At 43.9% G+C, this 63,154-nt stretch overlaps 3 protein-coding genes across 5 annotated transcripts in view; 1 reads left to right on the top strand and 2 right to left on the bottom strand.

The window, feature by feature from the left end:
• The window catches only part of PIWIL2 (piwi-like RNA-mediated gene silencing 2), a 78,670-nt gene extending 66,531 nt beyond the window's left edge, over positions 1–12,139 (bottom strand). The window contains exons 1-9 of the mRNA XM_010845469.1: positions 11,948–12,139; positions 10,123–10,210; positions 9,839–9,977; positions 9,159–9,359; positions 8,429–8,539; positions 6,249–6,366; positions 5,670–5,794; positions 4,765–4,845; positions 4,375–4,488 (exon numbers count right to left, since the gene is read on the bottom strand). Of these exons, the coding sequence (XP_010843771.1) occupies positions 4,375–4,488; positions 4,765–4,845; positions 5,670–5,794; positions 6,249–6,366; positions 8,429–8,539; positions 9,159–9,359; positions 9,839–9,977; positions 10,123–10,210; positions 11,948–12,139 (1,169 nt within the window). The remainder of the gene's footprint in view (positions 1–4,374; positions 4,489–4,764; positions 4,846–5,669; positions 5,795–6,248; positions 6,367–8,428; positions 8,540–9,158; positions 9,360–9,838; positions 9,978–10,122; positions 10,211–11,947) is intronic.
• A 26,983-nt stretch (positions 12,140–39,122) lies between these two features.
• Positions 39,123–45,453, bottom strand: POLR3D (polymerase (RNA) III (DNA directed) polypeptide D, 44kDa). Of its 3 annotated transcripts, none has more exons than XM_010845467.1 (9): positions 45,321–45,453; positions 44,921–45,090; positions 43,929–43,972; positions 42,575–42,726; positions 42,286–42,410; positions 41,707–41,875; positions 40,885–41,150; positions 40,044–40,196; positions 39,123–39,886 (listed from the first exon to the last, which is right to left on the bottom strand). In XM_010845467.1, exons 2-9 carry the CDS (start codon positions 45,083–45,085, stop codon positions 39,764–39,766), a joined length of 1,197 nt encoding a protein of 398 aa, XP_010843769.1. In that variant the 5' UTR covers positions 45,086–45,090; positions 45,321–45,453; the 3' UTR covers positions 39,123–39,763. The 3 variants fall into 3 exon arrangements, with proteins under 3 accessions (XP_010843769.1, XP_010843767.1, XP_010843768.1); XM_010845465.1 differs by having other exon boundaries at positions 45,331–45,451; XM_010845466.1 differs by having other exon boundaries at positions 45,279–45,445.
• Positions 45,454–59,901: 14,448 nt separating this feature from the next.
• PHYHIP (phytanoyl-CoA 2-hydroxylase interacting protein) overlaps positions 59,902–63,154 on the top strand; it is a 12,294-nt gene continuing 9,041 nt past the window's right edge. The window contains exon 1 of the mRNA XM_010845464.1: positions 59,902–60,151. The gene's annotated coding sequence lies outside the window, so the exon portion shown is untranslated. The remainder of the gene's footprint in view (positions 60,152–63,154) is intronic.

Here is a 63,154-nt window from a genome sequence, read left to right as displayed (position 1 = left end):
AAGTCACTTCAATCGTGTCCGACTCTGTGCAACCCCATAGACGGCAGCCCACCAGGCTCCCCCATCCCTGGGATTCTCCAGGCAAGAACACTGGAGCGGGTTGCCATTTCCTTCTCCAATGCATGAAAGTGAAAAGTGAAAGTGAAGTTCACTCAGTCGTGTCCGACTCTTAGCGACCCCATGGATTGCAGCCTAATAGGCTCCTCCGTCCATGGGATTTTCCAGGCAAGAGTACTGGAGTGGGGTGCCATTGTTGGTCACCATAAGTTTGTTTTTTCTGTCTATGAATCTATTTCCAGTTTGTAAGTAAGTTCATTTGTAAGTTTTTTTTAATATTTCACATACAAGTCATACCATATATTTGTCTTCCTCTAACTTACTTCATTTACTATGATAATCTCAAGGTCCATCTATGTCATTGCAAGGGGCATTATTTCATTCTTTTTTATGGGTGAGTAATAGTCCATTGTATACATATATATACTGTATCATCTTTATCCATTTATCTGTCAATGGATATCTAAGTTGTTTCCATGGGTTGTCTATTGTAAACAGTGCTGCTATGAACATTGGAGTAGATGTGTCATTTCAAATTAAAGAGTTTTCTCTTGATGTATGCCCAGGAATGGAATTGCTGGATCATATGATAGCTCTATATTTAGTTTTTTAGGGAACCTCCATACTCTCCATTGTGTCTACACCAATTTACATTCCCACCAACAATGTAGAGGAGGGTGCCTTTTGCTCCATACCATGTCCAGCATTTATTATTTGTAGAATTCTTGATGATGATCACTCTGACCAGAGTGAGGTGATATCTCATTGTAGTTCTGATTGCATTTCTCTAATGATTAGTGATTCTGAGCATCTTTTCTTGTATCTGTTGGCCATCTGTATGCCTTCTTTGGAGAAGTGTCTATTTAGGTCTTCTGCCCATTTTTTTGATTGGGTTGTTTGTTGCCACTTTTCATTCATTAGAAATAAGTCAGGGACTTCCCTGGTGGTCCAGTGGTAGAGAATCCACTTTTCAATGCAGGGGACACAAGCTCGATCCCTGGTCAGGGAACTGAGATCCCACATGTCGAGAAGCAACTAAGTCTCCAGGCCACAAGAAGAGAAGCCCACATGCTACAACAAATAGCCCCTGCGCTGCAACCAGAGACACTCCTGCACATCACAACTGGAGAAAGCCCATGCAATGCAATGAAGAGCTCACACACCACAACCAAGATCCAGCATAGCAAAAAAAAAAGGAAGTCAATAAATCCAGCCCACACTCGAGGTGAGGGCTAAGCACTAGAAATACTGGGAAACCACATTTAGACACATTACAGGTATTCCTTGGAGACACTGCGATTAAGTTCAAGATGGCTACAATAAAGCAAGTCACACAAAATTTTTGGCTGCCTAGTGCATATAAGGTTTCCCTGGTGGCTCAGGTGGTAAAGAAGCCGCTTGCAATGTGGGAGACCTGGGTTCGATCCCTGGGTTGGGAAGATTCCCTGGAGGAGGAAATGGCAACCCACTCCAGAATTCTTGCCTGGAGAATCCCCATGGACAAAGGAGCCTGGAGGCTGTAGTCCATTGGGTTGCAAAGAGTCAGACATGAATGAGCAACTAAGCACAGCACAGCACAATGCATATAAAGGGCTTCCCAGGTGGCTCTGTGGTAAAGAACCCGCCTGCCAATGCAGGATATGAAGGCTCAATCCCTGGTAGGGAAGGTCCCCTGGAGAAGGGAATGGCAACCCATTCCAGTATTCTTGCCTGAGAAATCCCATGGACAGAGGAGCCTGGCAGGCTCCAGTCAAGGGGTAGCAGCGAGTCAGACATGACTGAATGAGCAGAGCACAGTGCATAATAAAGTTGAGTTTATACTACAGTGTAGTCCATTAAGTATGCAACAGCATTATGACTAAAAATGTGACACATCTTAATTAAAAAAGACTTTATTGCTAAAAAATGCTAACCATCATCTGAGCCTTCAGCAAGTTGTACTCTTTCTGTAACAGTAACACCAAAGATCATAACAAATATAATCATGGTGCCCATACTTTTTTGATGCAGGACTGCCACAAAACTTTCATTTTGTAGAACACTATAATGCACTGCACAATAAAATGAGGTATACCTCCATAGTGAAACTGCTGAAAACTAAAGATAAAAAAAAAAAAGAATACCTTAAAAAAAAGTAACACTGATAGTTGATTCATCAATAAAAATACTTAAAATACAAAATGTTTTCAGTGTATCGTGTAACAGTACCAAAACAATTGTGATAATCCTAACATCATACCAAGATAAGTTCCAGAAGGTTTAAAACACTGGAAATAAAAATAAAGCAAGTAGTAGACCTGGGTTCCATCCCTGGGTCAGGAAGATCCCCTGGAGAAGGGAATGGCAATCCACTCCAGTATTCTTGCCTGGAGAATTCCATGGACACAAGAGCCTGGTGGGCTACAGCCTAGGCGGTTACAAAGAGTCAGACATGACTTAGCAACTAACACTTTCATTCTTTCAGATCTTTCTAAGCAGAGAAACAAAGACAGAAACCATAAAGAAAAAGAGTGAATTCAAAGACATCTATTTTTATTTAACAAACATTCCTGAACACTTACTATAGGCTAGGAATAAACTCACTCTGGGTGTACCATGTGAGAAAAAGAAACATGGTCCCCACCATGAAGACAGAGTCGAGACAGAATAAACCATTACAAATTCATTCAAGAAAACCTAAGTCCTCGTCTCCCTCGCTCTCACAGCCCACATCCTGCTGGGAAATGGACTGGGCGCCGCTTTCAGGTCCTATCCAGGGGCCGGCCGCTGCTTGCTGCCACCACGCTGCCACGCCCGCCTCCCCACTGATTAGGACAGGAGCGTTCTGGCTAGTTCCCCACTTTGACCCCATCCCACCAAGCCTATTCGCCAAACAGTAAGGAGAGGGATCCTTCCACAACTCAAGTCACACCATGCCACTCCTGCCTATATGCCCTATGTTTCGCCCACAGTAAAAGTGAAAATCTTCACAACAGACTTACCAAGCTCTACATCCTCAGTCCCTCCATCTACTCCATCTTCCCACTGCTCTCACCTCACTTGCCCTGTTCTAGCCAACCTGGTTTCTCTGTTGCTTCTTGAAGAGCCACGCATACTTCTAACTTAGGTCTGTACCTCAGTTGTCCCTCTAACAAGAATGCCCTTAGCCTGTACCTTCACCTGGTTAACTCCCTCACCTGTTCCAAGTGTTGGTTCAACTGAGCTTGACATGCCACTTAAATGCCAGCTCTCCATCCCAACGCACCTCATTCCATGGACTCCTGATCTCTCCTACCCTGTGTTCTACCTATTTTTTCTTCCACAGCTCGCATCATTTCTAGTACACTACACTTATGTACTTGTTGTACCCCTTGCAATTTACTTATCATGTTTTTTATTTACTATTTATCTCACCTGACTACAATGCAAACTCCATAAGAAGAGGGATCTTTGTTTTGTTAACTGCAAAGTCCCAAAACTCTGGCACAAACTGGAGTTCTATGAATCCATGTTGATGGAATGAATGAATTTATCCAATAAGCAAAGACTGATGAGCCTGATAAACCTAGCAGTTATACACAGCTGGTGAGAAAATAATGTAAGTTTTCTAGAGGCTAATCAATCAATATGTATTTAAATATATTATAGTAAATAGTTCAAGTCTAAAGTGTTTGGCCTTTCCATTAAGTAATTCCACTTCTAGGTACCCAAATAAAAAAAAAATTATAGATGCACAGATTTATGTATAAGGTAGGATTTCATATAGCCATTATAAATTGTACACATCCGTATTTACTACAGTAAATATTTACTACAGTAATATTTTGTTTTGTTTTGTTTTTTGTTTTTGAACAAGTGTTTTATTTATTTTTTACTTTATAATATTGTATTGGTTTTGCCATACATCAACATGAATCCGCCACAAGTGTACACGTGTTCCCCATCCTGAACCCCCCTCCCACCTCCCTCCCCATACCATCCCTCTGGGTCATCCCAGTGCACCAGCCCCAAGCTTCCTGTATCCTGCATCGAACTTGGACTGGCGATTCGTAATACTTTTAAACAAAAACTCAGGGTGTGTGTATATTACACCAAGTCTTCTCAACCAGAGACTTAGATACATTCCTCCTCAGTCTAAGCACAGCAGGTCTCTATTCAGATGTCTATCTTGGTAGGACTCAAGGAAAGAGCACATCCATTCAGTATCTTTAATCTGTTCTACAATTTAAAACCCCAAAAGAACAATGGGCTAAATGTGTATTTATTAGCAGCTACTACTGAACTTCTCAGAAAACTGTTAACCTGTTAAAGGCAGATTCCCCCCATCCATCCACTCACATGATGTCCAGCACAGAATCATTCCGAATGACCTTATGGGAGACATCCGCTAGCAGGAAAAGACCTCCGTCTGTCCTCCGGATGCTAGCTGCATAGCCCGGCCAGATCTGCAATCTGAAGACACAGATGGCCTTTACCCTGGGATGCTAAAAGAACCACAGATATTTCCATGCCCCCATTTGAGGCAATACTTTGGGCAGATACTGCCCCTCCCCAATAACAATGAGAAAGCAACAGGAAACAAATGAAGTCAGCATCACTATGAACTTAATAAAACACTTAATTAACTCACAAATTGTACCTGCTATCATAAAAAACTGATACAGTGATTGCAATGAAAATTTTCTCTGTAGAACGTTCAAAACTGAGGAAGAAGAAATCACCACCAACCTGTGTTGCTGCAGCACCATAGCACTTGTAGGGTCGTAGAAGTTTCTTCCCACAAGCTTCATATCTAAAAGTTTCATTACCCTGAAATAAAGAGCAAAGAATGAGTTTTCTAGTAGAAGATTTAAAAATAAATAAGTTCAAGTGCTCTTAGCTACATTTTCCTTTGGAAGCCTAAAAGGGCAGAAAGGCTGATGTTCTTTGCACAATATAGTGTTTATGTACAGAACACTCTTACCAAAAGGAAAATAAAAATTACCAAAGCATTTATCTCGCCGTATATGCAAATGATGGCAGCTTTTTCTCCTAACTAGGTAACCAAAAATCAAGTTGACTTCCCAAGCTCAATTTACATTACTTTACCCTATTAACTAAAAATAGCACAAGAGAGTCCATTTCTAAATTTGTGAGTATCAGTCTGGCACAGGAAGTTATGTTTGTTCCTAGCAGTTCAGCTTGCTAAGTAGAAATCAGGTTTTGTGTTTTGTAAAAGAAGTGGTTTGGGAATAACAGTTTCATGAAAATTTGAGTTTTCAGAAGAGTAAAAATAAAACATTATGAGCTGTCTATATCCAAACCTTCAAACGACCGAGAGATATTCTAGCAAAAATTTTTACACACTACCTCTTCATGTAGACCCATCACGGTGTTTAATGTAACATCATTAAATATTCCTGAATGAATCAAAGGAACCCATTTCCTCTAGCCAACCACCTCAGATCTACTTTCATATACCCAAATCTGTCCAATCACCCAAGATAAGTTAGCCTTTAATGTCATGCATTTACTTATTAAATATTTCCAAACTCTCTATATACACACTGCAGTTTTAATACCATCCAAGGCTCCTGAAGAGCTCTGTTACAAAGACTGAGGTTAAAGAAAATAAGACTTCAGCCATCTCTCACCGACGGAACACAACATTGTAGAAGGGAATGCACAAGTCAGAACAGGGCTCCAGGATCTTTGTCAACTGAATCTTAATGGTGATCTCAGCACTGTCAGTTTTCCTTTGACTCTTTAACTCAAGAACCTAACAAATAAACATATGTGTGTAAAAAGAAATGCCATTACCAAACCCTAATCTAATCCAACTTGTGTTCTAGAACACTAACATATCTTAATCATGTTTTTTTTTTTTCTGTTACTTTGCTGTCCACACTAGACAAATCACAGCAGGACAAGCAGGGTTTACAAGAGGATTTGGTAAGAGACACCCAATGGAGAACTAGCAATAGAGCCTCATGATTTTGAAATCTTATAGTATTCTTTGTCACTGAGGTCAAAGGCTCCCAACCACTCCTCTTAAAGAAAGAAGGAACTAGAAAGAACTCATATATAAAAAGTTTCTCAGTTTGCAATTTCTTGATTGTAGAGAAGTCCACCCTCCCTCTCACAATAGGTAAGTACAAATCAAATGTTCAGGGACACTATGATTTCCCACCACTCTGGCTTCGTCCCAAAATGCATTTCCTATTTGGTCTCACTTGCTGAAGCCTAACAGGTAGATAGAGAATGGATCCATCAAAAGCAGTGACATTTCCGGTGACAGCTTGATGGTCCTTCAACATGCCAAACCTCATGCTTTTGCACTCCACGTTGGGGCTAGAAAATAATAAAGAGGATTTTACTTCAGTATGACTTTACAGTAGGGCAGTAGGTTTGTTGGAGAAACAGTCACTTGTGACTACTGCTCCATCTAGTGGTCATACTAAACAATTCAAATATATCTATCTGATTAAAAGGATGGGAACACATGCACACTCGTGGTGGATTCAAGTCAATGTATGGCAAAACCAATACAATATTGTAAAGTAAAATAAATAATTAATTTTAAAAATAAATAAATAAAAATTCCCACCAAAAAAAAAAAAGAACTCTGACCCAAGGCTCACTTAAAATAAAAACAATCCTCACTCAAACATAACTGCCTTAGCATGTCGGGGTACATTCTTTGAGAGTTTAGACCAGAGGGCCAAACAACTTCTACAGAAAGGTTTTACAAGCCATATGGTCTCTGCTGTAACTACTCATCTCTGCTAACATAGCACAAAAGCCTTATAGACCATAGGTAAACCAATAAGCAAGGCTACATTCTAGCAACACTTTATTATAGAAATAGGCAGTGGGTCAGATTTGCCTGGCAGGGCTGCCATAGTCTGCTAATCCCTGATCCAACATCTGTAGAAATATACACTTTTTAAAAAATATATTTTTAAAAGACAGTATTTTAGTATAACCATTTTTCGCTCAACAATTTCAACTTTTTATCAATTCATTGGCACAAATCTTAGTTTTGAAAAATTCCAATAGCTATTTCGTATGATAATTTTCCCATTAGATTACAATAATGCACAACCTTATCCTACAACTTCGAAGTTTAAACAAACCCAAGGCTAAAAAGGGTCAAGCGTGTTCAAGTATGTGAAGAAAGATAAAAACTACAAAAAGTTCAGGTGGTAATCCAGTACAGTCATTGCCAAAACTAAGCACTCACATGCTAACATCACATTTCAAAATGTTTCTTCAAAAACAATCATATATTAATATACACAAGGCGTTATGCCCCAGACAACTTTTGAGTTAGTCTTTTTAGAGCCCTATCATGTCAAGGAATCCACAGGATGACCAGTCACTGTAGTGCATCCTCTCGGTATTCTCTCAAGGGCCTGGCATTCTCATCACATTGTAGCTACAATCTCAAAATGTACAGAATCCATGTTGTCTCCACAGCCTGGTCAACGCACAGATACACGAGGAGTCACACACCAGTTCTGTTTCAGGAACAGTCGTCAGTCCACTTTCCTCGCATTAACACCCATCTCTGTTCCTTACGTTCCAGAACAGGCCCATTCTCTACCTTCTCCTCCTGTGAGTTCAATTTAACCCAGTTTCTTGGCTCCTTCTCTTGTCATACATGCTCAGCTCTGGTTTCTTACCTCACAGAAACATTTAAAGCAATCTGGCTACCCTCTCTAATTAGCATTTCATTTCTCAATCATCTTACAAACGTTTAAAATAAGTGGCTAGTTCCCTGGCTATTTCTCATGGCCCATGCTCCCCTTTGTTCTTTTAATCTATTTTTTTCCCTCATAACATTAAAGAAAAGGAATACAAATACAAGGTAAGTTAAAAGGTTATGAAGGGGTCTATGCAAGTAAAGGGGCTTCCCAGGTAGTGCCTCTGGTAAAGAATATGCCTGCCAATGCAGGAGACCTGAGAGACAGAGGTTCGATCGTTGGATTGGGAAGATCCCCTGGAGGAGAGAGTGGCAACCATACCAGTATTCTTGCCTGGTAAATCCCATGGACAGAGAAGCCTGGTGGGCTACAGTCCATGGGGTCACAAAGAGTCCAATACGACTGAGTACCATGCAAGTAAAAGGCCCTGAACCTAAGTTTCATTAACTTCAAAGAAAATCCACTTCTAACCTCATGCATAAAATTGTACCTATTAAGTTAAAATCTGGATTGGTAATACAGCTAAACAGACAACACAGAAAAGTTAATTTCAAACTTATTGCAAAGATTTGAGTATTTGAAGTCTGTAGGGGGAGGTAAATGCATCAGGAATTATACAGAAAAACAATTCAGTTATTCCTATTGAACTATTTCTTTACTGCTCTCTAAGAAGTAAACAATACGAGGTGGGGGGAAGCTTTGAATACCTGAAAGTCACATGATATTGATAAACTGCTTCATTATGACACTGTATTTTGATAAGGTTCAATCCCAAAGATTGAGGTGTTCCTTTTGATCCTTGCTTCACAAAAAGCTCTCTAGAAAATAAAAATAAAAAAATAAAAGCACCCACAGATACCAAAAACAAATAGCCCATGCCACAAAAATACAAAGAAAGCAAAGAAAGAAGGAAAGATAGATTGGGGGAAGTAGTATTTTATAGGTACACAGGCCCTCAAGACATACAAAAGCAGCTTTGAAAGAAAGAAGGTAAATTCTTGCAATTTCTAATTAGAGCAGCAAGGTCACCCTATTTGTCCTAGTAATATCACTGGAATAACTAGGTCAGCTAAGAACATAAGAGTTAGTTCTGTAGAGAAAAATGAACAGCTGCAATGTATTTCCCAGATAATTTTCTTATCTACAACATGACAAGGAATTATCTATGTCTGAATTGGGAAGGAAATGAAAAGTCATGAGCTGATTGATACATATTATCAGCACTAACCCCATTTCACCTCATCAGGAATTGTCCACCTCTTCTGTCATTCTCCCCACTGGCAAAAAACAAAACAACCCTGTGGTGCCTACCACAAGGGAGGACTTTAGACACAACAAAAGAGGGTGTGCAATCCTATGAGAGAACAGAGTGTGCAATCCTATAAGAAGGCCTCCGCTACATCATCCCCAAGCAGGAAGGCAGCACTCCCGACTTACTTCTTGCGCTCTGCAGTCCCAAGTGGAGGGGTATCAAGAGAGTATAGTGGGGCCTGGGGCAGAGTGGGCAGAGGTGAGAGCTGGGCAGGATCCTGATAAGGCGGGCTGAGAGCACCAGGAGCCTTGTATATTCCTCTGCCTAAACCAGCTGCTCTTCCCACTGGTAACAAAGATGCGTCCAAAGTTCCTCTTCTGAGCATCCTGAATCGTTGAAAAGAGACAAATCAGGACTTTCTCAATCATGCTCAATCATCCTCAAATCTCATTCTTTCCCTGGAGGAGTCAGCAAATGGGACCCAAACATTGGGATTCTCTCTGAATCCAATATGCCAACAAGACTCACTCCTCAATTACTATTAATATGGACTCTGAGGGCCAACTTCCATAGCAGAAATTGAGGTGGAAGTCTGACCCACCTGGGATAAAGAATCAGCACCATCAGTATGACTTCTTAAGAGGGCAAACGAGGTGGTGAACTGTGCTGTGGAAAACTGCTTTTACCTTGTCCAAATACTGACTGGGTCAGTAGGTACTGACTACTTTTGGAAAATGCCCATTCTCACCACGAAACCATGCACTGTTTCCTTGTGAGGCAATATAACCCACTTTAGAGTTTCTCTTTGGACTTGGAGATATTTCATCCAAATTTGATAGCTACCCAAGGAGGCAACTTTACCCACCTATTCCAACCAACGGAGGCCTCTGCCATCTTGCTATCCCCAGCTGCCAACGACGAAGGATCCAGAAAAGTGGGATGGGGTTCTTCTTTGTCCTTGCATGCCATACTGGAAGATAAGCCTAGACCTAAAATGCCTCTACCTAAAGGAAAGGTCAGATCCCAGCTGTAACTGTGAGCTGAACATTTTGTAAAATACAGTAATTTTTTTGAAGATAAACTGTGTTAATTTAAGAACAAAGCAATGATACACAACATCACATTTTCTCAAGTTAGTTTTCCACATACCTAAAGGAGGCACCTCCCGTTTCAGAGCGGTCTGGGATGCTGTTTCAAGCCCCAGTCCTCGGAACATTGAGACTAAACCCACAGACTCCTACAGAAAGTCAAAGAATAATGTTATTCTAAGATACAGTTTAAAAGGCCAGAAATATTGTTGATTTTCTTCAAACCTTGGTAAATAATAAAAATTATACACTTCAAATTCTATAAATATCAAGAATAAAGGATAAAAATACCTCATAAAATTGTTTAAATCCTTACGGTTTTCTTTAAGAACACTTATAACTATGTTATATTAGGCTTTTAAACATATAGTTCATGATTTTATAAATATAGTTCATATTAGGTTTTTAAGCATAAATATAGTTCATACTCAGAGAAGGCAATGGCAACCCACTCCAGTACTCTTGCCTGGAAAATCCCAAGGGCGGAGGAGCCTGGTAGGCTGCAGTCCATGGGGTCACTAAGAGTCAGATACGACTGAGCAACTTCACTTTTACTCTTCACTTTCATGCACTGGAGAAGGAAATGGCAACCCACTCCAGCGTTCTTGCCTAGAGAATCCCAGGGACGGGGGAGCCTGCCGTCTATGGAGTCACACAGAGTCGGACATGACTGAAGCAACTTAGCAGCAGCAGCAGCAGTATAGCTCATACTTTGGCCACCCGATGAGAAGAACTGACTCATTAGAAAAGACCCTGACACTGAGAAAGACTGAAGCCAGGAGGAGAAGGGGATGACAGAGGATGAGATGGTTGGATGGCATCACCGACTCGATGGATAGAGTTTGAGAAAGCTCCAGCAGTTGGTGATGGACAGGGAAGCCTGGCGTGCTGCAGTCCACAGGGTCACAAAGAGCTGGACAGGACTGAGCGACCGAACTGAACTGATAGTTCATGATTTAATATAAGTATTCCAAATGCAACAGAACTACTTTTCTAGCTCATTTCCTGTACACCTAATATAAGTGGGCACAAGCATACCAGCTAATAAATTTTCCCAAAAAACATGTCATTTAAGGGTATCAGAAGTCTTGGGGTTTTTGTTTTTGTTTTTTAAACAATCCTCAACAGAACTTGTTACTGTTTTCCTGTGGCAGTCTTGGAAGTTTACTACTGTTACACCAATCAGAGTTGCCACATATGGACTCAAGCAATCCCATCTGAGTGAAAACACAGGATTACTGTCATCAGTGTCTCTTTTTATAAAACGTTACATCTAACACGGTCAACACTACTTCACATGGTCACAACTGCATTATTAGGTTCTTCCTATATCTAACTCTCTATTCGTTGAAATTTGTTAATTACAGACAAAAACCATTTTAACAATTACTATATAATCAGGAGATTAAGAATGCACATCCATGTAAGTATATATACAGCAGTAACAATAGCCAAAGATCCTTTTTTTCTTTAAGATTTGGGCAAAGAGCCTTCTGAAAGGAACTATTCTTAACAATTATGACCTTAGAGGCAACAGTGGCTGCTAATACCACAGAGTCCAACCCAGAGTGAAAACCTAAACACTAAAGGCTGTATCTCTAAACCTGTCATGTATGTATGTATGTACATATTTATACTTTTAGAAGTCAGGAAACTAAGCCATTTACCCAAGTCCATCTAACATTCATTATGAGGCACTTTTTCTAGACCTGCAATTCAAGAATTTCAAATATATTCCTAGAAGATCAAACTACTTGTTAAAGGGGGAAATAAAAACAATGCCTGCTTTCATATAGGGCTTCCCAGTTTCCTAAATACCTTGAAATCCATTATTTGCTCTAAAGATAAGCTGCATGCTGCTACTGTGTATACAGACATGGTCTTACCTTTTGCACTGGCCCACTCTGTGGACTCGGCTCCTTTTGCTTTCCAAACACATGGCCCCTGCCTGCAGGTCCTGCCCTGCTCAGAGCTGGGTCCAAAGGTTTTGGAGCTTGTGGCCAAGAGCCTGGCATCCGCACAGACTCAGATGGGTGCACGGGAGACAGGCCCCTGAAGCGTGGTCGGACAGGATCCATTGTAAGGCTGCAGAGGACATGAGTGTCAATCTGTCCTTGTTTATTACCTGCCATCATTTTATAGTTTAAATGATTCCCAAAGAATTTCCTTTTCCTCCACAACAGACACACAAAGCATTCAAAGAAAAAAAAGCTACTTTGGATCATACCAATGATACTCCTATATGATATTCACAATATATTATATTCAAAAGTTTCTATTTAGCCCAGAATTTTCTAAATACTCTCAATCAACAATCTCTTAAAGGCCAAACCCTCCTTAATTTTACTCATATTTTCTACCCAAAGAGCTTCTTTGAGAACTCAGTCCTGCAAGTTAACTACCAGATGGGGAAGGATGTATTTTCTATGTATGGGCATGATTTTGCTTTATAAGTAAGTACATAGTTAACATATCACAAAAATTTTGTGTCAATAAATATTTATGTTTTGCTTTATTTGGGGCCTCTCTACCAGGGACCTAATCTTTTTCCCAGTCTATTTTCATAGTAAACTATTCCATCTCCTCCTTGATTCCTTAGTGTGCTTCTCTGAATCTTTATCCAATTTCTTTCAACAGAGCTCTTTTCTCACTCTATCAGAACTGAGGTCTTCAGCATACAGACCCTTCCTCATTTGAGCCTATGATTCCTGCTTAGTCTCACAGGTGACATTTAATACTTGCCCCTGCCCTCAAGGTAACCAGGGATGATGCTCTTCTTGGCCCTCAAGTCTCAGACTCACTAAGCCTCTTCAAAATCACTTTATATAATCTATAGACTTCAAGACTTCTCTTTTTTTAAAAGGCCATGCTAGGCTTTCCTGGTAGCTCAGCTAGTAAGGAATCCGCCCGCAAGGTGGGAGACCTGGGTTCAATCCCTGGGTTGGGAAGATCCCCTGGAGAAGGGAACTGCTACCCACTCCAGTATTCTGGCCTGGAGAATTTCATGGACTGTATAGCCCATGGGGTCGCAAAGAATCCAACATGACTAAGCAACTTTCACTTTTAGGGGCATATAGGATCTTAGTTCCCCAGCTAGGAATCGAACCTATGCCCCCTGAAGTGGAAGCATAGAGACTTAACCAACTAGACCCCTAGCAAAGACCCAGGACTCCTTCTTTCAGGGCCTCCTTTTCACTGTCCTGACTCACCCCAATTCCCAAAGAAGCTTCTGTAATTAACAAGTAAGCCTCTTCTTAATTTTTACAAACCTGTCTTAACTATAAATTACTGAGAAATCAGGTCATGCACATAAAGAAAAGGCTGACATACAATTTCTAAGTCAAGTCTACAGATGAAAGCGGTTCAGGATTTGGCAAAACTTTATACAATTATTTTTTACACTAAAACGGAAAGGCATGCCTCCTCCTCAAAGGCTACTAGAGTTCTCCCCTATAATTGTTCAAACTCCTTTTCAGTTAGCTTGACCTCTTGGCTCACACCTTCCCACCACCACTGGAAGAAACCAGAGCAATTAGTAGTCTAACTGGTACACACTGAGAGGCACCGTGATACCTACCAATTACAGGATTTCTGGAATCCTCTTCTTTCTTCACCCCTCTCTTACCTCCAACATCACTTCTACAGATTCAAGCACCTCCTCCAGAAAGCCCTCCCTTACTGTGGATTTTCTCCTTTGATTAGTTAACAAATAGCTGACTGAGTCTAAGGCCCAACCCGGAAGAATGCCAGGACAGACAGATCCCAGGACAGGCGAGGCCTACGTTCGGTACTCCTCCAGGTGCGACCTCCAGACTGGGGTCTATGACTGGGATGTAACCAGAAGGGAAGGGCCCCTACACTCCTTCAACCTGGAGAAAGCATCATTCCCCAAACCAAGACTTCACCAGCGGTCTGGCCCACTGTTCCCGCCCAAGAAACACTCAACGCATTCAACCACCTCCCTGCCAATAGCCTCCTCCCTCCTCTGTTCCACCTTTTCAAGGGCCTGCCTTCCGCCTACACCCTCAACCTCAAATAACGACTTCCTGCCCCCGCCCCAGGCCCAGCCTCCACCCAGGGGCCCACAGACTCCGCACTTTTCCAAGGGGAGAGGGGGAGAGGGCCACAAGGACCCCAGCTTACCACCAAGAACTTGAGTGCGAGCGCACCTGGCCTGTAGCAGAGCGACCTCTGCCTCCCTGGTCTTCCACACCTGCGTCCCGTCCTCTCACAGGTGCTGGACTCCACCGAGCATCTTGGCTGCGCCTCAGGAGAAGCCAGCGCTCAACGATCCTACCACGCCAAAAGCCCACATGCTCCAGACCTCGAGTTCCCGTCCTCTCGCGAGGCCTAAGCGACTGAACCCATTGGCCAAATGACGTGCCAATCACAAGAACCAGCCATCTCATTGGCTCTTCTGCAAAGAGCCTTCCTCTCCCATTCCAGCCGTCTCACGCCGTGGTGGCGAGGTTCACCCGGAAAGGGTGCTCAAAGTGGCGGGGAAAGTGGCGGGGGGTGGTGTCCAAAAGTTAGGAGTGAAATTAAGTGTTGAAGTGTGTTTCGCTTTCAACATCCCGACTCTCTTACTGAGAGCAACTCATGTAAACAGAGTTAGCTTACATGCTCATGTAGAAATTGACTTGCCTCAACCTTCCCATTGGGGCTTCCTTCGTGGTTCAGCTGGTAAAGAATCCGCCTGCAATGCAGGAGACCTGGGCTGGACCCCTGGGTTGGGAAGATCTGGAGAAGGGAACGGATACCCACTCCAGTATTCTGGCCAGGAGAATTCCAAGTCAATGGGGTCACAAAGAATCGGACACGACTGAGCGACTTCCACTTTCGCTTTCAGCCTTCCCATTGGGGCTTCCCTGATGGCTCAAGCTGTAGAGAATCACCCTGGCAATCACCCAGGCGACACAGGACACGCAGGTTCGATCCCTGGGTCAGGAAGATCCCCTGAAGGAGGAAATGGCAACCCACTCCAATATTCTTGCCTGGAGAATCCCATGGACAGAGGAGCTTGGCTGGCTACAGTCCGTGGGAGCTCAAAGAGTCTGACATGACTGAGCATGCACAGGCATAGCTTTCCCCTTTAAAAGATATTGAGGATGGTGGTGCATAGAAATGAGCTTGAGTTACAGTCAAACAATTATGCGATCTCTGTGCCCCACTGTTTTTATATATAAAACTGGAATGTCCACAGACATCAGAATTCACTGCTTAATTGTTATTTATTTATTTATTTAAGCAGAGGACAGAGGCTTAAGACCAACGGCACACCAAAATAAAACCCTTCCTTGGAATCCTGTGTCTGACAAGTGTATATAAATATAAAGTAGAAATTTTGGTTAGAAGAACTATAAAAAAAATAAAAATAAAAAAAATAAAACTGGAAAAAAAAAAAAACCTGGAATAAAATCATCCATTCATAGGGTTGTATGGAAATTACATGTGTATGCTCAGTAGTGTCCAACTCTTTGTGACCCCATGGACTGTAGCTTGTCAGACTCCTCTGTCCGTGGAATTTTCGAGGCAAGAATACTGGAAGAGGTTGCCATTTCCTACTCCAGGGGCTTTTTCCCACCCAGAGATTGAACCAGAATCTCTTGCATCTCCTGCGTTGGCACGTGGATTCTTTACTACTGAGCCACCTAGGAAATGTAGATGCATGTGTGTAAAATACTTTGCACCAGGACAAGATTGCCTTCCATAAATGTTGTCTATCATTATTATTTATAGATACCTGAAACTGTGAGCCAAGAAGAGCTATCTTCAAATTATGTAAAAGCATTGGTGGTTAATTCTGCAGCTACAGTACATTTTCCAAAGACATAAAAATGTCTCTCCCTCCTCAATTATTTTAGCAAATAACTGCACCCCTCTCCAACCCCCAGTTTTCTGAGGTGGTTGGGGTCAAGCTTCCAGAAACCTTGACTGATGCTGTAGAGACATGCAACTACTGTATATGGAATATGGCTAGGGCTAGAGAAGGCTTTCCAAGCCTCAGATATCTCATACCTTGCTTTAATCCCTACATTTGAGGACTCTCCTCTCCTTCCCAAATCAGAATAGAGTTTGAAAATTATTGGAGCAGGAGATTTTCCAAAGCAGAAGTCTAATTGGTAGGATACCCCTTCCTTCTTTGTAGATGTAATTTGTTTAACGTTATATATAAGTTCTACCTCACAACCTTCCTACTTTACAACATTACAGTGTTATAATAACATGTATACTGAATTCTGTTGCCCATGCAAACATTTAGTAACAACTCAAAAATAGTTCCATATCTAGGAAACAATATTTTAGGGGCAGGACTCAGCAGCTTTTGGCAACAGCAATTCTCAATTTTCTGAAGCTGTCAGTTTTGAAAGAGCATCATTACAAAGGATATACACATTGGATTCTCTAGATTTCTACATCGTATCATGCAAAAGTAGACAAGATATTGTTGGTGGCGGTGGTGGTGTTCCGTCGCCCCTTTCTCCTCCTGCTTTCAGTCTTTCCCGGCATCAGGGTCTTTTCTGGTGAGTTGGCTGTTCACATCAAGTGGCCAAAGTATTGGAGCTTCAGCTTCAGCAGGGTATAGAAATATCCTATACAACATTTCTAGCCAATCCATGCATAACGAGTACTAGTTATTTCACCAAAGGAAAATCTACAGTCTCAGTGTTGACTGGAAATAAAGATGGTTGAAGCTCTAAAGTGTGGACATCTGCTTGGAAGCTTTCAAAATATAAACTTCTCCTGGAGGTTATATTCCACCACAGGCACTTCAGTTGTTAATTAACAATCCCTTGGTATTGATTTAAAATACTACACACATATTGTACTGTTTAAAGTATTTAAAATTAAATTACAGATGATATAAGGTGATATTTTCATAGCACCAAGTTCCATCCACTTGGCCTTGCCAGGCTCTAAAATTCAGGATGAGGACAGTCCTGTCACTATATACAATCTGGATTTTTCCAGGCAGTCGTGACGTCAAAGACTCTGGCCCATTGTCCCCAATAAGTATTTCCATTCTGACCACAAATACTGGTTTGTTGTTGAGAAAATAAAGTCACACAGAGCTACAGCAAGATTAATGGCAGAAAATGACATTACCTCTTTGGCCTAGAAACTACATGGAGGACTTAACTGAAATTGGATCTACATCTGTAGTATCTTTGAATTCCAGGCAGACATAAATACAGATCCTCCCAGGAGAAATACACACTCACCCTGGCCCTTAAAGTTCCCACACAGGAACTCATAAGAAAAAGATAAATTACAAACCACATGAGGGTCAATAAAATGGGTGAGTTTTGCTTGTTTGTTGGAATTTTTTTTTAAATTAAATTTTAAATACACAGACTAGGCTCAATAAGAACACAAACAATCCAGTTTTTTTAAATGGGCAACAGATATGAATTGATCTTTCACCAAAGATATACAAATGGGTAAAAAGCACATGAAAATATGCTCAATACCACTAATCATTACAGGAATGCAAACTGAAAACATATACACAGTATTTCACATCCACTAGAATGGCTATAATAAATAGCACAGATAATAACTGTGATAGCTACTTTTTAATCTTTTTTTTTTTTTTTTTGACCAAGGATCAAACCCTGGTCCACTAGGAAATTCCCTGTGACGGTTACTTTTGCATATCAATTTGACTTGGCCACAGGTACCCAGATACTTTGTCCAACATTATTCTGAGTGTTTCAGGGAGGGCGGTATGCATAAAATTAACATTTGAATGGGAGACTGGGTAAAACAGATTGCCCTCTCTACCACGGATGGTCTCATCCAAATAGTTGAGAGCCTCACTAGGACAAGAAGGCTTGGAATAAAAGATTTTTTCTCACCTGATTTCAGTTGAGCTGAAATCATCCTTTTCCTGCCTTTGTGTGTGCTTAGTCGCTCAGTTGTGTCCGACTCTTGGCAACCCCATGGACTGTAGCCCTCAGGCTCCTCTGTCCATGGGGATTCTCCAGGCTAGAATATGGGACTGGGTAGCCATTTCCTTCTCCAGGGGATTTTCTTGACCTCAGGATCGAATCCATATCTCCTGCATTGCAGGCAGATTCTTTACAGTCGGAGCCATTTCCTGCCTTTTGACTCAAACTAAAACAGTGGCTCTTCCTGGGTCTTGAGCCTGCCAGCTTTCAGACTGGAGCACCACCATCAGCTCTCCTGCAGTTCCACTGAAGATTTCAGGATTTGTCAACTTCCATAATCACATGTTATAATTGCTTATTATTATTGTTGTTGTTTGGCCATTAAGTAGTGTCTGACTCTTTGCAACCCCATGAACTGTAGCCCGCCAGGCTCCTCCGTCTATGGGATTTTCCAGGCAAGAATGCTGAAGTGGGTTGCCATTTCCTTCTCCAGGGGATCTCCCTGGACTAGGAATCAAAGCCACGTCTTCATCGGCAGGCAGATTCTTTAACCCTGAACCATCTGGGAAGCCCATGCTTAGTATAAAGCCATGTATATATGACTTCATATACATATCTATGTATCCTAATACTTCTGTTTCACTAGAGAATGCTAACTAAATGCAGAGTGCTGACATAACAAATACATAAAAATGTGAAAGTAGTTTTGGAACTGGGTGATGGATATAACTGGAAGACTTATGAGAAACAGGCTAGAAAAACCCTAGATTTCCTTGTAGAAACTGTTGGTACAAGTATGGGTATTAAAGGTGTTTCTGGTAAGGTCTCAGACTGAAATGAGGAATATGTTATTCCTCATCCAGGAAACTGGACAAAAGGTGATCCTTGTTATAAAGTGGCAAAGAACTGGCTGAGTTGTAAGCTTGTGCTTTGTGGAAGGTGGAACTCACAAGCGACAAACTTGGGTGTCTAGATAAGGAGTGCGTGCATGCTAAGTCATTTCAGTTGTGCCCGATTCTTTGCAACCCTATGGACTGTAGCCTGCCAGGCTCCTCTGTCCATAGGATTCTCCAGGCAAGAATACTGGAGTGGGTTGCCATGCCCTCCTCTGGAGGATCTTCCCAACCCAGGGATTGAAATGCAAGAGGAAAAAGATAAATTGAAAGAAAGATTAAACAAGAACCAGAATTTGAAGAGCTGGGAAATTTTCTGGTGGCTCAGTCTGTAAAGAATCTGCCTACAATGCAGGAAACCCAGGTTTGATCCCTGGGTTGGGACGATCCCCTGGAGAAGGAAATGGCAACCCACTCTAGTATTCTTGCCTGGAGAATCCCATGAACAGAGGAACCTGGTGGGCTACAGTCCATGGGGTTGCAAAGGGTTGGACATGACTGAGTGACTAACATACACACACATACATACACACAGCCTATCTATGGTGCAAAAGTGAGAAAGTTTGTTCTGGAAAGAACACCCAAGGGTGTGGCTAGACAATCTCTCTATTGGGAGATTATCCATGATTCACTATGGAGTTAATCAGCCATTTCAGCAGAAACTTGGAGCAAAAATGGCATTATACCAGCAGAGATATGGCCAGTGTGGACCAATGGGAACAGAGACCGGAAGAACTAAAGGTTTGTTTTTTCTTCTTCTTAATTTATTTTTAATTGAAGAATAATTACAATATTAGGTTGGCTTCTGCCATACATCAACATGGATCAGCCGTAGGTATACATATGTCCTCTCCCTCTTGAGCCTCCCTCCCACTTTCCGTCTCATTCCCACCCCTCTAGGTTGTCACAGAGCCCCTGTTTGAGTTCCCTGAGTCATACAGGAGATTCTCACTGGCTATCTGACTAGATGAAATAAAGTTTTGTTTTTGTGTATTTTTTAACATATTTATTTATTTGGCTGCACTGGGTTTTCGTTTCAGCACACAAGATCTTTAGTTGTGGAATGAAGAACTGTAGTTGCAGCATGTGGAATCTAGTTTCCTGCCCAGTGATTAAACTCCCCCTACATTAGGAGTGCACTTCAACACTCCGAATTACTTAAGAAAAGGGAAGAATAAGCCCAGAGGTGATTCAGCTATGACCAGGGCTGCCACTGCTACCACAAGCCTACATAACAAAGCTATTTCCTCTTCATAGCTTCACAGCTGGAACAGAATATTGGCTCAGGATGAATCAGACCTCAAGTCTCACCAGTATCTCATTTAAATGATGTCTAGATGAGACTCTGGCAATTAAAACTATGAGTAAACAGCACAACCAAAAAACAGAATATTCTGGATTACACAATGATCAAATTAAAAGTAAAGATTCTCAAATGAAAAATTATAAAAACAAACAAAAAACATGAGGACTTCCCTGGTAGTCCAGTTATTAAGAATCCACCTTGCAATGGAAGGGACACTGGATCAATCCCTGGTCTGGGAAGATCCTACAGGCCTCAGAGCAACTAAGTCCCTGTGCCGCAACTACTGAGCCAGTGCTCTGGAGTCTTGCAAGCTGCAGCCACTGAGCCCACGTGCTGCAACTGCTTAGGCCTGCACACCTAGAACCTGTGCTTCACAACAAGAGAAGCCACTGCAATGAGAAGCCAGCTCACTGGGACAAAAAAAAGTAGCCCCAATCTCCACAACTAGAGAAAGCCCATGTGCAGCAATGAACACCATGCACAGCCAAAAATAAATACATAAATCTTTAAAAAAAAAAAAAAAAAGACTACTAGTCCTGACAGGATGTTACCTGGAAGAGTTGGATATGCATTGACTGTCCTGTCCCTTGATCAAAGTCTCACCTCAAAGAGTATTAATCCCTATACTTTTTAAGTGCACCATCATGCTCCATGACTTGGCATCAATGCAGAAGCAACAGGGCAGAAAGCAGGAGATACACAGGGCAAGCTTGAGGCTAGGCATTATCAGCTTGTATCCCTGTTGTTTTTCAGTCACTAAGTTGTGTTCGACTCTGCAACCCCATGAATTGCAGCACACCAGGCTTCCCTGTCCTTCACTATCTCCCAGAGTTTGTTCAAACTCATATCCATTGAGTCAGTGATGCCACCTAACCATCACATACTCTGTCTCCCCCTTTTCCTCCTGCCCTCAATCTCTCCCAGTGTCAGGGTATTTTCCAATGAGTTGGCTCTTCACATCAGGTGGCCAAAGTATTGGAGATTCAACTTCAGAATCAGTCCTTCCAATGAATATTCAGAGTTGATTTCCTTTAGGATTGACTGGTTTGCTCTCCTTGCTGTCCAAGGGACTCTCAAGAGTCTTCTCCAGCACCACAATTCAAAAGCATCAATCTTCGGTGCTCAGCCTTCTTTATGCTCAGTCCAACTCTTGTATCCGTACATGACTACTGGAGAAATCATAGCTTTGACTATATACACCTTTGTCAGGAAAGTGATGTCTCTGCTTTTTAATACACTGTTTAGGTTTGCCATAGCTTTCCCTCCAGGAAGCAAGTGTCTTTTAATTTCATGGCTGCAGTCACTGTCCACAGTGATTTTGGAGCCCAAGAAAATAAAATCTGTCACTGTTTCCACTTTTTCCCCATCTATTTGCCATGAAATGATGGGACAAGATGCCATGATATTAGTTTTCTGAATGTTGAATTTTAAGCCAGCTTTTTTACTCTTTCACCCACATCAAGAGGGTCTTTAGTTCCTCTTTGCTTTCTGCCATTAGAATGGTATCATCTGCATTATCTGAGGCTGTTGCTATTTCTTCCAGCAATCTTAATTCCAGCCTGTGATTCATCCAGCCCAGAATTTTGCATGAAGTACTCTGCATAGAAATTAAATAAGCAGAGTGACAATATACAGCCTTGATGTACTCCTTTCCCAATTTGGAACCAGTCTGTTGTTCCATGCCCAGTTCTGTTACTTCTTGCCCTGCATTCAACTATCTCAGGAGGCAGATAAGCTGGTCTAATATTCCCATCTCTTTAAGAATTTTCCACAGTTTGTTGTGATCCACACAAAGGCTTTAGCATAGTCCATGGAGCAGATATTTTTCTGAAATTCCCTTGCTTTTTCTATAATCCAACAGATGTTGATCTCTGGTTCCTCTGCCTTTTCTATATCTAGCTTGTACATTTGGAGATTCTCGGTTCAGATACTGCTGAAGCCTAGCTTGAAGGATTTTAAGCATTACCTTGCTAGAAATGAGCGTGATTGTGCTGTAGTTTTAACACTCTTTGGCATTGCCCTTCTATGGGATTGGAATGAAAACAGACTTTTTCCAGTCCTGTGGCCACTGATGAGTTTTCCAAATTTGCTGACATATTGAGTACAGCAATTTAACAGCACCATCTTTTAGGATTTGAAATAGCTCAACTTGAATTCCATCACCTCTGCTAGCTTTGTTCCTTGTGATTCTTCCTAAGGCCCACTTTACTTCACACAGGTAAGTGATCACACCATTGTGGTTATCCGGGTTATTAAGACCGTTTTTGTATAGCTCTTCTGTGTATTCTTTCCACCTCTTCTTAATCTCTTCTGCTTCTGTTAGATCTTTGTCATTTCTGTCCTTTATTGTACCTATCTTTGCATGAAATGTTCCCTTGGAATCTCCAATTTTCTTGAAGAGACATCCCTGTAGATTTTGTGAATGCCCACAGAAAACTGTTTACCACAGTACTGGCTAAATAAAGGGACAGATAAGACTGACAGAAACTACAATGGGGCCTAAGAGGTGCCCAATACAGTGAAATTAAAAAAAAAAAAAAATTAAAAAAAAGATAGAATTAAGAGGTTAAGAAAAATAGCATAATATTTATTTTTGGCTGTGCTGGGTTTCCACTGCTGCGTGCAGTCTTTCTCTAGCTGTGGAAAGTGGGTTCCACCCTCTAGTGGGGTACACCACTCTCATTGCAATGGATTCTCTTGTTGTGGAGCACAAGATCTAGGTGCATGGGCTTCAGTAGTTTTGGCTCTTGGGCTCAATAGTTGCAGCTCGTGGTCTTTAGAGCACAAACTCAGTAGTTGTGGTGCACAGGCTTAGTTGATTTGAGGCATGTGGGGATCTTTTTAGATCTGTAACCAAACCAGTGTCCCCTGCATTGGCAGATGAATTCTTAACCACTGCACTACCAGGGAAGTCCTCCAAATAGCATATTAAGTCAGGAGAGAGGTCATTTGAATAAAAGCATTATAAGGTTCTGGAGGAAGGTAATAATTAACTCTACACTCTCTCAGAATGCATATTAAATGTAATTCATTTATTTTTTTGGCCTTGCTGCCTGGTATGTAGGATGTTTAGTTCCCTGACCAGGGATCAAACATGTGCCTCCTGCAGTGGAAGTCCAGAGTATTACTCACCAGGCTGCATGAGAAATCTAAATTTTAAATATACGTATATTTAAAATATTTTAGTTAGGTGTAATTGACATGTAATATTTTATTAGTTTCAGGTATACAACATGATCACTCGTATACACTGCAAAATGATCACCACTATAAGTCTAGTTAACAACCATCACCTTACAGAGTTATAAATTATTTTGTTGTGTCATGAGAATTTGAAGATTTACTCTCAGCAGCTTTTGAATATGCAATACAGCATTATTAACCATAAATGCCATGCTATACATTACCTCCTCAGGATTTTTTACTTTATAACTGGAAGTTTATATCTTATGACTGCATTCACCAATTTCTCCCACCTCTGCACTTCCCACTTCTGGTAACCACCAATCCTTTTATCTACATATATATATATATACACACACACATATATATTGCTTTTTTGTTTAGATTTCACATATAAATAAAGTCTTACAGTACGTGTCTTTCTCTGACTTATTTCACTAAGCATAATGCTCTCAAGCTCCATCCATGTCACAAATGACAAGATTTCACCTTTTCTGATGGCTGAACAATATTCCATTGTGCATGCGTGCATGCATGTGTATACGTATCATGTTTTCTTTATCCATTCATCCATTGATGGATACTTCAGTTGTTTCCACAACTTGGCTGTTTAAATAATGCTGCAATGAACATGGTAGGGTATACATATATCCTTGGAGCTGGTGTTTTTGTTTTCTTTGGAAAATACCCAAAAGTAGGATTGCTGGATCATGCTGCTGCTGCTGCTGCTAAGTCGCTTCAGTCGTGTCCAACTCTGTGCGACCCCATAGACGGCAGCCCACCAGGCTCCCCCGTCCCTGGGATTCTCCAGGCAAGAACACTGGAGTGGGTTGCCATTTCCTTCTCCAATGCATGAAAGTGAAAAGTGAAAGTGAAGTCGCTCAGTCGTGTCAGACTCCTAGCGATTCCATGGACTGCAGCCTACCAGGCTTGACTGTTCAAATTTGTGATATTTACAAAAGAAAGAAAACGCATATATTTCCAATCAGGAGAGGAAAAAGATAATAAAATGAGAAAAATTCAATCAATCCAAACAAGAAAGTCAAGAAAGAACAAAAGTGAGAAAAATCTGGACAAAGAGAAAGCACAACATAAATAGTAGAAATAAATCCTCCTGCATTAGTAATTGCAATAGATGGGCTAAACTTTTCAGGTAAAAGGCAAAGATTACCAGACTAGATTAAAAAAAATAAAACCCAACTATATGGTGTTTAATAGAAAAAGATGGACATAAAGCAGAATAACAGAAAAAGATCAAAATTAAATGATTAAAAGGAAATGCAGTGGGCAAGTATGAAAGAAAGAAAGAAATTAAGAAATAGAAGGAGAACTAAAGGAACGAAGAAAAGAAAATGTGTGCGTTAGTTGCTTAGTCATATCCGATTCTTTGCAACCCCAAAGACCACAGCCCTCCAGGCCCCTCTGTCCATGGGATTCTCCAGGCAAGAGTACTGAAGTGGGTTGCCATTTCCTTCTCCAAGAGAGAAAAAGAGAGTTATCCAATAATCACGGAAGATTCGAGCAATTAAAACAATACTATCTGAGGTTCAGACATCTCCTACGGGTCTTGGAACATAAAGCCCGTGGATAAAGTGGCCCGGGTGGAGGACTGCTATAATCATAATTATTTGCTAATGGGATATGCTGGGTGCTGCACAACTTCTCAGACCTTGAACTCAGACTGGGTAATGCCGTAGTCATTTCCTATGCCACACTGAGATTCACGCAGTATTTGCTTTTTATCACAGCAAGTGCAGAAGACCCAACTTTGCAAAGATATGACATTATTAAAAGAAAAACAATCTAATGTTGAAACAAATGATCTACCTTGTACTTGTTGTTTGCGTGGTTACCTATAGATATTGAGTATCACTGTGCTTCTCTTGCACATTTAAAGTATAGTTGGCCCAGGAACTCAATATTCTGGAATAGCCTGTATAGGAAAAGAATCTAAAGAAAAATAGTATTTGTATATGTATAACTGAATCACTCTGCAGTATACTTAAAACTGGTACAACATTGTTAATCAACTGTACCCCAATAAAAATAAATTAATGAATGAATAAAATACAGTTGACCCTTGAACAACATGTCAGATTGGGGCACAGATCCTCCACACAGTTGAATATCTGTTGGGTCATTATCTGTTGTGTCCAACTATTTGCAACCCCGTAGACAGGGAATTCTCCAGCCAAGAATACTGGAATGGGTAGTCATTCCCTTCTCCTGGGGATCTTCCCAATCTGGGGATTGAACCCAGGTCTCCTGAGTCTCCTTCATTGTAGGCAGATTATTTACTGTCAGAGCCACCAAGGAAGCCCAACTTACAGTCAGCTTTCTCTATACACGATTCACCTGTATTCAAGTTTTCATATCCACAGAGCCAATCAACCACAAGTTTTGTTGAACTACAGTATTTACTTTTGAAAAAACCTCACATACATGCAAGATCATGCAATGTTCAAGGGTCCACTTGTTCAAGGGTCAACTGTGCTCCATGGGCTTTCTACCGAGGCACCCTCATTTGCCTCAGGACCCAGTTTGGGAACTGAATTAGAAAACAAACTTGTTACTCAGTTTTGGGGACAAAATTCTTGGGGAAAAGAATTCAAAATCAGATTGTCACACTGCATATCACTTAAGAGTGTGAATGTTAACAAACTGCATAAAGAATTAATACTAAAAACAAAACTTAACATTCGGTTTGAAACCCCTAGGTCCCCTTTTGGCCAGGCAGCCACCAAAGAGCAAAGCAATCATGCCTGCTGGGGTTGCCATTAGGAGAAATAAAGAAACAGTGTGCCTAAAAGGGGATCCCCAGCTCTCAAAATAGGTCTACATGGCACTGCACCTTTTCATTCTGGTTAGTACCCAGGGAGTGGCCAAGAAGACCAGATAGCTTTCTTAAAACAGTCGTATGTAGTGACCACACTGCCTTGCATGATCTTGCTCATGGACCACAAGGTGGTGGATATAGGATCAGAAATCCCTTTGAGTTGATTTTTAAATTTTTGTTATACTTTATTAGTTTTTGCTACGCCTTTGTGGCTGCATATGGGCTTTCTCTAGTTGTGGTGGGCCAGGGCTACTCTCTAGTTGTGGTATGTGGGCTTCTCATTGCGGTGGCTTCTCTTGTTGTGGGGCACAGGCTCTAGCATACGCAGGCTCAGTAGTTGTGGTGCATGGGCCTAGTTGCCCCAAGACACGTGGAATCTTCCTGGACCAGAGATAGAACCTGTGTCCCCTGCATTGGCAAGTGAATTCCTAACCACTGCATCACCAGGAAAGACCTGAGTTGATTTTTGAGGAGGCCTTTCCCATGCTCAACAAGCCCACATGCCTATGGATGGTCGGCCAATAGGAAAGTCCATGTGTGGACTTTCCTGTGTGGAAAGTCCATCAAATACCTTTGGGTTTGAGAGCCCATTGCGATTAAAGGTACGTCATCATCAGACTGCAAATGTATAGAAAGCCAAAAATGTAGCAAAGATTAGTTTTAAGGGCTACAGTGTCTGGCCAGAGTCAGCTGACTGGATTGAGACGGCAACACTACAACCTGAAACAATGTGGATAGCAGTGAGCCCCAGGAGGAGGACACAGGTGGATGGCTTTGCCCTGTGCAATGGGCCTTCTTCACCGAGACCAACAGTAGACCTTTTATTAGGAGGTGCAGGTCTGGCACCCCACTTGGAGAAGGAAATGGCAACCCACTCCAGTGTTCTTGCCTGGAGAATCCCAGGGACGGGGGAGCCTGGTGGGCTGCCATCTATGGGGTCGCACAGAGTCAGACATGACTGAAGCAACTTAGCAGCAGCAGCAGCAGCAGGTCTGGCATGCAGTAGAAGCTGGTACATCTGAAACATAGAGCCCTTTACTGGGGCCCCAGTCTATGGTGGTAGGTGTGTTGCATGTCTGGTCCAACGATGGGTCCAGGCAGCAAAGATGGCTATCTGGGTGGTACAGGCTCAATCCACAGCTTCATTCCAGTCAGTCTTATCAGGGAATGGGCCCTCACCAGGAGGGCCAGATGATTCTGCCAGCAGCCATGATTTGTGTCCATGGTTGGTGACCCTGAAGAGGGAAGCCTTCAGTCTGCCAGCCTGTAGTTTTCCATGTGGCAGACCAAACAGCTGGGCCATTGTCAACAGCCTAAACAAGAGTCAGCAAAAATATAACAAGTTTCATCAAGGATTACTGGCTGGAGCTGTGAGAATGGCTTTGAATTTTGCCTACCAAGCAGAGTGATCACATCTGTTTTCTGTTCCATGTAGCTGAATAGCCACAGCACGGTGTCCACCATGGACACCATGCAGTTCAGCTTAGCCAAACCATCAGTGAATCAGGCCCAGACATTTAGGGGAACCACTGAGGCCTAAAACAACATTCAGAAAACTAAGACCACGGCATCTGGTCCCATCACTTCAAGGCAAATAGCTGGGGAAAAAAATGGAAACAGTGATAGATTTTATTTTCTTGGGCTCCAAAATCACTGCAGACAGTGACCAAAGCCATGAAATTAAAATATACTTGCTCCTTGCAAGAAAAGCAATGACAAAAAGACAGTGTATCAAAAAGCAGGGACATCACCTTGATGACAAACGCTATGTCAAACTATGATTTTTCCAGTAATCATATATGATGTGAGAGTTGGACCATAAAAAAGGTTGAGTGCCAAAGAATTGTTGCCTTTGATTTGTAGTGCTGGAGAAGACTCTTGAGAGTCCCTTGGGCAGCAAGGAGAGCAAACCAGTCAATCCTAAAGGAAATCAACCCTGAATATTCATTGGAAGGACTGACGATGAAGCTGAAGCTCCAGTACTTTGGCCACCTGATGTGAAGAGCCAGCTCATTGGAAAAGACACTGATGCTGGGAAAGACTGAGAGCAGGAGGAGAAGCGGGTGACAGAGAATGAGATGGTTGTCATCATTGACTCAATGGACATGAGTTTGAGCAAACTCTGGGAGATAGTGAAGGACGGGGAAGCCTGTGTACTGCAGTCCATGGGGTCGCAAAAGAGTCGAACATGACTGAGAGGCTAAACAACAACCACAACTATGGACTGAGAACTGCACTGAGTGAGTGGCTTTGCTTCAGGGTGTGGAGCGGAGGACAACACTTTCCCCAAAGGGAGGCTGCCTGTTTGTCATGTAAACCTGTAAACGCCCCCAGGGCCAGAAGACCTAAACACCCCATTTCCATCTGACAAGGAAGGTTTGTTTGGCCCTCCCCACATTGTTAGTTATTGAGTCTGAGTCAACCTCCCCTCCCAGCCCCAATATTGATCACAAGCCCTCTATAAGTGTTTGTTTTAACAAGTTTTGACAAAAACCCAAGAGCAAGGTAAGAGGTGCTTTTCAAAAGAGGTATACCTCTTAGCATCATCAGAGAGACAACAAACCCCATCAAGGGACACCTCCCAGTGGAGGCTACCTTCCTTTGCCTCCCAAACATTCTGATCAGAAAAAGAATCAGGACTTCCCTGGTGGCCCAGTGGATAAGAATCCATCTGCCAATGCAGGGGACATAGGTTCCATCCCTGATCTGGGAAGATTCCACATCCCGCAGAGCAACTACTAAAGCCTGTTCACCTAGAGCCTGTGCTCCTGTGCTCCACAAGAGAAGCCACTGCAATGAGAAGCCTGTGCACCAAAACTAGAAGATCCCACTCACCACAACTAAAGAAAGTCAGAGCACAGCAACGAGGACCCAGCAGAGCCAAAAATAAGTAATTTTAAAAAAAGAAAAAAAGAGAATCAATCAGAAAGATTTTTAGCTCAAAGGGATCATAGGGTTATGGGGTCCCAAAGACACTAGCGCCTCTCTAAATGCAGCAATCTCCCATCGGTATCATCCCTTCCGGCATTTATGAGCATTCATGGAACATTCATGAAAAACACCAAATGCCAGTTACACAGTCAGCAGCAGAAGCCACAAGGACAGTCCATTGAATTGGCCCAAAGCCCTACCCAAAAGGTTGGCCAGCTTCTGTCTTCTGCTTGGAAAAGTGAGGGCCATTCTTCCCTTGGGAGGAAGCCTGCTGCTGCTGCTGCTGCTGCTAAGTCACTTCAGTCGTGTCTGACTCTGTGTGAGCCCATAGACGGAAGCCCACCAGGCTCCCCCGTCTCTGGGATTCTCCAGGCAAGAACACTGGAGTGGGTTGCCATTTCCTTCTCCAATGCATGAAAGTGAAAAGAGAAAGTGATGTCGCTCAGTCGTGTCCAACTCTTCGCGACTCCATAGACTGCAGCCTACCAGGCTCCTCTGTCCATGGGATTTTCCAGGCAAGAGTACTGGAGTGGGGAGCCATTGCCTTCTCTGGGGAGGAAGGCTAGGAGACTTCAAAAGTCTTTTTTCTAGACTTGCTCAGAAATGTAGTTGGGGTTTCCCAGGTGGCATAGTGGTAAATAATCAGCCTGCCAATGCAGGAGACACAAGAGTTCGGGGTTTGATCTCTGGGTGGGGAAGACTCCCTGGAGTAAGAAATGGCAACCCACTCCAGTATTCTTGCCTGGGCGGTCTCATAGACAGAGGAGCCTGGCAGGCTACAGTCCATGGGGTTGCAAGAGTCGGACAAGACTGAGCAACTAAACATGCACTCACACAGAAATGCAACCGTCAGTTCTTTAGCACACACAGCCTCCACACAGTAATAGTCATTCCTTCATTCTTTCAACTAACATTTATTTGGTGTCTATTGATGGACAGGGAGGCCTGGTGTGCTGCGATTCATGGGGTCGCAAAGAGTCAGACACGACTGAGCAACTGATCTGATCTGATGTGCAAGAGTCTATCTTAAGTTATAACTTCTGTCTCTACTGTCCCATAGCTTATGTTCTACTGGGAATATCAGATTTTAAAAAGGGACATAGATAACAGGACAGATGATCAATGTTATGGAGAAAGAGAGCAAGGAAAGGGGTTAAAAAGGAGTGTCAGGAATGGAAGTTTCCTAATTTATGCAGGGTGGTCAGGGAGAGGCTCAGAGACCTGGAAGGAATGAAGAAACAAGACATGAAGTTCTCTGGGAAAACTGGGTTCTAGGCAGGAGGGAAATAACACAAAACCCAGAAGCAGGAGTCTGCCTTCTCTGTTACACAAGAATTGGCTGGAGTGTCCAGGAGAGCTGGACCCAAGGTCACAGGGATCATAGGAGGATCCTATAAGGTCTTGCAGACTTGGCTGTTAGTCTGAATGAGATGGGAAGTGGCATAATATGGCACATTTTACCAGGGTATCTCTGACTGATGTGTTGAGAGCAGACTGGTGTGGGGTGGGGGGCGGGATTTGGGTATAGAAGCAGGCAGATCATTTAGTGGGTAACTGTTAAAAATCCCACAAGAGAGGATGTTATTTGGTCAAGAGGAATGATGCTGGGAGTAGTAAGAATCAATAACGTTCTCAATAGATTTTTTTTTTTAAATTTTTTTGGCCATGTGGCTTGGGGGATCTTAGTTCCCTGACCAGGGATTGAACCCATGCCCTCAGTAGTGAAAGCTTGGACTCCTAACCACTGAACCACCAAGGAATTCCCTTAAAATTATTATTTTGAAAAATATAATCACAACACCATTCTCACAGTTAAAAACACTAACAATGATTTAATATTATCAAATATCTAGTCAATCATGATTGCCTCATGATTTTTTAAAAATTTTGTAAAAAATATCAAAGATAAACAAAGCCAGGTATTAGTTAAAATGTGTAAACATTTTACTCAGTAACTATTGACAATAGGCCAAAAAGCTGAGCTCCATCCTGATTTGCAAAAAGGCACTGTAAAGGGAGAATGGGTGCAAGGACTCACGTGAAAAATTACAAAGGGTCAGTCCCTGCACACATGATTAGGTTAGCAGTATCTGCTGGCTGGTGATTATGGACTTTAGGATTCTATCTTCCCAGAGACTGGGAGACAGAAGCCCTCTCTTTCCTGATAATTACATTTCAGGAATGGTTTTCGAGTCCTTGAAACATGACAATTCACAGTTAGAGAAGATATGTATCATCTCAAAGGGATAGAGAATGGATTCATAACTATAAACCCTTTCTGAATAAATAATAAAGGGAGGTCGGGGGGGCTACGTCAGGTGTCACCTAAAACAAACAGCAATTATTTTTTGACAAACAATAGATATTTTTTGACAACTCTAAGCTTTTCCAAACAGGAACTCAAAAGAGGCTGGATAGCCCCAGACACATGACCTTAAGCTGATAGAAGAAGCCACATTCAGGTTTGGTCAAGACTCTCAGTGCAAGACTTTTTTTTTTTTCAGTACAAGATATGAATGGAGTCTTCATGCTGAGAGTTCATTGCAGTTCTCAGAATCGCTATCCAAATAAGGTTAATACAAATAATGCTATTTGCAGCAACATGATGGGTCAAGAAATTATCATACAAAGTGAAGTACACCAGAAAAAGACAAATACCATATGATATTGCTTATATGTGGAATCTAAAATATAACACAAATGAACACATATATGAAACAGATACAGACTCACAGACATAGAGAACAGATTTATGCTTACCAAGTAGGAGGGGTTGAGGGGGATGGATTGAGAGTTTGGGATTAGCAGATGTAAACTATTAGATACAGGGTGGATAAACAGCAAGGTCCTACTGTATGGCATAGGGGACTATTAATATATTTGATATTCAGTAGTAAACTATAATGGGAAAGAATATGAAAAAGAATATATAACTCAATGTATAACTAAATCACTTTGCTATACATCAGAAACAAATTGTAAATCAACTATGCATCAATATATAAAATATATTTTATTTATATATTTAATAAATTTATTATTTGTATCTATAAATTTAATAAAATATTTATTAAATAAGTATACTTAATAAAACATATAAATAAATTTTAAAATAAGAATAATATTTAAAAAGGTTTATGTATTACAACCAATTAACATTATCTCTCAAATCTCTTTTTAATCCGTAGGTTCTTCTTTTTTCCCTTAAAATTTGTGGAAGAACCTGAGTCATTTGTCCCATAGACTCAAGGCTTTGCTGATGGGACCCTCATGGGTTATCTTAATATGCTTCTTGGTGTCTGTATTTCCCAAAATTGGCAGTCAAGGGTGAGTTGCCTACTAGACATACATGAAGAGATGAAGGAGTGGCAGCTGAGTATAAGGTTGGGAGATAGGAGAGAGGTCCTGGCTGCAATAATACCTTGAGAATCATAGGCATGCAGAGTTTAAAGCCATGATTCTGGTGAGATAGTGAGGGAATGAGAGCAGATAGCCAAGAGAAATGCTCGAAGGCCTGATACAGAAGGGAAAGGATATGAGGAGCAGATCAGCTGAGTATAGGTCAGCATCTTTTGGGGGTTCCCCTGTGCCTTAGTCGGAGAAGGCAATGGCACCCCACTCCAGTGCTCTTGCCTGTAAAATTCCATGGATAGAGGAGCCTGGTGGGCTGCAAACCATGGGGTCACCAAGAGTCAGACACGATTTCACTTTCACTTTTCACTTTCATGCATTGGAGAAGGAAGTGGCAACCCACTCCAGTGTTCTTGCTTGGAGAATCCCAGGGATGGGGGAGCCTGGTGGGCTGCCATCTATGGGGTTGCACAGAGTTGGACACGACTGAAGCGACTTAGCAGCAGCAGCTGTGCCTTAGTGGTAAAGAATTTGCCTGGAATATGGGAGACAAAAGTTCAATCCTTGGGTTGGGAAGATTCCTTGGAGAAGGGAATGGCTACCCATTCCAGTATTCTTGCCCGGGAAATCCCACAGAGGAGCCTGGTGGGCTACAGTTCCTGCAGTCACAAAGACTTGGACACAACTGAGCACGAGCACAGCGTCTTTGTATGTTTATATAGCTCAAAAGCAGAATCTTGATTATACATCTAACTTTACAATTGCACAAGCAACTCTTACACATTGTTGATGGGCATGTGGACAGGTGCAAGCATTCTGGAGGATGCGCTCTGCCAAAAGCCTTAAAGATGTCATAGAATTTGACACTTTTAAAGTCAAAATCCCTGGAGAAGGAAATGGCAACCCACTCCAGCATTCTTGTCTGGAAAATCCCATGGATGGAGAAGCGTGGTTGGCTATTGTCCATGGGGTCGCAAAGAGTCGGACACAACTGAGCGACTTCACTAAAGTCAAAAAAGACTTTTCCCACCACACCTCGCAGCATGTGGGATCCTATTTTCCCAACCAGGGCTCAAACCTATGCCCTTTGCATTAAAAGCTCAGAGTCTTAACCACTGGACCACCAGGGAAGTCCCACTCCCCTTCTCCCCCCCACCACAAAGCCATTTTTAATTTAAAAAAGATCCTAAGGAAATAAACAGGATATCAGAAACAATTTAACTATAAAATTATCACATTTCTTTAAGATAGTGAAAAATTGGAAAGACCAAAATTGTTCAGAAATCAGGGAATATTTGGGTGAAAAAGATGGAGTCTGATGCAGGCATTAATGTTATGTTATATAGTGGAAGAGCTGTTTCTAAAATAATTCCTGTATTATCCTGCCCTAGGGAGAGGTGTGAGAGTCACGCTCAGTATGGTCAGTCTTAGGTATTGTGTTTTCATTTGGAATACACTGTTTTGAGGGAATGAATCAGAGAGAACTTTGTATTGGCAGCATGACATGGTCACAGAAAGCTTTACCTTCAAATCTTGAGTCCTTAAGTCAACTTCTATGAGTACAGTTGATCAGCACACATCAATTACCACTTCATAAAACGTCAGCCTGGATTACCGGGCCTAGAAGGGGGACGCTACATTTCCCAAAATCTCTTGTGCTAGGATTCTGGGTGTGAACTAGGTTTTACCGTTTTGGATTTGAAAAGTGGAGGTACAGGCCACCTTCCTACTGCTTCAGCTGTTTGATTCTTCCCTTTCTTTCATTTGCCACATTTCCTCTATCAGCAGATCAAGATGAGTCTACTTTTGAAATAAGTGTCTATGATAAAATCCAACTCCTTCCCTATACCTCCACTGGTAACCCTGGTCCAAGCCACTGCCATCAGTTGCCGGGGTCAGTGTAATACCCTCCAAACTGTTGCCCCTGTTTCTACCCCTGCCTCAACCCACAGCTAATGTGAGCCTTTTGAAACCCAAGAGACACGTGTGACAGCTAACCATTTCCCTTAGTGCGTGTGTGCTCAATCACTTCAGTCGTGTCCGACTCTTTCACCCCATGGATATATGATTATCCCGGCAAGAATACTGGAGAGAGTTGCCATTTTCTCCTCCAGGGGATCTTCCCAACCCAGAGATAGAACCCCTCTCTCCTGTGGCTCTTCCACTGGCTGGTGGATCCTTTACCACTAGCATCACATGGGAAGCCCCATTTCCCTCAGGATAAAGCCAACGTCCTTATGACAGCCTCAAAACCCTGTAGGACCTGGGCCAGTCACTCCACCTCTGATACTGTGTCCAGTCGTGGTGTAAGCTCCAGCCAGTCTCCATGCTGATCCTGATTCTACCCGCCTCCTACTGATCTGCTAGTTCACTTCTTCAGATACTTTTTCATCAAAGCCTACTCTATTTGTGACACTACCAGTCAGAGACTTAGTTTTAAAAAAAATTCCTAAGCACCCATCACCGTCTAAATGCTATTTACTTACTATCTCCCTCCCTCCTGGTAGAATGCAAATTCCACCAGGACAGAGGTTTTCTGTCTTGTCACTGACCATCCTAAAACTGGAACTGTACTGAGCATGCAGACAGCGCTCAGTACGTGTGTGGGGATTTTTCTTCAGGTTTTCCAGGGTGCAACCTTTAGCTCTGTGGTTTTACAGGTAGTTGAAGACTGTGGGTGTTTCCTGATCCCTGGATTGCAGTCACACAGGGTGTTCTGGAACCCATAGCTCCATCCTGGTCTCCACCTTCCTGGTTTTAGCCAAGGCCATAGCTCCTCTGGTGGACCAGTTCTCCAGGGTTCTGATTGCTGGAGATTCAACCTAGGGCTCACACCTCCAGCTTTCCAACAGGTCTAAAAATATGCACTTTCCTGTCTTAAACTTCTCTACTTAGGGTACCTAGAATGGTTTCTGTTTCTCCACTGAATCCTGAAAAGTCTGCAAGATAAAACTGTTGGGCCAATGATGATCAAAACTGCTTTTTTTCCCCAACCAACTGGGTCTTAAATGTAAATTAGCCAAATAGAAGGAAGTCCAACCTCTGCCTCAGCTTTCAGGGTGTTGGACCAGTGAGTGCCCCAATGGAAGGGGACAGAAGTGCTTCAGAAGAACCAAGTCAGCAGTTGGCCACACAGAAGGGCTCCTCGAGTTGGTAACCTGTCTCCATGTTTTCAGATGATGTCCTTGAGACCTAACCCCACCCCAGTCTCCACCCTCCATCAGTAAGAACTGTGGCAGCTGAACCACAGTCCCAGAGCAGCTGTTAACATCGGTCACCACAGCTGTAGCCCTCTTAAGAGGGGAATGCCCCAACTGCAATGTATCCTGCATGAGGCGAGGCGATGGATGTCACTTTTTCCACTGTGACTAAGGCTTCTCAGGTGGCGCAGTGGTAAAGAATCTGCCTGCCAATGTAGGAGATGCAGGGGACACAAGTTCAATCCTGGGTCAGGAACAGCCCCCACAGGAAATGGCAAGTTGCCCTGGCATTCTTGCCTGGAAAATTCCATGGACAGAGGAGCTTGGTGGGCTACAGTCCATGGTGTCACAAAGTCAGACATGACTGAGCATATCACACATACCTAAGAAATAAGCCTATTTTCCTTTAAAGAGCCAAGTGTGAATCAGTTAGACCAGGTGGGTAGGTCTGGGATAATTAAAGGGCATTGTCTCTGATATTTTCAGCTAGATAAGAAATATCTGAAGTACAAGATACTTATTATTAACCCGGAAGGACTGTATTTGAGTGAGATGAAATCAGTAATAAAACAGCATGTTTATATATGTAACACACAATTTTGTAGTCTGAAAGAATATGCGCTAAAATGTTAAAACTGGTTATTTTTAAAACTGGTATTTAGAGTAAAAGATAACTGAACATTAAAAAAATTCTACCTAGATAGACTTTATGATTTAACAATAGACAGCATTTTTTTATCATGGTGGTACTTATCATGAACCATCTATACCTGCCTTTCCTGTTTCCTCCCTCCTAACAAAACCCTGCCTCACAGGCAACAAGGCATTAGTGCTAAGGGACAAACGGGTCCACCCATCCTTTTTTGCCAGTGCCCAGCCAAGGGTGGGTATGTGGTCTGCTGTATCAGACACACAAGGCCAAAGCTCTTTGGGCCTCTGAAGCATATTCCTCCCTGACATAAGCAGAATGAGGAGAAAGTTCCTTTACTGCTATGTACTTTGCTTCCTGCTTTGGCTCTGAACACTCTCATTTAAAGAAATGATGCTGAGTTGTTCTAGCCACTTTAGAACGCCAAAGATGGTGGAACACACGCATCCTAGAAAATCTTGGCTTTGGCAAGCTTTGGCTGCCACCCGACCCTGGAACCATCTTATCTCCAGACTGCTGGCTACATGAGATAATTAAACATCCCATTGCTTACATCACTGCCAGTCTAGTTTTCTGCTACTTGTGCTGATCCCATACTGATAGCAGCACTCTTTTGTCTTGCGTAAGAAAAACTTTGTGTCCATTGTAATTTAAAAGAAACTTTGTTTTTAAAAGTACTATTCTCTCAATTTTTTAGAAAATGAGTAAAACTGAGCTTAGGGAACTTAAGTAATTTTCCTCCAAAGTTATACTGGCGGAGTTATATTCAAACTCAATCTGGACTCTAAAGCCCACATTCTGTCACTTACATAGTTAAGAAACGGACAAGCCTATAGTTTACTTTCCATGTCTTAACATACATACACGGGTTGTAATAAATTTTCACCATTTTCACTCATACGTGAACCTGGCTTTGGGCTTTTTACTCCTGTTACTTGTATTTATTTGTCAGTACAAATGTATGCTTTGGAGGCTTGTCCAAGAAAGCAGATGTGTCCTGTCTTCTCCCCACACTTCTACTGTCCAACCTGTATATCAGGAATATAAGACGGGCTATGGGGACTCTGATTCAGGGTCATAATGTTCAATCCCCAATACACATGAAATGGCACAACAGTGAGCTATAAAGTGATACAAGCTCTTCCTCAAGTTTTTGTGGAATAATCAGAGAATTAAAGGCTGTGAAACGTCAAATGTCTACTGAGGCAGGGACTTTTGAGTTAGCCCAGAAAAGCAGAAGAGTTTTTGAACCAAACAAACCCAGAGAGGGACCACCTCCCTAGTGGTCCTGCAGTTAATACTCCATGCTTCCACTGAAGGGGGCACAGGCTGGATCCCTGGTCATAGACCTAAGATTTCCACATGCCACAGCATGGCCCCGCGAAACCAAGAGAAAGGATTACAATGGAGACTTACTGGCAAGGCATTAGCTGTAGAAAAGGAGCAAACATTAAAGCTCAGAGAACAAAAAAGCAGCTGGTTCATCAAAACTGTCTTAGACCAAATAGGACTTCCATGGCACACGTCTTCAAGACCCTTTCTGCTCAGCTGCCCTCTACAGTGACGAGAGAAACCAGAACAGCACCATCTAGCAGAGCTCAATGAGCTCTTACCTAAGAAGGGGCAATGTGGGGACTACATAGACAATCCCGCCTCCTAGCTGCTGGTGAGGCAGCTTGAAGGGCTTAGTGAAAAGCCCAGCGGTGATGAATTTCAAAACAGGCTCAAGGAACAGAAGGGCTTCCCTGGTGGCTCAGACAGAAAACGAATCTGCCTGCAATGCTGACAGACCTAGGTTCAATCCCTGGCTTGAGAAGATCCCTTGGAGAAGAGAATGGCAACCCACTCCAGTATGCCTGCCTGGAGAACTCCATGGACAGAGGAGTCTGGGTTTTAGTCCATGGTGTTGCAAAGAGTCAGACACAACACAGGAACTAACACAAGAACAGAAAGGAGACTAAAGAAAGGAGTATCCTTCCCAAACCTCTAGGGCCAGCTACATCAGGAGGGAGCATTTCTCATGGAGCCTGTGTGGTTCCCAACTGTTCCAGAGGCAGTTTGCTAAGCTCGAAGCAAAGGGAGCTGCAATGCTGTGTCTAATGACCACAGACACTGCAGCAGGCGGCTTTCCCTAACCTCCAAGGTGTCTCCATGATCCTGCTCTGCAGACAAGGAATAAACAAAGAGACGCTGCTCCTCAGGGACCACACACTGGATGGGTCAAGAGTGCTGAGCTGCTGAAAGGAACAAGACGACACAATGAACTACAAGGCCAGTGCGGCCAGGGAGAGCGGGATCCAAGCCGATGCCGGGACAGGAGACAGAGGCAGGCTTCTCAAACTTAAAGCTTTTGAAGTGAGAGGTCATCCGTCAAGTGTTGATGAGGTCATTATTCAATCATCTCCACTTTCTTTTTCACCCAGGGCTGTTTTTCAGCAGTATTTGAGTTGGTGGGGTGATAATTATCTATGAGCAGTCACAGGTTTCTTCTGAGAAATAATTTAAGTGGAGCTGGAAGAGGTGAGGGTGGGAGGAATGAGTCCTGGGACCACCGTGACACCCAAAGGCACCTGTAGGGCTAGGAGGAGTTAAGTCTTTGCTTTCCTCTCTTCTGATGGCACCTATGGCTAGGGGCTCACAGCAATGAACAGGAAGTGCTTGCCTAAGATGCTTAGGAGAAAAAAGGGCACAGAGAGGCCCAAACTCAAACCGTTAGAGCATCAGTCCAGAGGGGTGGGACATGGAGTAAGAATGTGGGGAGCAGTTCCATTCACCTTTTCTGAGAGATCCTTGGAATCTATTGTTTGAAAACACTCAGGCGAAGGAAAACTAAACTAACATTTATTGAGCTCCTACAGTGTGTGTCCAGCCTTGTGCAAGGACACTTCATCGACAGTATTCCACAGCATCCTCACGCCAACCCTGTGAGGTAGGTATCGTCCTCGATTTGTCAGATGAGGACTCTGAGGCTCAGAAAGGTTAGGTAGTTTGTTCAGTCACACAATTAGTAATGGACAGAACTGAGGTTGAGTCTCAGACTCCAGACATCTCTGTTCTCTCTCAAGCGCTGCCTCTTGGGAGGAAGGAGGGAGCAATAGCGTCTCCTACCCTGAGAACCAAGACATCCCCAGAGAAGGAGCCTGTCCTTGCCCAGACCGACACTTCTCCGCCTGGGGAGGGTGCAGTCCGCTGAACAGCTAAGACATAAATATAAAAATAAATAGCAGGGACCAACCCCCTAGCAGCGAGGGTGTGCGGTTTCCTCACTGTGGGAAGGTCATCGTGCTGTTCACAGCCGCCGTGGAAGGGAGCCACGTGTGGGCCCTGTGGGGAAAACTGGGACAATGGCTGGAGTGGGTGGGCTAAACAGGCCCCTTCTGGGTCGAACAGATTTGAGAACAAAACGTCTGGAGCAGGCAGCAGTCGTGGGCACAGTCACCACCGTCCTCCATCTGCTCGCTTTACCGGTGTCTGTGATCCAGCAGGGATTCGAAGTTGGGAGAACAGACAAGTTTGTGCTTTATGTGTCCCAGGACTGTCATGTCGCCTGTCCTGCTGTCTCCAAGGCCCACGGACACCAGCTCCTGCCAATCAACAGAGACGGAGATAAAAGACAAGACCACACAGCCACTGCTCAGTCCTATGACTTGAATGTAATGATCCCAAGAGCCCTTCCCCCGTACTCAGCACCAAGTCATCAACATCCTGAACAGCCTCCACCCCGACCGGACTCATTCTCACCTGCAGGAAAGAGCAAGTGGTCCCCATCGTCACGTCCAGAGTCACCTTGCCGAGGAGGAGCTGCACCTTCCCCGACTTGCGGATGAGCAGCTTGCCAACCTGTCCCTCTGTCAGGTCAGCCAGAGTGCAAGTGTTCTCTGCCAGCCTGGCTTCCTGTGAGGACGATCAGGGGACGGAAGCTGGCTGAGGAGCTGTCTCCTCCATCCTTCAAGAACAAACCCTTTCCCAAAAGGAGGCATCAGCAGCAAAGATTAGAATGAGCTCCCCAGACTTCCTTGGTGGTCCAGTGGCTAAAACTCTGAACTCCCAATGCAGGGAACTAGACCCCACATGCCACAGCTAAGAGTTAGCATGCCGCAACTAACACCCCAACCCAGGGATCAAACCCGGGTCTCCTGCATTGCAGACAGACGCATTACCGTCTAATCCACCAAAGAAGCCCTTTAAAAAAATGAAGAATACTAAAAAAAAAAAAAAGAAACAAAGAATGAGCTTCCCAGAGAGGGCCTTTTCCTGGGAATGCCTGCCACTGGTCAATAAACAAAACAAAAAAACCCCAAATCACAGATAAATGGTCAAAATACCAGTAACTGCTGAAGCTAGGTGATGGTACATGAGAACTTATATTCTCTCATTTGTATATGTTCAAAATAGTTCACTGTGAAAAATAAACACACTCACAATTTGGGCTGAAGCACAGAGCCCCAAACCCCTTGCAGGCAGAAAGAACAAATGCGTATTATTCTCGAATTTCACTACAGGCGACACCACTCTGCTTCCCCCTCCAGGTGGCTATTTCCCCTCCAGGTCCTGTGCATCTTCACAGCACTCACGAGCATACCCGGTCTTTCTCTTGCTTTATTACCACCATCTGCCCGTCCTCGCTCTGCACCTCCGTCTTGATGGGCTTGATGTCCTGAGTGGGTGGCTGGCCGGGCAGTGAGTCTGGCAGCTGCAGGAACAGCAGCTCTTCCTCCTGCGTGAGGCTCAGCTCCCTGAGCAGCTCAGAGACAGACACGTCCTTCGGGAGGCCCGGGATCTTCCTGGCTGCTCTGAGAGGAGCCTTCATCTTGGCTTCCTCATCCTCATCTCGGGGCTCCTCTTTTACTGCCCGAGATAACAGAAAGGGAAGGCTATCAGAGGCCACCTCTAGGCCATCTCACTGCACCCACCCCTTCCACCTGATCTGCTCCACTGTCACTCAGCCAAGAAGCTGGAGGGAAACTTTGTGCTTAGAAAGAGGGATCCAATAGTCATGTGACTTATTTTAAAAAGGGTGGTCCAGTGATTAAGAATCCTCCTGCCAATGGCAGGGGACACAGGTTCGAACCTTGGTCTGGGGAAGATTCCACATACCGCAGAGCAATTAAGCCCACGTGCCACAACTACCGAGCCTGTGCTCCAGAGCCCAGGAGCCGCAACTACTGAAGCCCGCAGGCCCTAGAGCCTGTGTTTGGCAATAAGAGAAGTCACTGCAATGAGAAGCCCACACACCACAACAAAGAGTAGCCCCCACTTGCTGCAACTAGAGAAAGCTGGTGTGGAGCAACGAAGACCCAGCACAGCCAAAAATAAATAAACAAATCTTAAAACAGTCAGGCAGGCTCACTCCTGCGGGAACAGCTGGAGAAAAGGAGACGAGACCTTAACTGACACAGAGTACCTTTCACAGCAGGCATGTCCACCTCCATATCCTCTTCCTTGGGGCCAGCCAGCCGTGGTTTAACATCTGTTTCCTCATTCTCTTCCTTAAAAAGCCAGCCCGAGTGAGCCAGCGGCAGTTGCACAGGCATATTTCGAATATCATTCCTAAGCCCAGGGTCATCGATGAACTGCCAAAGAAAAGTTGGGGGGGTCACACAGCAGGGCCAGAATACACACGTACCTGGAGGGCAGTCCACCTTGCCCAGTCACTCGGTTGTGTCTAACTGTACCCCTCCAGAGTCCTCTGTCCATGGAACTTTCCAGGCAACAATACTGGAGTGGGTTGCCGTTTCCTTCTCCAGGGGATCTTCATGACCCAGGGATCGAACCTGTGTCTCTTGCATCTTCTGCACTGCAGGTGGATTCTTTACACCACTGAGCCACCTGGAAGCCCACAGTCCACCTTAGCTCTTTTCTAATCAAAGATTCCTGCCGCTCACCAGACTTGCAGGACATTAGAGAGCTTCCCCCATCCTGGTTCCCTGGAAGTGCTTTTCATCAGAAAAGAAGCCCCTTCCCCTAGTCCACTGGTACCTACATCATCCTTCTCCAGCATGCGCAGGATCTGTTTTGTTTCTTCATCTGTCTCCCTCTTCTCCTTTTTGATGTTGATGATGTGAGAGGGCCCCACGTCTGACATATCCACAGTCTTATCCCAGTTCCCTGTGGAAAACCACCCATAGTTCACCAGGAGTGAGGGAGGAGCCAACAGCAAGGAAGGCTAAACTGGGAGCAAGGGGGAAATACCAGCACCCTGGTCCTTCTCTTGGGCAGTCTGCACTGAAATCCACTGATTCCTTCCTCCCAGAGCCCCGGCAGCTTTGTACCCTTTTTCTTCATCATTTCGGCGGGGCCCTGCTCGAAGATGGAGTGGGACTGGATCACTTCTGGGCGCCCCCGGCCCCGTCCATGGCTGTCTCGCTGTCGGTCTCTGTCCCTTTCACGCTTCTCTTTCTTGACGGTTACTTCTTCCTTGGGCCTGGAAAAGCGAATGGGTCAAAGGAAACTACTGACGTCGCCGGCATCGGAGAACTGGTCTCACTCTCCCACACCACTGTGCTCCACCAGAGGGGAGTTTATAAGCCAACAACTATATCATGAGAAGCACAGCACCCACCTGTGTGGGTGGCCTAGCACCCCTTTCACTTCCTTGATGAGGCAGAGTCCTTCAGTTTACGTACTTTACCTTTTTGAAGAACTATAACACAAAAGGTGAATTATAGAGACTGCCCCCAAATGTGGATATTTTTTTTTTGGTATTGACTGAAAGCAGGAAAGTTGCAATGCAAAAGAACGTAAGGGAAAACCTGATCCATCTCTGCCCAAACTATTGGCTCTCAACTCTGGCTATAAAACATAATCTCTCTCTGAAGTAAGTCAAAGAAGAAGAATTGTATAACATCCCTTATATGTGGAATCTAAAAAGAAATTATACATATGAATTTACTTCAAAACAGAAAGAGACTCACAGACTTAGAAATTGAACTTGTGGCTGCGTGTACACACTGCTATATTTAAAATGTATAACCAACAAGGACCTGCTGTATAGCACACAGAACTCTGCTCAATGTTATGTGGAGGCCTGGATGGGAGGGGAGTTTGGGGGAGAATGGATACATGTATATGTAATGCCAAGTCCCTTCACTGTTAATCTAAAACTATCACAACATTGTTAAATGGTTATACCTCAATAAAAAATTAAAAGTTAAAAAAAAAGATAATCACTGTTTCACTGTAAATAAGTTAAAACAATTTTAAGGATGGATTCCCAGGCATCAGTATTTTTTTAAAGCTTGCACATTAGAATCACCTGGGAGCCAGGGTCAGCAATCACTACTGCAAAGAACTAAATCTACAAATTCAAACTTCCGAGCCACCTACTTAGTTATTTCCCCAAAGGTCCAAATTCAGAGCATGTAAACAAAGAGGTAAGGCTTCCCAGGTGGCACTAGTGGTAAAGAATGCAGGAGACACAAGAGATGCAGGTTCAGTCCCTGGGTTGGGAAGATCCCCTGGAGTAGGGAATGGCGACCCACGCCAGTATTCTTGCCTGGAGAATCCCATGGACAGAGAAGCCTGGGGGGCTACAGTCCATGGGGTGGCAAAGAGTCGGACTCAAGTAAGGGACTGAGCACACACGCACAAACAAGGCGCGAGTATTCAGGAGGCCTAGCTACTTACTCTTCCTTGATCTTCCGACTGATGATATTTGGGGTGAAGGTTTTCTGAAAGTAAAATACAGGAGTCACTGATTTGGTAAATTCTGGTCCCAAAGTACAGAGGAAAAGAAAAACTTCCAAAGGGCATCTTCCATGGATGAAGACCAAAATGGCTCTCTTCGGCACATTCCATACTGTTGTCAAAGATTTACTGAAATGGACAGGTGCTTGAAAAGAAGGCATGTCATGCCAAGGCAACGGTGAAGCTATATATAGAAAGGGGCATCAAAAAACATTTAAATGGCAGCCTTAGTTTCTGCCTCCTGAAAGGACAACCCTTCAGGACTCTAACAGTAGAGGAATTTACCTATTCTCACACTTCATCTTCAAACTGCTATGAAGACCAGACAGTATTATAGAGAATGAGCTCTACCAGCAAGGTTCAAATGGCAAAGACAGATCTGCCAGCATTCACAAACTGATGATTGGGTTAGAATGCCACCAGAATTTATAAAGAGAAAGTGAGGTCTTCAAAAACTGGCTGCTTTATGCTGTCATCTTCCCCACTCTCTTTACAGTCTACCCTTCACATCTACAGTCACAAACATAATAGAAGACACAGAGGCTCTAATATCACACCTAAGACTCAATATTTTGGACCAGAAGTCTGCACACTGGGATCCTGGGCAAATTCAGAACTCTCTTAAATTGCAGGCAAAGTTTATGTCTGCGTGGGTTTCATGGGTTTCTGAAAGGTATCCAAGACACACCAAAAGGAAATAAACCCTGCTCAAGTTGCTTCTGAGCTAATTAGGATTCTCTGCTCTTCAGCCATCTCTGAGAGCCATGTCAACATCTTGGACCCAGTATCTTGACTTGAAGGTAGGGCAGGCTCCCCAGAAATTGCAGGCGGAAGTCTGAAGACAAGATTCGCAAGGCCCAACATCACGCCTGGCACACGGTAGGCCCTTCAGTTAAACCCCCTAGTGCCTGGAATTCAGCGTAGTCGGGTACCTTCTTGACTCCCCCGAGGGTGAGGTCCCTGGAGCGGATGGAGGGAAGGCGGCCCGGGGTGAGGGGAGGTGCCGGCCTTCGCCCAATAAGCCCCCGCGCCCCAGAAAGGAGGGGTCGGGGCCCTCCCGGAGCGCTGGGCTCGCCCGCGGCGTTTCCTTCCGACATGATGCCTGAGAAATGAGGCGAAAAGGGGTAACGAAGTCACTCGAGGGAGAAGGACTCGCGGACCCTGAGCGGAACCCCACCCACGTGGCCTCCCGCCCCCCCAGTCGGCGCGTCCCTAGGGGTGCGACTCAGCTCCTCCCCCTCCCACGTGGCGGGACTCCCCGGAACAGCCCGGCTAGGGCCCTTGGCTCGCCTTCTCTCCAGGCCCCCGGCCAGGCACGAGGCAAAGACGCACCCCTTCGCACCCAGGCTGTAGTTCCACACCATGCGCGTCCCGATTTCACCTCCGACGCGACGCGCAGTGGGTTCCGAGTCTCGGCGCCGGGCGGAAGTCTGCGTGGCAGGGCCAGGGCGCCGCCATCTTGTCGCGAGGCGGAAGTGATGTTGGTGGGCGGGGCCGGGCCACAGTATTTATCCCGCGGCGTCTCGCTCCCCTCCGCCTTCTCTTCCCGGTTCTTCCCGGAGTCGGGAAAAGCTGGGTTGAGAGGGCGAAAAAGGAAGAGGGGAAGGGTCTAGGGGAGGGGTACGTTCGCGGGGTCTTGGCCCCGGGCATAAGGTGGGGGCGTCCAGTTCAGGTCTGGGGGCCGAGACGCCGTCTGGACGCAACGTGGGAGTTCGCCGCTGGGGAGCCTCGGGGTCGAGACTCGGGATGGGGCGGGGATGCGGGGCAGAGAGCGAGACCCCGACTCAGAGTCCTGGAGCTCTAGGCTGGGCTCGGCCGAGCCTCGATTGCCGGCTTTATGATGACCTTGGAGTGGTCACTGCACCTCCGGGCTGCGTTCTCGCCCTTGTTCAGGGGATCTCTTCGTCGGAATCCTGGTGGGGTCCTGGGGTGGGGCTGTAGACATGGGGCCGTGAGCACAGTGCTGGAGCAGCTGCAGCGGTTGAAACGGGTGCCTCAATCGCACCTGCCCTAGGCTCGTGACTGTGGGTCCTTGTATACACGCTTGTTCCAATCCTGGAACCTGAAAAACGAAGTTTTTCTACTGGGAGGGACAGATTTAAAGAAGTTTCGTCGTGACTCTGACGTTTGTAATTAAACATATAAAATGTCCTTTACTGTCATTCCCTCCACTCCCAAACCATGTAAAAACCATGTAACTTTAGAGATAACTTGAGGGAAGGGAAACATTTCTTATAATTTCACACAGAGTAACTATTAAAACTTTTGCAATGTATTCCAGCCCCATCACAGAGATTTCATATTGTACCACAATTTTGAATCCTCCCTTTTCAGATAACATTTCTTTGTGGCTGTATCAAACAACTGCATAATTCTTGGGTGGCTGTGTCATGATTTGCCTGTGTCGCTGTTTGGACACAAAATGGTTCCTTTTTCCTGTTGTAAATACTACTGTTTTGAACATCTGGTGCCTTTAAAGTACTGTAGTCTTTTGGGTTCTATTCCTAGGACAAATTTCCAGACGAGATAACTGGTCAAAAGAAGATGTACTTTAATTTTTTTTTTTTTTGCTTTGAAGTAATAGTAGATACATGAGTAGTTGTAAGAAATAGTGCAGAGGGACTACCCTGGTGATTCAGTAGCTAAGACTTGCGGCTCCCAAGACAGGAGGTCTGGGTTTGATCCCTGATCAGGCAACTGTGTTTCACATGCCTCGACAGAGATGAAGATTCCAAGTGTGGCAACTAACACTTGGCACAGCCAAATAAATAAATAGGTTAAAAAAAAAGCACGTGGAGATACCAAGTATGCTTTACTTAGTTTCCCCAATGGCACCATATTGTAAACTAGTATAGTATCACAACCAAAATATCGACATTGATCGTCACATGCAAGACAGTCTTTCACCACAAGGATCCCTCAAGTGCCCTTTTATAGCCATACTTCCCTCCTTCTCACCGCCCCCTGGTAGTTACTAATCTGTTCTCTATCTTTACACTTTTGTTATTTCCAGAGTGGAAATCATTCAAAGACGGAAGCAGTGTGTGACTTCTTGGGATTTCTTTGTTTACTCAGCATAATTCTCTGGAGATGATCCAAGCTGTTGCATGTTATCATGCATGTATAACTAGTTCATTCCTTTGTATTGCTGAATTTCCATGGTTTATTTATTCATCCTTCGAAGAACATCTGGGTTGTTTTTAGTTAGGGGCCATCATGAATAAAGCTGCTATGAACATACATGTACAGGTTTTTGTATGTTTTTCTTTCTCCGGGATAAATGCCCACAAGTGCAATTGTTGGGTTGAATGATAGTTGTATGTTTCATTTTGTCAGAAACTGCCAAACTGTTTCCATAGTGGCTATTCCCTTTTGAACATGCACATTTTATGGTTGTTCGTACATATTGCTGAATTACTTTCAAAAAGGATTGTGCCAATATGCATCACTGATAAAAATGTATACATGAATATATATCATATATGAGAATATACGTAACATTTTACCACATTGTTTTGAGTACTGGCTTTCAAAAATTTAACCTGTCAATTTAATAATATTATAGTAAAATTTTGTTGTGTTGGTTTCTAAACCAGACTTTTTTCAACTTTTCTCCATATTGGTTTCATGATAACTAAACCTAACCAATGGCAACCCACTCCAGTGTTCTTGCCTGGAGAATCCCAGGAACAGGGGAGCCTGGTGGGCCACCGTCTATGGGGTCACACAGAGTCAGACACGAGTGAAGTGACTTAGCAGCAGCAGCAGCAAATCTAACCAAAGGAGAACACTTCCTGTCCCCTACAGAGCTACACACAATAGCTCTTAGCTTCTCACTGAGGCACTAGAACTGCTTTGATTTCATTCTCTGGGCTTTGAGGTCCACCAGCTTTCTCGCAGCTCCTAGGTTTTTGTTTTGTTCTGTTTTTTGATTTGTTTTTTTACAGAGACACTTATTCACTATAGAAAGTTTGGAAAATTTTAAGAAGCATCCAAATATATAGTGATATGGATATAAGTGTATGGGCTTCCCTTATGGCTCAGTGATAAACAATCCGCCCACAATGGAGGAGAGGCAGGAGACTCAGGTTCAACCCATGGGTTCAGAAGATACCCTGGAGGAGGGCATGGCAACCTACTCCATTATTCTTGCCTGGAGGATCCCATGGTCAGAGGAGCCTGGCGGGCTACAGTCCATGGGGTTGTAAAGAGTCAGACACAACTGAAGCGACTGAGCACAGCACATGGGTATATATGTATATGTACACATAGAAAGACACACGCAGTTAAATACTACTCAGCCATAAACAAGAATGAAAACTTGCCATTTGCATACCATTTACCTGGATGGACTTGAAGGGCATTATGCTAAGTGAAATTAGTAAGACAAGAGAAAGATACTGTATGGTATTACTTGTATATGTAATCTAAACAATACAAAACACTAGTGAATGTAACAAAAAAGCAGACTCACAGATATGAGAACAAACTAGTGGTTACCAGTGGGAAGAGGGAAGTGAGAAGGGGCAATGTAGGAGGAGGGGATTAAGAAGTACAAACTGTTAGGTATAAATGTATAAAATGAGCTACAAGGATATATTATACAAATTGGAGAATATAGCCAATATTTTATAAATGCAAATGGAGTCTAATAACAACTCTATATCAAAAAAACAACTTGATTAAAAAATGGGCAGAACTGAACATTTTTCGAAAGAAGAAATGCACATGTTGAGCATGAAAAGATGCTCAATACTACTAATTTTGAAAGAAATACAAATCAAAACCACAATGAGATATCACCTCACACTTGTCAGAAAGGCGATTATCATTTGTACACTGTTGGTGGGAATGTAAATTGGTGCAGCCACTGTGGAAAATTGTATGGAGGTTTCTCAAAAAACTGAAAATAGAACTACCATATGACCCAGCAATTCCACTCCTGAGTATATGTCTGAAGAGAAGAAAAACACTGATTTGAAAAGATGCATGCACCCCAATGTTCACAGCAGCATTATTTATAAATGCCAAGAGGTAGAACCTAAGTGTCGTAAGAAACAACCTAAGATGAATGGATAAAGAAGATGTGGTACATATATATATACATATACAATGAAATACTCAGTTCAGTTCAGTTCAGTTCAGTCTCTCAGTCATGTCCGGCTCTTTGCGACCCCATGGACTGCCGCGCATCAGGCTTCCCTGTCCATCACCCACTCCCAGAGTTTACTCAAACTCATGTCCATCGAGTTAATGATGCCATCCAACTATCTCATCCTCTGTTGTCCCCTTCTCCTCTTGCCTTCAATCTTTCCCAGCATCAGGGTCTTTTCAAATGAGTCAGCTCTTCACATCAGGTACCCAAAGTATTGGAGTTCCAACTTCAGCATCAGTCCTTCCAATGAATATTCAGGACTGATTTCCTTTAGGTCGGATCTCCTTGCAGGCCAAGGGACTCAAGAATCTCCAAAACCACAGTTCAAAAGCATCAATTCTTTGGCACTCAGCTTTCTTTATAGTCCAACTATCACATCCATACATGACCACTGGCAAAACCATAGCAAGTCTACCACTGTTTCCACTCTTTCTCCATCTATTTGCCATGAAGCGATGGGACCAAATGCCATGATCTTTGTTATCTGAATGTTGAGCTTTAAACCAACTTTTTCACTCTCCTCCTTCACCCTCATCAAGGGGCTCTTTAGTTTTTCACTTTCTGCCATAAGGGTGGTATCATCTGCATATCTGAGGTTACTGATATTTCTCCCAGCAATCTTGATTCCAGCTTGTGGTTCTTCCAGCCCAGCGTTTCTCATGATGTACTCTGCATATAAGTTAAATAAGCAGGGTGACAATATACAGCCTTGACGTACTCCTTTTTCTATTTGGAACCAGTTCCATGTCCATTTCTAACTGTTGCTTCCTGACCTGCATACAGGTGTCTCAAGAGGCAGGTCAGGTGGTCTGGTATTCCCATCTCTTTCAGAATTTTCCACAGTTTATTGTGGTCCACACAGTCAAAGGCTTTGGCATAGTCAATAAAGCAGAAATAGATGTTTTTCTGGAACTCTCTTGCTTTTTCCATGATCCAGCAAATGTTGGCAATTTGATCTTTGGTTCCTCTGCCTTTTCTAAAACCAGCTTGAACATCTGGAAGTTCATGGTTCACGTATTGTTGAAGCCTGGCTTGGAGAATTTTGAGCATTACTTTGCTAGCATGTGAGATGAGTGCAATTGTGCGGTAGTTTGAGCATTCTTTGGCATTGCCTTTCTTAGGGGCTGGAATGAAAACTAACCTTTTCCAGTCCTGTGGCCACTGCTGAGTTTTCCAAATTTCCTGGCATATTGAGTGCAACACTTTCACAGCATCGTCTTTTAGGTTTTGAAATAGCTCAACTGGAATACCATCACCTCCACTATGTTCGTAGTGATGCTTCGTAAGGCCCACTTGACTTCACATTCCAGGATGTCTGCCTCTAGGTGAGTGATCATACCATCGTGATTATCTGGGTCGTGAAGATCTTTTTTGTACAGTTCTTTTGTGTATTCTTGCCACCTCTTCTTAATGATCTTCTGCTTCTGTTAGGTCCATATCATTTCTGTCCTTTATTGAGCCCATTTTGCATGAAATGTTCCCTTGGTATCTCTAATTTTCTTGGAGATCTCTAGTCTTTCTCATTCTATTGTTTTCCTCTATTTCTTTGCACTGATCACTGAGGAAGGCTTTCTTATCTCTCCTTCCTATTCTTTGGAACTCTGCATTGAAATGGGTATATCTTTGCTTTTCTCGTTTGCTTTTGGCTTCTTTTCTTTTCACAGCTATTTGTAAGGCCTCCTCAGACAGCCATTTTGCTTTTTTGCATTTCTTTTTCTTGGGGATGGTCTTGCTCCCTGTCTCCTGTACAATGTCATGAACCTCCGTCCATAGTTCATCAGGCACTCTGTCTATCAGATCTAGTCCCTTAAATATATTTCTCAAATAGAATTCTCAAATCCCTTATAATTGTAAGGGATTTGATTTAGGTCATACCTGAATGGTCTATTGGTTTTCCCTACTTTCTTCAATTTAAGTCTGAATTTGGCAATAAGGGGTTCCTTATCTGAGCCACAGTCAGCCCCTGGTCATGTTTTTGCTGAATGTATAGAGCTTCTCCATTTTTGGCTGCAAAGAATATAATCAATCTGATTTCTGTGTTGACCATCGGGTGATGTCCATGTGTAGAGTCTTCTCTTGTGTTGTTGGAAGAGGGTGTTTGCTATGACCAGTGTGTTCTCTTGGCAAAACTCTATTAGCCTTTGCCCTGCTTCATTCTGTACTCCAAGGCCAAATTTGCCTGTTACTCCAGGTGTTTCTTGATTTCCTACTTTTGCATTCCAGTCCCCTATAATCAAAAGCACATCTTTTTGGAGTGTTAGTTCTAAAAGTCTTGTAGGTCTTCATAGAACTGTTCAACTTCAGCTTCTTCAGTATTACTGGTCGGGGCATAGACTTGGTTTACTGTGATATTGAATGGTTTGCCTTGGAAACAAACAGAGATCATTCTGTCATTTTTGAGATTGCATCCAAGTACTGACTATGATAGCAACTCCATTTCTTCTAAGGGATTATTGTCCACAGTAGTAGATATAAGTGTTATCTGAATTAAATTCACCCATTCCAGTCCATTTTAGTTCGCTGATTCCTAAAACGTTGATGACGTTCACTCTTGCCATCTCCTGTTTGATCTCTTCCAATTTGCCTTAAGATTCATGGACCTAACATTTCAGGTTCTTTACAGCAATATTGCTCTTTACAGCATCAGACTTTACTTCTATCACCAGTCACATCCACAACTGAGTGTTGTTTTTGCTTTGGCTCCATTTCTTCGTTCTTTCTGGAGTTATTTCTCCACTGATCTCCAGTAGCATATTGAATGGAATACTGCTCAACCATAAATAAGAATGAAAAAAAATGAATTTTTGCCATTTGCAGCAACATGGAGAGACTTGGAGGGCTTTATGCTAAAGTGAAGAAAGTCAGACAGAGAGAGACAAATACTGTATGATATCGCTTATTTGTGGAATCTAAAAAACACAAGAAACTAGTGAATATGACAAAAAAAGAAGCAGACTCATGGATATAGACAACAAGGTAGTGATTACCAGTGGGGGCGGGGCAGGAAGTACAAACTATCAGGTATAAGATAGGCTCAAGGATGTATTGTACAACAGAGGGAATGTAGCCAATATTTTGTAATAATTCTAAGTGGAAAGTAACCTTTAAAAATTGTATAAAAATGAAAAATTGAAACATTTTATATGTGGTTCTATAATCTGCTTTTTTTCACACCATGTACTATAAACATTTTTTTGAGTTATTAAATATTCTTCTAAGCTACTGTTTTTAATGGCTAAATAGTACTCCTCATTGTTCTTGTACACCGTGCTTTGTTTAACCAGTTTTCTTACTGCAATGCTTGTTGGATTTACACAGCATTTTTCATGCCTAAAGGACAAGAGGAGAGAATGCTTAAATCAAGCCTTCTATTAATACCTTTTACGTTTTGGGGCTTATTTCCTAACAACAATTACTATAATTCCCCATTAAGAATACACTCCAGTTTTCCCTCTAATTAGGCTGATATACTTTTGGCACCATTCTGCTGTCTTTCTTAATTTGCTCCACCCCTCCCTTATTTTCTCTGGAGGAGGGTTCATTCTCTTATCTAGCTTCAGATAAAAGTTGTAAGTTATTATTAGCCAAACAGACTTTGTTACTAAGAACATTTTATTGTACTTTATTTTTACATATTTCATAGTAAATATGAAAAATTTACATATTTCATTCTCGTTTTTGTCTGAAATTAATAATCACGGACATATGGACACAGTGAAGGAAGGAGAGTGTGGGTTGAATTGAGAGAGTAGCATTGAAACCTATACATTGTGTTCTTTAGTCACTAAGTCATGTCTGCCTCTTTGTGACCCCATGAACTGTAGCATGCTAGGCTCCACTGTCCATGGAATTTTCCAGGCAAGAATAATGGAGTGGTTGCCATTTCTTTTTCCAGGGGATCTTCCCAACCCAGGTATCAAACCTGTATCTCCTTCATTGGCAGGTGGATTCTTTACCATGGTGCCACGTGGGCTTCTGAGAAGGAAATGGCCACCCACTCCAATATTCTTGCCTGGAGAATCCCATGGACAGAGGAGCCTGGCAGGCTACATACAGTCCATGGGGTCACAAAGAGTTGGACACGACTTAGAGACTAAACCACTACCACCACTTGGGCTTCAACATACACATTACTGTATGTAAAATAGATGACTGGTGGGAAGTTGCTGTATAATACAAGGAGCTCAACCTGGTGCTCTCTGACAACCTAGAGGGGTGGGATGGGGTAGGGGGTGAGAGGGAGATTCGAGAGGGAGAGAACATGTGTATACCTATGGCTGATTCACAGTTACATGGCACAAACCAAAAAACATTGTAAAGCAATTAACCTACAATTAAAACGTCTTCAAGAAGGGATTTTTGGAGTCTAAATACAGATTTCAGAAGGTTTAACGGATTCTGTCTATGAATTCTCGATGGGCAATGGAAATGCTAAATGAATAAAGAACCCTTCTGAATACATATCAGTAGAATAAAAGGAATATGTGGTCTGGAAATGTTATCCGAGTTCAAGTTATTACATATTATCTATGAATAATTTATCCTAATTTGTTTACATCATTTTGAAGCCATGTATTTTCTGGTTCTTCCTCATCTCCTTGACCTCAAAACACTAGAGAGCTGTAAGATTCAGTTCTCAGAACTTCCCTTTTCTCTTATACTTGCTCCCTCGGCAATGGTCCAGTTTCTCAGCTTTGAACTGTGTGCTGTATGTGACAACTCCTCAGGGCTTATCATCTGGACCTCTCTGCTTTCCAGCTACATCTCTCTGCCTATCCCACACCTCCATGGGGATGTCTGCCCGGCGTCTCAAACCTATATCCACAGCCAAACCCTTGATTTTCCTCCTCAAACTACTCCGGAGTACTCCCCATCTCAGTACCCAGCAACTCCTCCCTCATAGGAGATCAAGTCCAAAATCTTAGTTATTTTTGCCTCTTTTTCTCATGTGGTGCATCTAACATGTCAGCTCTCCCGGATATAGCCAGAGTCCTACTGCTTCTCACCAGCTTCACTGACACCCCACCTAGGTCCAGACCACCTCTAGTGAGGAGGCTGTGATTATTATAGGGGCCTTCTAACAGCCTTTGTGCTTCCAGCTGAGCCCCCTCCGCCAAGCCTTGGGAGAGCACAATTAACATATTTCACATCAGGTCAGTCTCTGCTCTAAACTTCCCCATGGCTTCCCATTTCACAGTACAAACCAGAGGTTTGAGAACAGCTTACACACCCCTGCATCATCTGTCCCTCCACCCACCATCTCTCTGTCCCCAACTTCTGCCACCCTCTCCTCGCTCCCTCTGCTTCTGCTGCACTGGTCTTGCTGTATCTGGAACAATTTGGCTCTCTCCTGCTTCAGGGCCTCTACGTCCATCCGCTAATGGGAATGCTCCTCCCCCACATATTGATAATTCTGCATGCCTCCCTCCCTTTGGATTTTTTTTTTTTTTTTTGCCCAAAGTCATCTTTCCCAGGCCTTCTCTGATGGCCTTCTTTAAAACTGTAACCTCCCACTCTCCCTGCCTGGAGGGCTTCCCAGGTGGCTCAGCGGTAAAGAATCCACCTGCCAGTGAGGAAATGTGGGTTTGATCTCTGGTCCAGGAAGACCCCCTGGAGAAGGAAAAGGCAACCAGCTCCAGTATTCCTGCCTGGGAAATCCCATGGACAGAGGAGGAGTCTGGTGGGCTATAGTCCAGGGGATTGCAAAGAGTCAGACACAACTGAGCACACACAGACTCCCCCAAGACATTCCCTATCCCTACATCTGACTTATTTTTCTCCATAGCACTTTTTTGAAATATTGAATGTTTTCTTCTTATTCTTAATATTTCTTTATTTATTTTTGACTGTGTCAGGTCTTAGTTGCGGAACTTGGGATCTTTCATTGAGACCATGCAGGCTTCTCTCTAGTTGCAGAGTATGGACTCAGTAGTTGTGGTACATGGGCTTAGTCACCCCATGGCATGTGCGATCTTAGTTCCCCAACCAGGGGTCAAACCCACGTCCCTTGCATTGGAGGGCACGTTCTTAACCACTGGACCACCAGGGAAGTCCCTCCATAGCACTGAGCGTCACCTAATATAGAGTTTATTTACTGTCTGTCTTCCCCTTACCAGAAAGTAAGTCCCCAAGAGCAGGGATTCTTCTCTCTCCTCCCACAACAATATCTTCATTGCCTAAAACAATGCCTGATACATAGTGAAGCATCCAATAAATTTTTCTTGAATGAATGAATGGATTTCAGTTTGTGGCGAGGCCAGGCAGCCCTATGTGCTTTAGAAAAATAAGGATGGATTGTTTCCAGATAGATTGTATCAGTAATTTAACTTTTACACCATTGGTGTAAAAGCCATCTTTGTGTTGCCTTTTCCTATGTCTTCTCTGTAGGTTCTTCTCTATGCAGTTCTCTAAATAGAATTATTGTGGAGGAAAGCCTTTGCAGCATGGTAGGAGTTTGATATTCAATATGTCTAAGTGTTACCCCAGTATCTTGCCGTGCAGTGCCCAGAGGTATTCCATAGTCCCAACTTTATGCTGGTCCACGTCAGGCATAGTTTAGTGACTATTCCAGCACCATGGTTCTATCTGATTAGTTCTTCCCCTTCTCATTTCACTTGTGATTCTTTCTTTATTGTTTTTGATCTTCTTCCCTTGAAATTTAACTCCTCCAACATTTCATTAATGTCTCTTCTAATAACTTTTCAGTCTCCTTAAATATAATTTGGTATTTTTCCATGCCTTAAAATTGTTACATATTTAAGTTTTCAAAAAGCTTTAAAGTGTATTATATTCTTTAGTTGAGTCCATACCCAGAAATGTGTCCAGTTTTTAGAATTAATATTCTTTATAAGTTCGAAATAGGTGGGGGTTGTAGGAGGCCTAAATATAATTTCAAACAGGTAAAGTAAATAAGCATTGAGAAATCCACACAGTTCTCATAAACAGCCACTGCCCACTCCTGTCATTGTCAACACTTGTGAATGAACAAGGTGGTTTTTATGGGCTATCTGGGTGTGTCTGCATTCATTGGCCTCTGAAATCTCCATACTTACTTCAACCATGAGGAAACACATGTAAACATTTTGAGTCTAAAAGGTGCATGAGGGACTTCCCTGGTGGTCCAGTGGTTAAGAATTCGCCTGCCAATGCAGGAGACACTGGTTTGATCCCTGGTCTGGGAAGATCCCACATGCCAAGAAGCAACCAAACCCGTGTGCCACAACCACTGAACCCGGGGGCCTAGAGCCTGTGCTCCACAAGAGAAGCCCATGCATCACAGCTAGAGAGCAGCCCCTGCTCACTGCGACTAGAGAAAGCCTCAGGCAGCAGCAAAGACCCAGCACAACCAAAAATAAATAAATAATAAAATAATTTTCAAAAAATAAAAAGTGCACAAGCAATGTTAAGACTGTAGATTTTTTTCATGTGCAGCCTCATTCTCTGTTACCTAAGACTTTATACTTGCTCTATGTCCTTCTACCATGAAGAACCCAGTCTTTGTACTCAAACCTGAATTTGACTCTACCTTGACTTCTTATGGACCAAGTCTCATTTTCCACCATCCACTTTTCGAAAAAAAGGGTTGCTAGATCTACCCCTCAAGGCTGTTATGAGAATCACCTGCCTAGCACTGGGTCTTGGTGCTTAATAAATGCTTTTGTTATGACTGTATTGTAATCATAGCTTAGATATAATGTTTAACAGGGAAACTTCCAAGCATGCACAAAAATGGAGAAAATAGCTTATTGAATCTCAAAGTGCCCAGCTTCAGCAATTATCCACCCATACTGATCTTTCATATACACATCCCACTGAGTCCCCCTGAGATTATTCTGAAACAAATCACAGATATCATGTCATTCATCCATAAATATGTATCTCTGAAGGATATTCTTTTAAAAGAATAACCCTGAAGGAAGATCAGAACTAATAATTCCTTGTTATTGTTTAGTTGCTAAGTCATGTCTGACTCTTGTGACCCCCATGGACTGTAGCATGCCGGGGTCTTCTGTCCACGGGATTTCGCAGGTAAGAATACTGAAATGGGTTGCCAATTCCTAAATATTATCAAAATCCAGTTAGTATTCAAATTTTCCAGTTGTTACATAAGTTTTTTTTTTTTAATGGTTTGTTTAAATCAGTATCCAGTTAAGGTCCCTTTGTATTTATTATACCACTTAATATTTTATTGGAAAAATAATTAAGGTGTGGGAAGGGATTTTGCTGTAAGAATGTTCATTGCAGTGTTGTTTAGAATGGAGAAAAAGTAAAATAAGTTAATTATAGAAAAGATAAGCTTCAAAGAAATAGAACATATTTAAATTTAAAGTAGTAATGTACGTAATTCCCTGGCCACCCAGGGGTTAGAACTCTGCACTTTGACTGCCATTGGCCTGGGTTCAGTCCCTGGTCAGGGAACTAAGAGCAGTGCAGCCAAAGGGGAAAAAAAAATGCTCTAGAAAGACTGTGATGAACAGAAAAGGTATTGGTAAGTGGAAAAACCAGGTATAAAACAGTATTTATACTTTCTATTTTTGCTAATAAAATATGTATCTTATATGCCTATTTCTAAATGGTAAGGAAACAAGCAATTATAATGCTCTCAAATTTTAGAATTAATTTTTCTTTTTCACGTATGAGTTGTGTAATAAAAAGTTATTAAAAATAAAAATGCAGCAGAAGTGCATCTTGGCGGCCGTTTTGGTTTCATCCGGAGTTAGTTATATTTGGCCTGTTATGCTTTCTTCTTACCATGCGTCTCCTCATGTGATCTGCAGAGAAGTTCTCTGAGGCGAGAAAGGGCAGGAGCTCTGAGGGTTTGTGCCTTCACCTGAAGCCAGCACCAAGCTCCACAAAAGCTCATTCAGATGGCTGTTGTTCTCTGATTGGGACGCATGATCTCATGCCATCCCACGAAGGTGGGAGGCAGGGATGTGCTTAAACTAGTCTTCCTTTAAAGGGGAGTTGCTGTCTGTAGGTTGGCTCTAGGGCCAGGTTTTGGTCCAGATGTCTGCTGCTGGCCATAATCATGAGACAACACGTTGCATGTCATTGGAGTTTCAACATCTCCGTGTAGGTATATGAGGGGAAGGACCTCCTCTTGTTTGGCCAAGGGAGTGCTTAATCCTGCCTCCGTGTAACACTACACATCTCACTGTGAGGTTCGGGATCTGACCCAACTTGCCCTGGTTCTCCACACCCCTTTAAGGTAGGATTGGCTTCTGCTTGTTTTCACTTTCAGTAAACTGTTCACTTTCTAACCACTGTCAACTCCTTTAACCTTTGTGGCCGATGCCTGCAGTCTCTGAGTCCCTCTCAGGGAGTTTTCCTATGCTCAGCTCAGGCCCCCTGTGGCTCTCTGAGTCCCTCACCCAGGGCCCGCCTGGTCGGCCTGCTGGCCCTACACCAAGCCCTCCCCACCCCCACCACACTGCTGTTTCCAGTGTCTGGGCTGTGCTCCACCTGTTCTCTGGAGCTGGTCCCCACTCCTCCTTTTTCGAATCCCCATCTATACCCTCAGTTTAGCCGTATATTCCTTGTTCTCTAATTGGGTCTCTAGATGTCCATCTTTTCTCCCATACAAGGCTGTGGGCTCGTTGCAGGCAGGCACTGTCAACAATGATGCTGATGATAACAGCTCTGATGTGACTGGGCATCAGTATGACTCTGGGTGACTGGGCACATCTCCTGGACCAGCCACAGCTTCATGATTTACAAAATTTCTCATCAGTGATGACAACAAGCTTGTGTCATTATTCCTCTTAACAGATGCAGAAATTGAAGCCTTGAGAGGGTAAGTAACTTGTCCAAGGTCACCCAGCTAGAAAGTGACAGAGCAAGAATTTTTGACCATATATATCTGTCTGACTGCAAAGTCTGTGTTTTTTCACACCCTGCATACTCTTTGTCACTGTTGGTTGCTTGATTCAGATTTCCTTGAGTGTTTTCACCATGACATCCTTGGGGTCCTCCTTTCTCAGTGATAGAAAACCTTCCTGTTAATCAGAGAGCAGATGATAATCTCTCTGGCCAAGGTATTCAGGGCTGGGCTCTTCTGAGCCCAGGGAGTTGGCTGAGATGGGAACACGCCAAGCTCTGTGAGCTCCTCCTACCCCCGTTTCCTCGTCTCTGCTATCCCTTCACTGCCCCACAACTTCTTTCTCTTGTTTTTTCCCTGGAGAACTTACACAGCCAGCCATTCTCTCTAGATGATCAGGGGGCCCTGGAGCTGCAGGTCTGATAGCTCTTGATAGAGTTGGTAAGAAAATGGAGCAATGGATCAGCAAGAATCCAGACTGTAAACAGACCCCCTATGCCTGCCCCCTGCAGCTCGCATACTCCCGGTGGACTCTTCCCTGTACTCTTCCTCCTCCCCATCCCCCAATCACAATCCAGGCCTCGGAGCTCCTGAGCCCTTAAGCTAAGCCCCACCCCTCTCCCAGCATCTTGAAGTTTAGGGGCTGCTTCAAGTGAGAGATTCCCAAGCAGGGGTGTGTTGGAGAGACTTCTGGGGGCGGCCGGTCCTGGGAGCATGTGGGAAAGGTGATCCCTGCCACCGTCTCCAAGGACATCGACTGAGCTCCCTAAGAGACCCTCTGCCCTTTCCCCCCTCCCAGCAGCCCAGGCGAGCAGGGACCAAGCTTGCTTATTGTCACCTGACGCTGGGCAGCCACTGATCCCATTGGTGGAGCCAGATTCAGTCTGGCTCTTTCGTTCTTTCTCGCCTTCTCTGCCTCTCTCTCCTCCACGCCGCTTTGATTTCGCTCTCGCTTCTCTCCCGGCTAGGAGCATTGCCTCTCCGGGGGCAGAAGCGTTGCGCTGCAGAGTCAGGCAGGGCATGGAAGAAGCCTCCTTGACAGTCACAAAAGGAGCTAGGGGAGCAAGCGAGTGCTGCTGACTGTGACCTAGACGTCCGGCTGCTGCCCCTCTGCCTGAGGAGCACGTCCACACAGAGGTCTCTCCCTTCCCTCCCATCCAGATCTCCCTCTGCAGAGCCCGGTGGAGCCAGGTGAGTGTTCTTCCTCCCCAGAACATCCTGCTGTCAATCTAGAGACGTGGCCAGGGGCTAGGAGCCGGGGGCACCAGGGTCCCGCCATTGCCCGCGGTGCCCACCTGGAGTGCCAGGAACGACAACCTTGTCCCCCTTTCCTTGGGCGCTCAGCAAAGGGGTTCACAGCTGGACTCAGTCCCTGGGGCACCACTGTCACCCCGTGACCATTCTGCTGCAGTCAGCGATGCCACTGGGGACAGGGTGGGGGGGACGCGTTCCCTCTGGCATGCAGTGGCTGCTCTGAACAGGCACGGGCGGCCTGGAGTCATCAGTGTGTATAGCTTGAGTGCTTGCTTGTCAGGGGACTAGAGGCTTGCTTGCGTACATAGTTCTGTCTGCCTGCACTTATGTTCACACGTGTTGTGTCTGGAAACATACGTTTCTTTCGCATGTAAGGTCCATGTGTGGGGGACCAGTTATCTGAGTAGCTTGGGGGCTGTGTGGGCTGGGGGTGATGTGAGGCAGTATATTTTTGGGATGGACATATCACTTGTCATGTGTGTGGGAGTGCTTGTTGTTGGGGGAGGGGAATGCATGCGACCAGAGAGGGTTTCTAGGTGGGGAGGCACAACTCCGGAGCAGGAGGAGGGATGGAGGTGGAGAGAGTGGGCAGAAACCTCTGTCCATGGGTAGGTCCACCTGCGTAGGTGCGCAAACCTGTTGGCATGAGAAGGATGGGGCTGGCAGAGCCTGGCAGAGACAAACGCATTCTCCAAGTCTGTGGCTTTGAGCCCGGAGGAGCCGTGAGCGAGAATACCAGAATATGGGCAGAGGTTGATGTGTGTGTGAATGCACACGTGTGTGCAAGAAGGCGGAGGTGGCACGCATGCATGTTAGTGCCTGTGGCCTCCTTTCTTCCCCAAATATGGCTTGTGGGAAGGCGTGTGTGCATACGTGTGTGTGAGAGCCTGCGGATGTGAACATGCGTGGGTTTGTGTGGAGGTGACAGCTTGTGGAGAGCCAGCTGTAGGACATTCTTAGAATGCAGACGGTGGTGGAGGGGACCTTAGTGCATAGGTGAGTGAGGAGGACAAGGATGTCTGAGGAGGTGTGCGCAGCCATGTGTGGTAGGTGTGGGTGGGCAGATCCAGTGCGTGTGCCTCTGCGTGTGGGTGTGTGTAAATGCTTGTCTTAGGGTGGATTACATGGGACCATGGGTGTTTCTCAGGTGCTATCTCAGCCTGTCCATCAAACCCTGCCTTTCCCCATCATCTGGGCTTAGAGACCTGGGTGCACGCCCATCCTTGGTCCTCTTGGCTTTGTTGTTCTCCCAGTGTCACTCACAGTCAACCCCCAAAGCTAGTATGGGCTCCCCAAAGCTAGATCTGAGCTCTCCTAGAACTGGAGAGAGGAAAGGAAGAGCCAGGTGCTGGAGATCCCACCACCAAACACGGCTGCCCCTGCCTCTGGGAAGAGTATGAGAACAGGAGTAAGGGAGCAGGGGTGGGTGTCCGCCCTCGGGGTCAGCGTAGACTGCATCCCATGTGGGTGGGAGACAGCCACTTGGGCCCTCTGGGGGATGCGTTTGTGTGTGTCTGCGTTGGTGTGTGTGGGTGCATGTGTGTGGGTGCATTTGAGGGGGCACGTGTGTCTCCCAGGGAGCTCCTCACTGGTAGCCCGAGGGATGGCAACTGCCCCCCGCTCCACACCTGTCCCCATGAATTACCAACTGTTTTATTACCACGCAGTTGTTTCTAGACGCCCATCCCATTCTGTTTAATTCGGGGGTGGACCTGGGAGCAACACCGTGCTTATTTACCATAGGATTCCCGTACACAGAGCCACCGGCATTTGGCTGCATTTCATCACAGGCAGGCACACACTTTAGGGTGGAAAGCTAAGATGAAGCAAGGACTGAGCTGACATCCTAGGACTGGTGGGAGCCACCACCCATATTCTTCACCCTGTGCCTGCTACCCAGGCAGCCCATGGGTTAATTTAGAGGTGCCAGGCTCCCGAGCAGGCTTAATTGACAGGAGAGTGTGGGTTGGATCTTATGAGAGCTATAATTAGAAGTACCTGCTTTCGAAGGTACAAGGTACCCTCACCGTTAGCGCCTGGGTGAGGGAGAGAGACAGGGAGAAAAGGAGATGACACCCCAGAAATCTGAGTGTGCTGACACTGGGCTTGAGGAAGGCAGGAGCTCTGTGGGGGACGGAGAACACACCCCAGGGCAGAGTCTGATCATGTGCTCTTGGCCCAGAGACAGCACCCCTCCGCCACCTCCTCCTCCCTCTCAGTTCCCCACCCTGTTCTTCAGAGGTCCTTTGAGCCAGGCCAAAGTCAAGGCCAGAGCCAGCTTGTCCCAGTTACAGTACAGGTGAGAGTGATGATGTTGTGGTCCTTTCAAACCCGGAACAGCAGCCAGGGATAGAAAGAGGTGAGAGAGAAGGCAATTCCTTGAAAGGGAAGGATGGAAAGAGGAAAAATAAATAGCAGTAGAACCATGAGCACCTGGCATACACAAGCACATAACACATGTATCACGCATCACACACACACGCGTGCACACACACACACACACACACACACAAGAGGACAGAACCTTAGCTTAAAGATAAAGAGCTTAGACTGTGGAATTAGACCTGCATTCCAATCATTTTCCAGCTGAGTGGCCTTTGGCATCTTAGTACCACCCTCCACCCCCGACCTCAGCTATTTAATCAGTAAAATAGGGACAATAATAATAATTGTGAGGCTTGCACGAGATGATGTTTGTGAAATTATTAGCACGTAGTTGGCCTGCAAGAGATGTAAAGGTTAAAAACTAGTCACTGAAGAGTCAAGTAACCACAGGATCTGCTGAAAGAAAAAGAAAAAAATGGAGTTGAAAAGTTACAGGTGCAAGAGAGCTACGGCCTGCTGCCCCTCTTGCCACCAGTGGATTCATGTCATCTCCATGGTGCCTGTGCTCCCAGCCCCTCCGTGGTGATCCTTGCTGAGTCACCCCCAGGGTGGAGG

This window comes from Bison bison, unplaced genomic scaffold, assembly GCF_000754665.1.
Source record: "Bison bison bison isolate TAMUID 2011002044 unplaced genomic scaffold, Bison_UMD1.0 scf7180017864217, whole genome shotgun sequence".
NCBI lineage: Eukaryota > Metazoa > Chordata > Mammalia > Artiodactyla > Bovidae > Bison > Bison bison.
This window is presented reverse-complemented; position numbering and strand designations above follow the sequence as displayed.

What these genes read in the sequence shown, in the direction of transcription:
- POLR3D (XM_010845465.1), bottom strand. Translation starts at nt 45,352, where the DNA reads ATGGTGTGGAACTACAGCCTGG. An exon ending in CCCTCGGGGGAGTCAAGAAG is followed by an intron (nt 43,973 to 44,920) that starts GTACCCGACTAC and finishes TTTTACTTTCAG; the next exon opens with AAAACCTTCACCCCAAATAT. An exon ending in GCATGCTGGAGAAGGATGAT is followed by an intron (nt 41,876 to 42,285) that starts GTAGGTACCAGT and finishes TTTCTTTGGCAG; the next exon opens with TTCATCGATGACCCTGGGCT.